Source organism: Saccopteryx leptura, chromosome 1 (assembly GCF_036850995.1).
Source record: "Saccopteryx leptura isolate mSacLep1 chromosome 1, mSacLep1_pri_phased_curated, whole genome shotgun sequence".
NCBI lineage: Eukaryota > Metazoa > Chordata > Mammalia > Chiroptera > Emballonuridae > Saccopteryx > Saccopteryx leptura.
In genome coordinates, this window is record NC_089503.1 from 11,140,819 (window position 1) to 11,212,907 (window position 72,089).

The window sequence follows — 72,089 nt, forward strand, 5'->3', positions numbered from 1 at the left end:
TGCTCAATCTCTCCACGTCTCCTCTAGTCCTTGTTTTTCGCACCTGCTGCCCAGAGTGGCTCTGACAGAGCAGTGAGATGCCGTGTGTCAGAGGGCAGCTGCAGGTCCCATGACATATTCTGCTTTTCAGGGTCTTTTTTTTTCTTCTTTCAGTGAGTGGAGGGGAGATAGTGAGACAGACTCCTGCAAATGCCCCAACAGGGATCTACATGGCAATCCGAGTCTGGGGCTGATGCTCAAATCAGCCACATTAATTTTAGCACTCGAGTCTAACTCTCAGACTAACAAGCTATCATCAACCGTGTGGCTGATTATGAAGTAATCAGCAGGATGGGAGAAAAAGAGAAGGGGGAGAGGAGTAGTGGAGAAGCTGATGGTCACTTCTCCTGTGTGCCCTGACCATGAATCCAATCTGGGACAGGCATACGTCAGGCCAGCGCTCTATCACTGAGACAACTGTCCAAGGATGCCAGGGTCATTTAGGTGCCACTTGAGTCCATGGATTGTGAACCCCTTGATTCAGAGTCACAGTGTTCCACTTGAAAGGGCTTTAGCAGAGTGCTCAGTTTGGAAGAGCTGGTGTTGTCTGAATCTCTGATTGATCAATCTTCCCGTGGGCTCTGAGAACCGGCAGCCCTCAGCCAGTTGACACGTGCTGCTCGTTCTCTAGGCGTCCGGCCAGGATTTGGAGACACAGTGACATTGTTAGGTCGGCAACTGCTGCTTTTCTGGGTTTGTTCTAGGCATTTGTCGAAGAATACTTTGGTGTGTCTTCACCCTTTGACAGGGATCCAAGTCCTTTTGAATCGTTCTCTTTTATATGCCTTTCTGAACCTCCTCCTGTTTTGTCCTATAGCCTCTGATCTGACCCTCTCACCATCTACGCATAGCTACTGTCTGATCTGGTCAGATCAGAGCCTGATAGGACACATTCTGGGCTGCACGTGGTTGCATAGACTTGGGGGAGGGGTGGAGAATCTAGACCAAAGAACGTGGTTACTTCAGGTCTCAGCACAAACCCAGTGGGGTGTGTAGTAAGCCCCAGTCCCCACCTCCCACCTTCTCTAAGGAATTCTGTACATCAGTGCAGAACACAAGAGCCATCATGACATGTGCATAATTCCAGATGTGTGAAACTCATAGAGTACTTTTTTCAGAAGTTTTTTAGCAGTCTTCATTCAATGACATAATTCTATAGTTTAATTTAGTTGCAAAGAAACACCTTTTAACAATAGATTTTCTTTCTCCTCAGATTTAGTCTTTTTTCTCTGACGGAGGCATGACCAACATATGACCTGCAGGACAGATTCTGCCCGCCTAATGAGTTTATGTGACCCGCAATTAAATTTTTAATATTCTCCGCTACTTCAAAATCTCAGCTACTCAGAAGCAGAATCATCTTTGATTATTGGAAATGGAGATATTTAAGAAGATAGTGATATCACGGGAAAGAATTGTGCTTGTGACTAATCTAGGGTTAACTTCCAATAATTAGTCAAATGGATTCACAATACTTCTTTATTATTTTAAAAATTTCATTATAAAGATTTACAACTTTTGTACTTGTCTGTGCTCGATATGAACTCTTTGACGTGTAGCGGTGATGTGAAAGCCACATACCATAGGCGGAGTTTGCCAGTGCGCACCCAAGGTCAAACAATTCGTTATTTTTTGGTCAACTGTGCTGAATCAAGTGGCATTGTAGCATAGACAATAGCTGCAGTTGATAACTGAAAATGTCTCCAGGCTGTTTGTAAAACAAAATAATTGTTTTATTTGTGATATAATCCCTTCAAGCTCATTCTATTAATTAAATATTGTTTTGATTGATTGCAATACAGATTGGATATTTATATGGTATGTAATATTTTTATTAAAATATATTTTATTAAAATAATATTGTATATTAAAATTTTTTTCATTCATATTTATTCATAAGGAATTTACATAATAAAATTTTGTTTACTTAAATGATTTGTTTTTATATTTAACATTTTTTAATTTTAATATTTTGTACTGGCCATGAAAAAAGTTTCTTTTCTATTTTTTCTCTGAAGCTGGAAACGGGGAGAGACAGTCAGACAGACTCCCTCATGCGCCCGACTGGGATCCACCCGGCACGCCCACCAGGGGCGACGCTCTGCCCACCAGGAGGCGATGCTCTGCCCCTCTGGGGCGTCGCTCTGCCGCGACCAGAGCCACTCTAGCGCCTGGGGCAGAGGCCAAGGAGCCATCCCCAGCGCCCGGGCCATCTTTTCTCCAATGGAGCCTTGGCTGCGGGAGGGGAAGAGAGAGACAGAGAGGAAGGAGGGAGGGGTGGAGAAGCAAATGTGCGCTTCTCCTATGTGCCCTGGCTGGGAATCGAACCCGGGTCCCCCATACGCCAGGCTGACGCTCTACCGCTGAGCCAACCGGCCAGGGCCAAAGGTTTTCTTTCTAATCTGGCCCAGGGGCAAAAACTGTTGGCCATGCCTGCTCTGACCTCTAGTAACTCTGACTCTGCCACTCATTGACAGACTGATTACTAACATCTGCTTTCCCTCATATCAGGACTAAAGAAGGTGTTATTGTATTGGCAGGGAAACCTTAATTTTTAAATCTAGAGTGTGAATTTCAGAAAAGAAAGAGAGTCTTGGAAAGTGGCGGGTGTACTTTACAGAGAATAAATCTGAACTAGGGATCAGTCAACCTGCTCTCCAGACAGAGCTCTGCGGCCAGCTCTGGGATCTTTTTTTTTTTTTTTTTTTTTTACAGAGAGAGAGTCAGAGAAAGGAATGGATAGGGACAGACAGACAGAAATGGAGAGAAATGAGAAGTGTCAATCATCAGTTTTTCATTGCAACACCCTAGTTGTTCATTGATTGCTTTCTCATATGTGCCTTGACCGTGGGCCTTCAGCAGACCGAGTAACCCCTTGCTCGAGCCAGAGACCTTGGGTCCCAGCTGGTGAGGTTTTGCTTGAACCAGGTGAGCCTGCACTCAAACTGGTGATCTTGGGGTATCAAACCTGGGTCCTCGCATCCCAGTTCGACACTCTATCCACTGCGCCACTGCCTGGTCAGGCAGCTCTGGGATCTTGAGTGAGTCATTACTTCCAGGATATTGCATTGTCCTTGACACAGTTATGAGACATGACCATGGTTCCAGTTTAGTTCTAAGCTCAGGAGCCATGGGAGAAAGCGACTTTCCTTAATTAATTGTATTCCTTTTTCTTTTGCTCCAGCAAATGCAGCAGTGTGTTCACCACTTGTTTCCGACCTGGGGTGTTTCTTTTGGGAAAATCCCAGCAACTATTGTGCCAATCTTGAGAAATATAATCCACCTACACAAGCAATCCAGGCTATGCTGAAATTAAAGGGGTGCATTGATCAAATGCCCGATGACAAAAGAATAAAGTTTATCGAGACTTTGGTAATTTCTTTCTCCCTCTGCATAGAGGCTGCTTCTCAGCTTCAGAGCCAGGAGGGAGGTCAGGGTGCTGCTCAGGGTTGGCCAAGGTGGGTAGGGAGCAACCCCTCTGTGCACATCACACTGAGAGGCTCTGGACACAAGTCAATGATAACGTGACACCTGCTGAGCTAGACTAAGGCTGCACACAGTGCTGGGCTTGTTTGTCCTTCTCATGGTCACGTCTCTGGGCACCAGGTTCCCCACAGTGTCCTGATGAGAAGGACAGCCAGGCCCACAGGTTGTGATGGCACAGGGCTAGAGATGGTTGTCCCCAGTAAGACGGGCCCCTCACTGATTGGCACAGTCTCTATTACTCTTATGAAAGAACTGGGAGGGAGAAGGGGACACAGCGAGAGAAAGAGAGCTAGCCCCGCCCTCTGTCAGGACAGAGGGGATGATGATGGGGGCTCTGCCAGCTCTCACTGAGCTGAGGCCACTCCTGTACCTCACCCCACATTTCCCGGCCAGGGGGCCGCAACCCTCCCTATGTCCTCTACAGCCCCGTATGGAACTGAAACACTTCAATCACTTCCTCATGGAGAGATCACACAATGTAAAGGTGTCTCTCAGCACGTCCACCCTGGAATTAACTCAGGTTTCACACAAATGTCCTCACTAGCTGGATTCTCAGTGTGGGGAAGTCCATGTGCCGTGTGGGGAATGCCTACTCCTCTAGGCGGGACATCTGCAAAAAGAATGGCCTACATCCCCCTCGTCCTGTCCTGGACTCTCAGCATTGTGTCCCCGTTTAGTGACAAGTGAAGTCCTCGTCCTGGGACTCAGAGAAAGGACATGAGGCTGCTCTGCCCAACTCCTGAGCCTCCTCCTCGCTCCACTAGAGACCTACTCCCTTCTCTGGGGACACACAGGGTTTATCTGTGGGGTGTGGACATGGTTCTCTCCTGACTCACACGGTCTGTGCAGACTGGGCCAAGACTATTGAATTCCCCACACGCACGGCTACCTGCCTGGTGCCTCCATTTCCCTTTGCTGGTTGCAGTTTCTTCCACATCTGGGTTGTGGACACACTCTGTGTAACACGGTTTCTGTGGGGGCTTAATGACTGATGTTTTTTTTCTTTCTTTTTCTATTTCAGAACATTGTAGTGAAAGAATGTAACTGATAGATGTAACAATCTTCCATACGAGTTCCCTGTTCAACCATGACCTCATCTTTCCTAGATAATGTGAAGGTTTCAACATCTTGCTTCAATAAATTTCTATCCTGCACTTAGCTGCCTGTCTTGTTTTATCCAGCAATCTCTGGCTTGAGTTGGGTGGTTTCATCATGAAGCAGCTTTTGGGTGGTGTCAAGAGTAAAGTAGGGAGACCGGCATCCAGGTACCATGGCGGCCTGAGTGCAGGGGTTCCAGCGGGAACACGGGTTCAGGTGCCTTCCTGCGTGACCCCACAGACTGCCCGGTCACGTGGCCCCGAGGGTAAAAGCATGAGAAGTCCTGCTCCGGAGTGTGGACTGCAGAGAGCGCAGCATGACGACAGTCACATGGTTCCCACCTAGCAGCATCGCTGCTACTGTGCCTCATCGTCAGCACAATCCCTGCTCGGTTCTCACCACATCCCTGGAGTCAATGTCCGGATGTCCCTGTGTGACATGATCTCTGTCCACTTCTCCACTTGTAGTGATTCTGCAGGGTTCAACCTTCGCTTAACTCCCTGCACATGCGCATTGCTCACCTCCACCCCCCATCCCCACCCCCCGCTACCGCTTCCTCCCTTAGGGTCTCCCTATAGCCCCGGACACGGGCGTCCATCCCCATGTGGACAGCTCCATGCACACCATCCACACTTACTGCAGGGGGAACACGTCAGATGAGCACAGTGTCTCCCCACCTACTCCTCTTCCATGAGCCCATCCAGGCTAATGGGCCCCCATCCAATGAGGCAGCTGACTCAGATGATGGATACATCACAGATCATAGCTGGTTTCCAGTGGCTGTTGTGACACACGGCAACACACTTGGTAGCTTCAGTTATGTTCTTTTTTCCATGTGTGGATGACAAAAGTCTAAAATCTGTAACCTCTGCGAAATCACAGTGTCAGGAGCCCATGCTGGTTCTGGAAACTCACAGGAACATCTATCCCCAGTGCCTCCAGCTGAGGGCTGATGACTGTCCTCCTCTGGTACCCAGATCCCTCCTATCTCTGCCCCATGAGGGGACATTGTCAATTTTTTTTCTGTCTGTTTGAAAATCTCCTTGTACCCTTCATACAGAATATGTGGGATGGCATTTAGAGGTCACCAGAAAATTCAGGATCATCTCCCTAGCTCAAAATCTCTGACTTTAACACATCTACAAACTCCTGATTGCCATGGAGGACACATGATATGTCCCGGTTTAGGGTGTGGGTCTCTTTGGGGGTCTTATAAGCCTACTTCAGCTCCTCTGCCTGCTGACACCTAAGAGTCCACTGAGTTCATCCCCCTCCATGGACAGGCCTCCCTCAAACACCCTTGGGCAACTTGGAAATATTAGAGGTTATGTGTTTCTGTTTCAAGTAAGAGGACTTATTACAATACTAGACCTACACCCTTTTGCCAATTATAGAGGATATAGTTATACAAACTATGGTTCAGAAAATAGAAAATAAGTGTTAGCTACTATTATCTATTGTGTCCAAAGCTTTCCCTACAGTAAATGTGATCACAGGGGGAACATGTCCACTTAAATTAGACTCTATTTTCTGGAACGCCTTCTGTGTTCATTCACATCCTGTGCCCAGCAAAAACAGGGTCACAGAGCTGTTGCCACAGCCTGAGAAACACAGCCTGGAGTAACATGGGGAGGACAAGGCCCCTCACTGGTGGGACACATAGGCCTGGTCTGACCCTGTCTCGGTCTCCCCTCCGTCTCCATGTCACCCAGATGCTGTGCTCAGTTATTCTGTCTACATGTCATTCAATGTGTATTTCAACTCCCAGGACACTCTCCCTGCATTGCTGACACCTCATGTCAAATCATGTGTGGTGTCAACTTTCTGTTAGATTTGCCTCCTGAGATTTTCTGTTGAAGATATCATAAATCTTTAGAAACTCATGTGCCAATGCATAAATTAGTATAACTTTGTAGAAAGAATTGATTCTGCAGAGTCTTTTGCTTTTATCTTCATGGTTTTAGTTCTCCTTCGGACAAGTGTCATCAGTCTCTGCCTAGATTCTGTCCCTCAAATGTCTTTTCTCTGCATCCCTCCTACTCTCGTTGACAACTTCAAAATGCAAGCCCAAGGCACTGGTTTGCCAAATGGTCACTTAGAGAAAACTTTCAAGGGCTCTCCACTCCTATCAAATAAGACTCAATGTCTTCATTCAGTAATGAGTGTATTCTTGAATGGAGGATAGTCAATACTTTACCAACCTCAAAATTGACACATTTTCTGTCTGCTTTTATTTTAATTCTATGCGTGTCATAGATGCTAACAATCATTCTGACATATTGAGGGCATGAAAATGGAGAGAGACAAGAATTCATGCAAGTTTTTAACGACAAATAGTCTTATGAAGAGATCAAAGTCCTCTGGGCCAGGTAGAACTCTCTCTCATGGGACACGACATGGGTCTTTAGAAAGAGCAGATTATTACAATATGTTTTTCCTCAGGGTTAATAAACATTCAACAAAAATCAAAACCTCTGGGAAATAATTAATATGAAGCCTAGATAAAGCCATAAAGGATTTGGAATATAGGGTGAAAATTCTGTGTGTGTGTGTGTGTGTGTGTGTGTGTGAGAGAGAGAGAGAGAGAGAGAGAGAGAGAGTAATATAAAGAACAGAAATGAGAGAGACGATAAGCATGTTAAGACATCAATCCAAGATATCCAACTAATAAAAATTTAAGTGAGAGAAATCATGCTGGAAGGAAATCACCAAAGAAGTACATCAAAAAAATGTCCCCACAGTGAAGACTATGAACTAGAACAGCTCACTCATTCCCCACTTCAGAACACATTTTGTGACGTTTGGAAACATCACCTTATAGGAAGGAGGTTCTTTCAAGAAGAAACACTAGGTCACCTGCCAGGATGGGGAATAAAAGTAGAATCAGAACAGACTGAAGGGCATAGAGGAAAGTTCAGTGGTCTGTCTTTTACCTGTGTAGAAACAGAATTCTGAGGCAGTCAGCTAGCATTTCAGCATGAACATAAACATATCTGAGAGGAGCAGCAGATCTGCTAAAGTTTTTTCTCATAGGAGAAAAAACTTTTCTCAGAAGGTAGAAAAGAATTTTCACTACAGAAAGGACTGGATGAAGAAAGACAAGGCATGCATCCTAGTGCACACAGGATATAACACAGGTGTTTGTAAATGAACTGCAGAGCAGGGTAAAATGATATAGTTTTACACATCAACATCATGAGATGCATTGATCCCATTTGTGGGAAAGTGGAGATGGCATGGTGTGTATAAGATTGGGGACTTGAGGGGCCAAAAGATGGCGATGGAGTAGATGGACGTACCAACTTCTACCTCCCAGAACCAAAGTGTATTACAACTTAACTTTAAGAACCATCATCAGGAAAAACCAACTTTGGAATAAACAAAGAGGAGTCTTTAACCAAGGATCACTGAAGAAGCCACATTGAAACTTGTAAGAAAAGTGGAAATGCGGAGATGGCTGCTCAGCTTTCTGGAGCAAATGGCAGCCTGGCGAGACTCGCGTGGCAGGAAGAGAGTTTAGCATAGAGGGGAGGATACTGGGCCTCAGGAACAAAGCCCCAGCCTGCAGCCCCAGAGACTAGAATAGGTGTATGGACAGTATTTAGTTGCAAAACAAGCCAGGATACTGTTTGTGAGAAAGATTTTTCAGACCCAGGATTCTTCTTAAAGGGACTGGGCAGAAAACCTTTTTCACAACCATTCACCTGGGGCTCCGGGGGATGGGGAGAGATGAGAGGACCAAAATAGCAGGAAGAGAGTGTGATCTAGGAGGCACAAGAAGAAACACTTTGAGGGACAGTCATCTACGCCCTGGTCTGAGTCATTCCCCAAATCTAAAGTGAATATTTTCCCTGGATCCAGCAATACCAGCAAAGGGAAGTAGGACACCAGCCAAACAACCTTCCCAGGGCACTCAGAGCAGAGTCACTTAGAAGGAGGGAGCCATCAGGAATACAGTATCAAGTGCTAGGGTCTTAGCTGCAGCACCCCCACCCACACTGCTGAGTGCTCGCCAGAGGGCAGGCTGCAGGGCATTTGGAAGCATGGTGCTGTTGGCAATGGCATAAGCTTGGCCGACCACAAATGAGGCCTGGTGTAAGCTCAGTACCTCCAGGGGGGGCAGAATCAGTGCATGAAAGTGGACAAACCTGCTGTGGGCTGGATGAGCAAGCGCGGTCCCACCTGCAATCCTGTTTGCAGGGGAAAGGTGAAGGCTGGATAACTGCAGAGACCTGTGGCTGATCATCAGCATGCAACCCTGTATGGCTCTTGGAGCCAGGGCTTGCAGCCCGAAGTGTGAGCACAGGTCTCCCCACAGGGGCATGGTGAAAGTTTGGGAACAGGCAGAGACTTGCAGCTGAACATACTTGCACAGCCCTGCCCAGGGTGCTGAGATGCGCAGCCCATGGTGCAGTGCAAAGCCCAACCTGCAGGGGCTGGGTGAAGACCAGGGCTGGCTGAGGCTTGTACACCCGGGCATGTGAACACTGCACCTCCTTTGGAGGAGAGGCAGAAACTGCAGTGACAGCGGCAGCGGGTTGGCACTGGCAATGCCCATACCTGAACACCAGAGGCAGTGGCAGAGGGAGTGGCCGGCCTGCAGACAAACCACACATATGGAAACACATAATTTGGTGGCCACACCCTTCTTATTCACAGACAAAATAGGAAGGCAGAGAAATGCAACCCAAATGAATCAAGAGAAATTCCCAGAGAAGGACTTGAATGAGTCAGATATAGCAAAATTACCAGATGCAGAGTTTAAAACAATCATTGTTAGGATGCTCAAAGATCTTAGAACAACAAGAGATGGACATAACAAACACCTAAATAAAGAGATAGCAAGTACAAGAAATGACTTTAAAATAATAAAAAAGAATCAGTCAGAAATGACAAATACAATATGAGAAATGAAAATAACAATGAAAGGAATTAAAAGCAGGATGAGTGAAGCTGAGAATTTAATCAGCTCGTTAGAGGACAATATAAACAAAGAAACAAAGGCACAGAAGCAGAGCAGCAAAAAGAAAAGAGACTCAAAACGTCTGAGGAAATTTTAAGAGAGCTCTGTGACAACATGAAGAGAAATAACATCCACATCATAGGGGTTCCCAAAGAAGAAGAGAAAGAACAAGGGATAGAAACTTTTTTCAATCATATCATAGCTGAAAACTTCCCTAAATTGAGGCAAGAGAAAGTCACACAAGTTCAAGAAGTACAGAGAATTTTATTAAAGAGAAACAGAAAGAAATCTACAACAAGACACATCATAATTAAAATACCAAAACTAAGAGATAAAGAGAAAATATTAAAAGCTGCTAGAGAAAAAATGGCTATCACCTACAAAGCAGCCCCCATAAGAATGACATCAGACTTCTCAATAGAAACATTTGAGGCCAGAAGGGAATGGCAGAAATATTCAAAGTAATGCAAAACAAGAGCCTACAACTAAGACTACTTTATCCACAAGGCTATCATTTAAAATTGAAGGAGAAATAAAAAGCTTCCCAGAAAAAAAACTTAAGAAATTCATTAGAACCAAATCAATGCTGCAAGAAATGTTGAGAGACTTGTTGTAAACAGATTAAAGGGGGAAAAGAATATAGCCAAAGAGAAATATATCTTAAAAAATAAAATGAGAATAAACAACTACATATCTATAATAACCTTACATGTAAGTGGATTAACTGATCCAATCAAAAGACATAGGCTAGATGCGTGGATAAGAAAAAACGACCCATACATATGCTGTCTACTAGAGACACACCTTAAAACAAAAAAGGTACATAGATTGAAGGTAAAAGGATGGAAAAAATATTTCATGCAAATGGAAATAAAGATAAGTTGGGGTAGCAATACTTATATCAGACAAAATGGACTTTAAAACAAAGGGTATAGTCAGAAATAAAGAAAGACACTACAGAATGATAAAGGGAGCAATCCAGCAGGAAGATATACCCATTATAATTATCTATGCACATAATATAGGCCTGGTGTAAGCTCAGGAGCACCTAAATATATAAAGCTGACTTTGATTCATATTAAGGGTGAGATCAACAGCAATACTATAATAGTACGGGATTTCAATACCCCACTAACATCACTAGATAGATCCTTAAAAAAATATTAACAAAGAAACAGCAGATATAAAGAACACACTAGATCAAATGAATTTAATAGATATCTTCAGAATCTTTCACCCTAAAGCAGCAGAATATACATTCTTTTCAAGAGCTCATGGTACATTCTCTAGGATAGACTGCATGTTATGGCACAAAGCAGTCTCAACAAATTTAAGAAGATTGAAATTATATCAAGCACTTGCTCTGATCACAATGGCATGAAACTAGAAATCAACTACAATAGAGAAAGTGAAAAATACTTAAATATAAGGTCTACTGGAAAGTTCTGTCCATTTTTGGAATAACAAAATAAAAATTTTTCTTACTGTCAATAAACTTTATTAAAAATATAATTTACATTATTATTAATGATTTCTTGCCAGTGTGAAGGCAATGTGTATATCCCATTTTTGAAAAAAATATGTTTTATCTTTTGATCCAAAAAATTAAACCAGTGCTTCTTTGATATCTTCTTCATTTTTGAATTTTTTGTCCTTCAAAAAATTTTGTAAAGACAAAAACAGGTGATAGTCGGAAGGTGCTAAGTCTGGGGAATATGGTGGATGCAACAGACACGCTTCTGTAGCATTTCTGCCTTGTTCAAATTCACAAAAATTACAATAGCGTAAATGAACTTTATCAGTAGCCATGGTACAATATCATTTCACACATAAGATTAACGTGAATCAACTTTGTTTTAGTTAATTTGTTACATCAGTATATATACATTAAGTGACAAAAATAGAGAGGCACACCTGTGCCAAATAAACATGTGCTTATGTTTTGAAACTTGTTGTGATAGAAATGGACAGAAATTTGCGGTAGACCTTTTACTTGGAAACTAAATAGCAAATTATTAAATAATGAATAAGTTAACAATGAGATCAAAGAAGAAATTAAAAACTTCCTAGGCCCTGGCCGGTTGGCTTAGCAGTAGAGCGTCGGCCTGGCATGCGGGGGACCCGGGTTCGATTCCCGGCCAGGGCACATAGGAGAAGCGTCCAGTTGCTTCTGCACCCCCCCTCCTTCCTCTCTGTCTCTCTCTTCCCCTCCCGCAGCCAAGGCTCCATTGGAGCAAAGATGGCCCGGGCGCTGGGGATAGCTCCTTGGCCTCTGCCCCAGGCGCTACAGTGGCTCTGGTTGTGGAAGAGCGATGCCACAGAGGGGCAGAGCATCGCCCCTTGGTGGGCAGAGCGGCGCCCCTGGTGGGTGTGCCGGGTGGATCCCGGTCGGGCGCATGCAGGAGTCTGTCTGACTGTCTCTCCCCCTTTCCAGCTTCAGAAAAATACAAAAAAAAAAAAACAAACAACCCAAAAAAAACTTCCTAGAAAAGAATGATAATGAGCATACAACAACTCAAAATTTATGGGACACAGCAAAAGCAGTACTGAGAGAGAAGTTCATAGCTTTACAAGCATACCTTAAGAAACTACAAAAAGCACAAATAAACAACCCTGATTCTAAATGAACAAGAAAAGGAACAGCAAGTAAAGCCCAGATGTAGTGGAAGGAAGGAAATAATAAAAATCAGAGCAAAAATAAATGACATAGAGGCTAAAGAAACAATAAAGGGTCAATGAAACCAAGAGCTGGTTCTTTGAAAAGATAAGCAAGATCGATGACCTTTAACCAGACTTACCAAGAAAAAAGAGAGGACTCAAATAAATAGAATTAGAAATGAGAGTGGAGAAATAACAACTGACACAACAGAAATACAAAAAAGTGTAAGAAAATACTATGAAGAACTGTAGCCAAAATATTAGACAACCTAGATGAAATAAACAAATTTCTTGAAATATACAATCTTTTAAAAATCAATCTTGAAAAATCAGAAAACCTAAACAGACCAATTACAACAAATGAGATTGAAACAGTTATAAAAAATTCCTAAAAAACAAAAGTCCCGGGCCTGATGGCTTCACAAGTGAATTCTACCAAATATTCAAAGAAGAACTAACTCCTGTCCTTCTCAAGCTATTTCAAAAAATTCAAGAGGAAGGAAGACTTCCAAGCTCCTTTTATGAGGTGAGCATAATTCTGATTCAAAAATCAGGCAAAGACAACACAAAGAAAGAAAATTATAGGCCTTTATCCCTAATGAATTTAGATGCTAAAATTTTCAACAAAATGTTACCAAAATGGATCCAGCAATATATAAAAATATTATACACCATGATCAAGTGGGATTTATTCTGGCGAGTCAAGGCTGGTACAATATTCACAAAACAATCATTGTGATTCATTAGATAATTTCAATAGATGCAGAAAAAGCATTTGATAAAATCCAGCACCAATTCATGATCAAAACTCTCAGCAAAGTGGGAATGCAGGGATCATACCTCAACATGATAAAGGCCATCTATGACTGGCCCACAGCCAACATCATACTCAATGGGCAAAAATTAAAAGCAATCTCCTTACAATCAGGAACAAGGCATGGGTGCCCCCTTTCACCACTCTTATTCTACACAGTCAAAGGAGTTCTAGCTACAGCAATCAGAGAAGATAAAAAATAAAAGGCATCCAAATTGGAAAAAAAGAAGTCAAACTATCATCATTTGCAGATGATATAATATTGTATATAGAAAACCCTAAAATTTCAGTCAAAAAACTACTGGACCTGATAAATGAAGTCAGCAAGGTGGCAGGATACAATATTAGTACTCAGAAATCAGAGGTATTTTTATACATCCAACAATGAACTCTGAGAAAGAGAAATTAAGGAAACAATCTTCTTCACTACTGCAAATAAAAAAATAAAAAATAAAGTACCTAGGAGTAAATTTAACCAAGAAGATTAAAGACGTGTACTCCAAAAATTAAAAAACATGATAAAAGGAATCAAGGAAAATACAAACAAGTGGAAGCATATACCGTGCTCATGGTTAGGAAGAATAAACATCATTAATATGTCTATATTACCTAAAGCAATCTATTAATTCAATGCAATATCAATTAAAATACCAATGACATATTTAAAAGATACAGAACACATATTCCAAAAATTTATATAAAACCAAGAAAGAACATGAATGCCTCAGCAATCTTGAAAACAAAGAATAAAGTGGGAGGTATCACACCTCTTGATATCAAGTTATACAAGTCCACTGCACTCAAAACAGCTTAGTAGCACCATAAGAACAGGCATATAGATCAATGGAACAGATCAGAGAATCCAGAAATGAACCCACGCCTTTATGGACAACTGATATTTGAGAAAGGAGGTAAGAGCATACAATGGAGTAAAGACAGCCTCTTCAAAAAACTCTGTTGGGAAAACTGGGCAGCTACTCACAAATAAATGAAACTAGACCACCAATTTACACCATTCACAAACATAAACTCAAAATAGAGAAATGACTTCAATGTAAGCCAAGAAACCATAAACACTTTAGAAAAAAACATAGGCAGTAAGCTCTCCGACATCTCTCACAGCAATATATTTTCTAATTTATCTCCACGGGAAAGTGAAATAAAAGACAGGATAAACAAATGGGACTATATCAAACTAAAAAGCTTATGCACAGCTAAAGACAATAAGAGCAGAATAAAAAGACAAACTGCAAAATGAGAGAACATATTTGACAATACATCTGATAAGGGGTTAATAAACAAAATTTATAAAGAACTGGTAAAACTCAACAGCAGGAAGATAAACAATCCAATCAAAATATGGGCAAAAGAAATGAATAGACACTTCTCCAAAGAGGACATACAGATGTCCAATAGACAGGTGAAAAAATGTTCAACATTACTAATCATTAGAGAAATGCAAATTAAACCCACAATGAGATATCACCTCACACCAGTCAGAATGGCGCTCATCAACAAAACAACACAGAGTAAGTGCTGGCGAGGATGTGGAGAAAAGGGAACCCTCCTGCACTGCTGGTGGGCATGCAGACTGGGGCAGCCACTGTGGCAAACAGTATGGAGATTCCTCAAAAAATTAGAAATGGAAGTGACTTTTGACCCAGCTATCCCACTTTTAGGAATATACCCCAAGAACATCAAAGCACTGTTTCAAAAGGAGAAATGCACCCCCATGTATATGGCAGCATTGTTCACAATAGCGAAGATCTGGAAATAGTCCAAGTGTCCATCAGTGAACGAGTAGATTAAAAAACTGTGGTACATATATACAATGGAATACAATGGGGCCACGAAAAAGAAGAAAATCTTACCTTTTGCGAAAACATGGAAGGACCTGGAAAGTATTTTGTTAAGTGAAATAAGCCACGGAGAAAAAGAAAAATATCATATGACCTCACTCATTTGAGGAATCAAATGAACAATGTGAACTGAGAGACAGAATTGAGACAGAGAAGGGATGAAAGGGACCAGAGGAAAAGAGGACAGAGGGAATGGGGGTGATAGGATGGGATAAAGCTGAAGGGAAGGGGGGAGGGAGCTATTGGAAGGAGGACAGGAAAGATATTGAGGGGAATACGGGGGGGGGGATGCATTTGAGGCAACACTAGAATCTATGTAAACACAATAAATTAAAATCAATAAAAAAGATTGAGGAGTCATCTAGTGCTTCTCATTGAAAGTTGTTTTTCCATTTTTGAACAATTTCCTGACACTATTATTTTAAAATAAAATATCTGAAAATATAGGAAACTGTCAGACAGAAACAACAAGAAGTGACAGGACTAAAATTCACAAGGACAAATTATGGCAAAAAATGAGTTAAGACGTGGCACAGCATTGAAGGCCACATAGGGAGCTATGTGGCACCAAACATAGAAGATTCTTCATGTATTTCATTGAAAGAATTAATGAATTTTCTTAGGGAATTGATTATCATATTAAATGAGAAGAGATAAGATAGGAAAGTGAAGAACAGTATGTTATATCACAGGATGGGATTCTATGGTAGAAATTAGAGACCTATAGATATTCAACAGAGAACAAAACCCTTGTGAGCTTGCATTCTCCTAGATTAGACTGTGAGCAGGGGAGGACTGAGTGGGTCCTGAAGGACAAAGTCAATGAGGGTGACAGAGAGCAGAAGGTGGGGAACTCTAAGAGTGAGGACACGCCTGGCAAGGTCCCAAACTTGGAAATGAGCTCCATACTCTAGAGGTCACACGTGACCACTCTAATGCCACCATCAGTCAACACAGCGGCTCCTCACTGTCCTCAATGTGAGGCCACTGTGCTGTCCTCATCTTTTGTTATAAGGGTGAATGCTGTCAGGGATGGCTCTATGACTGGGTGTCTCAACTGTCACAGACAAGCAGACCAATGAAATAGGATCCAGGGCCCAGAAATAAAACCACATATATATGGACAAATAATCTTTTACCAAAGAGCCAAAAGCACACAATGGAGAAAAGAAAGCCTCTTCAGTAAATGGTGCTGGGAAAATTGGAAAGCCACCTGCAAAGAATGAAACTTGACTCAATTTTTCTCCTTGCACAAAAATTAATTCAAAATATAACAAAGACCTAACTTTATGATCTAAAACAATAAATTACATAGAAGAAAACATAGGTACTAAACTTATGAGCCTTGGCTATGGAGAACACTTTATGAATTTGACTCCAAAGGCAAGGAAAATAAAGGCAACAATTACTGAATGTGACTACATCAAACTAAAAAGCTTCTACACAGCAAAAGAATTTGACAATAAAACAAAAAGGCAGCCAATCAAATGGAAAATGATATTTATAAACAACAGCTCTGATAAAAAGTTAATATCAAAAATATATAAGGAACTCACATTTCTCAGCTATATATAAGCAAATAAGCCAATTAATAATGGGGAGAGTTGCTGGACAGACGCGTCACCCAAGAAGAAATTCAAATGGCCAGCTTATATATGAAAAACTGCTCATCTTTACTAGCTATTAGTGAAATGCAAATCAGAACTACAATAACAAACCAGTTCACACCTGTTAGATTGGCTATTATCGACAAGTCAGATAATAACAAGTGTTAGAGAGGCTGTGGAAAAAAAGAGACCCTCAGTCACTGATGCTGGAAATGCAAATTTGTACAACCATTATGGAAGAAAGTACAGTATTTCCACAAAATATTAAGACTAGAACTACCATATGACTCAGCAATCCCTTTACAGCGTATCTACAAAAAAAACTTGAAAACATAGGTATGAAAAGACATGTGCACCCCCATGTTCATCGCAGCATTATTCATGGTGGCCAAGACATAGAAGCAACCAAAGTGTCCCTCAATAGAGAATTGAATAAAAAGGTGGTACATATATACAATAAAATACTACTCAGCCATAGAAAATGATGACATAGTAACATTTACAAAAACATGAATGGAACTTGAGAACATTATACAGAGTGAAATAAATAAATCAGAAAAAGCTAAGTGCTATATGATTTCACTCATAGGTGGAGTATAAAACTGAATCTCACAGACATAGATAAAGTGAAGTGGCTAACAGGCTGAGGGAGTTGTGGAGGAGGGGACTAAAGAGACAAATTCATGATGACAAAATGATTTGACTGAATAATGGATACACAACATAATCAACAGTTAAAATGCTGTAGAAATGTTTACTTGAAACCTAGGTAGTCTTATTGATTAGTGTCACCCCATTAACTTTATTTGAAAAAACTCAATGATTAGCTGAAATAACAAACTCATTATTATAGGCTTTCTTTCAATACATGAATCACTAAGAATAAAAATAGCTCTCACTGAATGTTATTACTCTGTTCAGTATGGCAGTCCTCAAATAACCAACATATCAGCGTGAGTGAATCTCAGGACTTGAGAGAGCCCAAGGACATGCCAGCTAGAACTCTCTCTCACCCTCGTGTGTCCCTCAGTGAGGACACAGGAGGTCAGGGAGGAACCTGAGTCATTCTCCTCCACAGCAGGTTGGCCTTAGAAAGGGCACACAACTTGAGACCAAAGGCCACTTCCCTCCACTGGTAATGAGCTGAGGATGCAGATGTGAGTCAAAGTCCATACTGGGGAAGGAAAACATGAGACTAGTAATACAGGCATTCAAACCTCTGGATTCCTCAATTTCTGATTAGGAGAGGTAACGTTTAAATGAGTCTTTTGTGAGCATTGATGTAGTATTCTGATACCTGGGAATGGTCACCGCAGGCTCTGGAGAAAACACGGGGGTAAAGAAGCACACACTTGTTGCACATGGCGTGTAAGTGTTTTGCTGAGGAAGAACCTGTGAAGGGTCCCGTGTCCCAGCAGACAGCAGGGCAGGCAGGGCCATACTCTGGGCTCCAGGCAGGTCCTCACTGAGGCCCGTTCAACGAGACAGTCTTCCCTTCTGTTACGGTGGTCTCGCACTCGCCTTAGGATTGAAGACTGCCAACAGTGTCACCTGGGAGAGGGCACACACCTGAGATCACAGCCCTTTCTGCATTTCTAGCCTCTTCCCAAATCAATATTGTTCTTGGCATTTTAGGATCCAGCACCCGACCCAGGCGTGTGGTGAGTCAGGGGAACAGAAACAGATTTTGAGCTTTTTGTACCTTGATGAAGAAGCAGAAGAGAAGAAGCGGAGAAGCAGGGGTTGGGGAGGAGGGAGGAGGACAGGGAGGAAGACGGAGGGAAAGTTAACGGGCGGGGATGGAGCAGAAGGAGGTATTACAAGGATGACAGTAATAACACAGCAGGACGACACAAAGGTCACAGTGTTGTCATTTCTTTATTGTCTAGCAAGCACTTCTACATCCATTTCATCTACTGACATGGCCATTACTACAATTCCAAAACTTTTCAGGGTTCTTATATCTCTACCTCCTTTGTTTCTATACACAGAGCACAGGGTGTTAGGATATGGAGGATTTCCACGGTCCTTTCCTGGCCCAGTGCCAGGTGTGTCTGGTGACTTGTTCCTTCATCCATGGCAGGAGTCAAGGTGGCCTCCTGGAGAGTAAAAGGAGGAGTTCTGGGCACTCACCTCCAAAGTGAGATCCTTCTTTCCTGTCACACCGTAGGGACCAGCTAGAGCTGCTGCCGGATCATGAAGCTGCTCCCAGTCCTCGTGCTCACTGCCCTCCCCTTTTACTGCTACGCAGGTGAGTCCGCACGGGGCGGGGCTCGGGGGGCTTGTTGTCAGGGTTGCTGTGGGAGATCTCTGCTCCCGTGTGTGTGTGTGTGTGTGTGTGTGTGTGTGTGTGTGTGTGTGTGTGTGTGTAACAAGGAAGCAGTGTGTGAGGGCTTAAAGAATACCCAGAGCCTGAGTTACTGTCCGAGGACTCAGACCATTCCCCGTCATCTTTCTGAATGGACGTGCAGCTGGGATGTGGGAGAAGGACAACCCTCATGGCTTCCCAACAAGGAGTTCATGCCTCTGGGACTGAGCAGCTTTTGCACGCTTTCATCCCAAGTTCTGGCTGCACACTTGTAACCCAGGTGATCAATCAGGCAATTGACCCTCAAGTGAGCGAGAAACAATACATTGAATATATCAGAGAGTTCATACCGGATGCAGAAACAGAAGAGTCCGTAAAACAAGCGAAGCAGTGCTTTCTCCAGCAGAGTGAAGAAACTCTGACAAATGCCCAAGTGATGGTGGAAAGCTTGTTTTCTTCTTAACTGCTTTAAAACCACTAGACAATAACAGGCAGGCTCAAAGTTGGTTATTAATTTTTTCAAAGAAAGTGCTGTTCATGCTTTACTTTATTCCAGTGAATTCAATTGTTGGTGAGTGTAAATACTTCGACACCAAGTAAGCCAAACTAGCTGGTGTTGGTTTCCCTGTGCACTTTGTGGAATCTCTAGTGAGTAATTACTGGAAAGGGAGGGAGGGAAAAGGGTGTTTGGGCAAAGGCTTACCTACCCCCTCAGCTGAAGAGACCGAGTCTCAGGAGGAGAGACTCGTCATAAGAGTGATGAGCAAAAAATTCCTCTTGTTCATCAAAACAAATAGAACATGTTAAAGATTTTCAAAAGATTCTGGAAAAGTACAATAGAGCATGATTTCTTACATCTTATTAGCACAAGCTTCAATGCACTGTAAGGAACGGAAGATTGCTAGTGTAAGGGATTGAATTTCTTGACCACTAATTACAGTTCTGTGAGTGAGAAGTGGAAATCATGGCTGTGATTCGGCTACGGGTGATGTCATTGATGAAAACCACATCAGTAGTTAAACAATGAGCTAGTCCTGCTGTTTATAAAGGAGACTGTGTAGTTATTTCCAGCAGGCATTCCCTACCCTAATGTTCCATTCACAACGTCCCCGGGTAACTATTTGGCAATATTGCCACAGCACAGAGATAAGTGTCCATCACTCAGGGGTTTCTGACAACATAGATGAAGTTTGAAGAACTATGATAAAAAAAAAGCCAGTCACAAAGGACAGATATTGCATTTCGAAGACTAAATCTCTAGGAAATGAGGATGAAAATGGTTTGCAGTGGAGGGTGTGAGGAAAGGGGAGATGTTAAGGGACTAGAGTTGCACGTTAGCAGATGAGAAGGTCCTAGAGATTGGTTGCTTTGGAGAATGAATGTTCTTAACATGACTAAAGTATACAGACAAGGATAATATTATGTCATGCATATTTACCATTATTAAAATTTTTAAAAAGAAAGAACCTCTCAAGTAAAGATGAGGGAACTTTAATAAAACCTCTAGACCAGACAAGTCTATAAGAGTGAGCATGTCCAAAGTTTTGTAGTCTCAAAAGGATAGGGTGCCGTCATCCGTCCGTTAGCCCAAGTTCTAACATGCAGGCCATGCAGAAACTCAAATTGTGCATTGCCTGAATTTGGGCTGAGGAACTGAAAACTGACAACACAGAGTATTTATTAAGTTCTTGAAGAAAAAAAGAACATGCAGGGAAAATCAGCAAGGGATCCCCGCTGGGGAAGTGCTGGAAGCACCGGCCCCTCTGGTATCAGCAGAGGTCTCCTGAGCGGGAGGACACAGCACAGAATTCCAACGGTACTTCCAGCACCAGCTCTCTGCCGCTGGTGTGGACCAATCCAGGGAAACAATACAGAACATGTTTGTTTTGCAGGATTGTCTTTTGTAAGAACAATAAAATATAAGTGATGACAGTTTTTGTTTTCCAGGATGCAATATACAATAGTGTTTGGTGTAAGCCATATTAACTTTGCACCAGACCTTTGGCTCAGACAACAGGGAATGATCAGAAACCGACTGATGATGAGTAGAAACCACGACTTAGCACCCTCTTCTGTCTTTTGATCTACAGACTGCAAGACAATTGTTGAAACCTCACATACATTTTCCCTTCAATAAAGCATCTGCAAACCTAACGTTCTTCCTTGGTAACTGACTAACACGGAGGTTTTAGAGAGACGTAATGACACGTGTTGCTCTCCCGCACACAGGCTGCTGGGGACCTCACCCTGCCCCTTGGCATGGGCTCTTGGGGGCCAGCTCTGTCCTGCCCCGTCTCCAACATCCCAGCCTGCAACCTGGTGGGCCTGGCCCACTGGCAGTCACTGGTGTTGTCGGCATAATCCACATAGTTCATACCAGCTCTTCTTAGGAACACAGACAAATGTCCTCTGACTGACACCTCCAACCGTGTCATCAGATGAGAGGTGCTCCCAGGACACACAGGAGCACGTAAACGGTGCCTTCCCTCCCCCAAGGCAGCTCAGGGCTGTGCTGAGGCCGCTGGGGCCAAAGTGGGTAAAGTGCAGTGTCCAAGGAGGTGGGGGCATCCCAGCTGCCCAATCAGGCTTCACCTATGACCCTGCCTCGTGCTCCAGTCCCTCTTCGGAGCTGCCATTGCTCAGAATCCAGAGGTTTTTCTTCTCTTGCAAGCTGGTGTCCAGTCTGACTGAGCAAAGGGAAATCCAGGGACTACAGCCCTATCTCCCCTTGGGACTCCCCAACAGGACCTTCTCCTGCTCTGTGGACACGCCCACTGCAGCCTGAGGGGACAGGCTCCTCCCAGATGGCCCAGTGCCCATCTGAGCAAATGGAAACTTCTACACATGCGTCAGAGAAACAAAACTGAGCATGGCTCATGACTTATCGTGTGTGTGTGTGTGTGTGTGTGTGTGTGTGTGTGTGTAATAAATAAAATGTAAGGAGTGTGTCCAGGAAAGTGTCCTTTTGCCTGGACCTAATAGTGTCACTGGCTGAAAGTGTTTTAAAGAAGAGAGAGGGAGTTTCTTATATGATTTATTGAGTCTTTGGTATTTGTAGTCACTTCTCCATAAAAACATGTTAAATAATGTATCTTATAAAGCCATAGATATAAAGATGCATGTACCCACAGAGATTCATTGGTTCATATTCATTATTACTATAGTCACTTTTGGTCAATATTTATATAGACATGGTAATACTGCTGTGCAACGAAAAGGTATTATCTGCCTTGTTCCCTGTTTGGATTATGGCTGGTGGAATTCAGCACTGGTGGGAGCTGAGCTGTCCTGAGAAGGGGTCAGGGCTCAGGCTGGGTGAGAGGGACCCGTGCTGGTGTGAGCAGAGGGCGCTCATCACCCACCCCTGGTGTCAGGATAGTGGGGACGGGCCACAGTGGGGAGAGCTGAGTCCGAGTTAAAATCACTCACTTCGCTTCTTTCCCAGGGAATTCCAACCTCACTGCTGGTTGTCACTGTGGGAATGAACAGGTGGACCACACTGCCCCCTGCAGGACCATGACCAGGGACAGTCACACAGATGCAGAATGTAATTAGGGTAAATAAATTGTAATGAAATATTCTTAAAATTCAAAATTGAGGTCACACATTAATTTTCCGATCAAGACCGGATTCAGCCCGGCTTTGCCTGAGTCACCTCTGTCACTGGCTCTCTCTCCTCCCTGCACCTCTGGTCAGGGACAGAGAGCACCCAGAGAGGAATCTGAGTGGACGGCAGGACACGGTGTGGACACGGGGACAGCATAGTTTTCGGGACAGGAAGCTGAGCAGACATAGACACAAGAGCTGAGAGCCCTCAGTGCTCAGATGGACCAAGAAAGGTGGGTTGATGAGGAGAGAGCATCGCTTTTCAATGCTCCAGGTCCATGACAGGCAACAAATGCTGAGGGACAGAGTGCCTTTCTAATTCTAAACCCTCCATTCATGAGTTCTGTGGTGAGAACTGTGTACAGGCGTGTGCGCACATGAGCAACATGTGTGTGATTGTGTCTCTAAAACCCCATGTTAGTCAATCACCAAGGAAGAACGTTAGGTTTGCAGATGCTTTATTGAAGGGAAAATGTATGTGAGGTTTCAACAATTGTCTTGCAGTCTGTAGATCAAAAGACAGAAGAGGGTGCTAAGTCGTGGTTTCTACTCATCATCAGTCGGTTTCTGATCATTCCCTGTAGTCTGAGCCAAAGGTCTGGTGCAAAGTTAATATGCCTTACACCAAACACTATTGTATATTGCATCCTGGAAAACAAACACAGTCACCGCTTACATGTCAGTTCTTCTAACAAAGGACAATCCTGAAAAACAAACATTTCCTCTATCTTATCCCCAGATTGGTCCACACCAGCGGCAGAGAGCTGGTGGTGGAGGTAACATCGGAATTCTGTGCTGTGTCCTCCCGCTCAGGAGACCTCTGCTGATGCCAGAGGGGCCGGGGCTTCCAGCACTTCCCCAGCGGGGATTCCTTTGCTGGTTTTCCATGTATGTTTCCTCTTCTTCAAGAACTTACTCAATAAACACACTGTGTTGTCAGTTTTCAGTACCTCAGCCCAAATACGAGGCAGCGTGCAGTTTGAGCTCCTGCATGGCCTGCATGTTAAGAACTAGGGCAAATGGACAGATGCCCACACCCTATCCTTTTTTAGGCTACTAAACTTTCCAGATGTTCACTCTTACAGATTTGTCTGATTTAGTGTTTTCTTTTTAAATAGTTTCTCATCTTCGATTGAAGGCGTTGTTAATATTTTTTTAAGTTTTAATCATAATAAATACACATAACACCCATATCTGCACTCTAAATATACAGACTATTGTGGTAAAAATATTCACCCAGCAGTGCATCCAATCTCCTAGACCAGTGGTCCCTAACCTTTTTTGGGCCACGGACTGGTTAAATGTCAGAAAATATTTTCACAGACCGGCCTTTAGGGTGGGAGGTATAAATACACAAACTAAAATTATGCGACAGCATAAAAACTGTGGTATTTTAAATATAATTGTTGAACTTATAAGACAAGCATCAAGATTGAGTCTTAAACTGACATAACAGAGAGATTCTGGTAATTTTTTTAAAAATAAAATATTGTTTAGACTTAAATATAGATAAAACAGTATTAATGTAAACTGCTTATTCTTTCTCTGCGGACCAGTACCAAATGGCCCATGGACAGGTACCAGTCCACGGCCCGGGGGTTGGGGACCACTGTCCTAAACCTTGTGATCAGCTAATGTGCAACTCTCCACACCTAACATCTCCCATTTCCTCACCGCCCTCCCCTGCACACGGCTGTACTGAGAGGAAGGTAAGCCTTTATCCAAACACCCTTTTCCCTCTCACCTTTCCAGTAATCACTCATTGGAGATTCCACAAAGTGCACGGGCACACCAACACCAGCTTGGATGGCTTTCCGAGTGTCTAAACACACTCTCTAATTATTAAATTCACTGAAATAGGCCCTGGCCGGTTGGCTCAGTGGTAGAGCGTCGGCCTGGCATGCAGAAGTCCCGGGTTCGATTCCCGGCCAAGGCACACAGGAGAAGTGCCCATCTGCTTCTCCACCCCTCCCCCTCTCCTTCCTCTCTGTCTCTCTCTTCCCCTCCTGCAGCGAGGCTCCATTGGAGCAAAGATGGCCCGGGCGCTGGGGATGGCTCCTTGGCCTTTGCCCCAGGCGCTAGAATGGCTCTGGTCCTGGCAGAGTGACGCCCCGGAGGGGCAGAGCATCGCCCCCTGTTGGGCAGAGCATGCCAGGTGGATCCCGGTCGGGGGCATGCGGGAGTCTGTCTGACTGTCTCTCCCAGTTTCTAGCTTCGGAAAAATACAAAGAAAAAAAAAAGAAAAGAAAAAAGATTTCACTGAAATAAAATAAACTGTGAACAACACTAGCTTTGAAGAAATTAGTAACCAACTTTGACATTGTCTGTTTCTGTCAACTGGTGTAAAAGCAGTTAAGAAGAATCTTAACTTACCACCATCACTTGGGCATTTGTCAGAGTTTCTTCACTCTGCTGGAGAAAACATTGATTCGCTTCTCTTATGGCCTCCTCTGCTTCTGCATCCGGTATGAACTCTCTGAAATTTTCTATGTATTGATCCTTTCTCACTTCAGTGTCCTTTGCCTGACTGATCACCTGGCTCACAAGTGTGCAGCCAGAACCTGGGATGAAAGCGTGCAAAAGCTGCTCAGTCACAGAGGCATGAACTCCTTGTTGGGCAGCCGTGATGCTTGTCCTTCTCCCACATCCCAGCTGCACGTCCATTCAGAAAGATGGCGGGGAATGGTCTGAGTCTTCGGACAGTAACTCAGGATCTAGGTATTCTTTAAGCCCACACACACTGCTTCCTTGTTTCACACACACACACACACACCCCTACAAACTAGAGAAGTGAGCTGCACTGTCCTGGGGTGAGGGTAGCAGAGATCTCCCACAGCGGCCCTGACAACAAGCCCCCGAGCCCCGCCCCGTGCGGACTCACCTGCGTAGCAGTAAAAGGGGAGGGCAGTAAGCACGAGGACTGGGAGCAGCTTCATGGTCCCGGCAGCGGCTCTGGCTGGTCACTGCGGTGTGGCAGGAAAGAAGGATCTCACTTTGGAGGTGAGTGCCCAGATCTCCTCCTTTTATTCTCCAGGAGGCCACCTTGACACACCTGGCACTGACCCAGGAAAGGACCGTGGAAATCCACCAGAACCCACCAGTCTGTGCTCTGTGTGTAGAAACTAAGGAGACAGAGCTTTTGGAACCCTCAGATTTCTTCTATCTGTAGCAATGGCCATGTCAGTAGATGACATTGATGTAGAAGGTCCGTCACTAAATGGACGGAATGCCACGGCAGCAGCACAGACTGACTCCCCTGAGCAAACTGATGTGTGGTCTCCCTCCCATGAGGAAGACATATCATCTGTGTCCAGCTATAGGCAATGCGACAGAAGAACTCAAGTGACTTGATCATAGCCACACAGCTAGTGAGAAGCAGAGATGTGTGGGGAGGTAGGTGTTGTGGAAAAGAGAGCTCTCAACTCTACTGATCTTAGTTTAACACTTATGGACTTTACTTTATGAGTCAAGTGGATTCCAGTAACCTTGATCTGCACAGCAGCTCTATGTGACCTCCAGGTAGATTTCTGTGCAGGCCCCACGGTGTTCTACTCAAGGCCTTTGCTCCATGTGAAGTCGTCTCCACTGTCCCTGCCTGGGCGCCTTTTAGTTGAAACTATTTACTCCCAATAACACACCAAAGAGAGAACTCACTGCTGGTGTCAGATCATGGCCTTGAATCTTTGAGTTCACCTTCCTGGGACCCAATGGCTCCAGTGTTCACCAGTGTCCTGGTGATAGGACCTGACCTCATGGCTCTTTCCTCCCTGTTCATCTTCTAGAGAGCATGACCTGCGCTCTTCTGGACTGTAGGTGACAATTGTGATACAGTGGGTGTCTAATTAGTCATTTTATTACTGTTTTTGGAGACAGTTTGCAATTCTACAAAGATTTCTCTGAGTATATAACATGTTTTATTAGTGGGTTTATTTAAAAGGAGTTAGTCATTTAAAATAGGGACTCTAAAAGGCAAGGCTCATCCCAAACTCTAAACCCAGACATCAAGCTGACATCATGGTGCTAACACCACGTATTTAATTTTCTTAGAGATAACTGGGGGATCACCCATCAGCAGGGCCAGGGTAGGAATACAAGAAGTGGGAGCCTTGACATTCAGGCATGGGGCCACATCAGCCCTCTGTTCCCTGGAAATAAATATTTGCTTGATTCAATCTCACCTGGATCCCTCTAATGTCTTGGGACAGGGAGCCGGATTTGGAAGCTGAGTCAATATCACTTGTCACCTCCCGGTATTTCTCTTTGGCTCATTCACCAAATTTACACAGCTTGATATTTTACAAGATCTGTGGTTACATATTTAATCAGCACACACATGTGACAGTCCATATAGCTTGTTAGATTAATACACCAAATCTTCTCTATTCTGTTACTAATTTCCCACCAGCTAATGCCCATGTTTTCTTATTAACCATTGGACTCCAGAACTTGAATCTGTGGTCATAGGGGTGTTACAAGGGGAATAAGGGAGATCTAATACATATGTCCAGTGCTAGAACCAAGATTCTCTACTTTGGCTGATGTTCTCCCTCCTTGCACCCACCTTTCTGGGCATTGATTTATGCCCAGTGATACTTTGCTGTCCCCTGGGGTGGGTGGTGGCCATTGGCATCAAATGGATAAGACCATGTTCGCTGCTAAACAACCTGAGCTACTCAAGGCACCTACTCAGAAAAGAACTCCTCAACCTCCAATGACACTAAAGTCACGGCCAAGACACCCAGTCATAGAGACATCCCTGAATGCATTTTTCCTTATGGCAAAAGATGAGGACAGGCCTGTGGCCTCACACCCAGAGGACAGTAAGGAGCTGCCGTGCTGACCGAAGGCGGCAGTAGAGTCGTCACATGTGACCTCTGGTGCATGGAGCTCATCTCCAAGATCAGGACTTTGCCAGGCTTGTCCTCCCACCTGGATTCCCCTCCTTCTCCTCTCTGTCACCCTCATTGACTTTGTTCTTCAGGACCCACTCAGTCCTCCCCTGCTCATAGTCTAGTCTAGGAGAATGCAAGCTCACAAGGGCTTTGTTCTCTGTTGAATGTCTGTAGGCATTTAATTTCTAAGGTAGAATTTCATTCTTGATATAACATATTATTCTTCACTTCCCTGCCTTATCTCTTGTCATTTAATATGACAATTCCTTTAGGAAAATTCACCAGTTCTTTCAACAAAATACATCAAGAATCTCCTAAGTTTGGTGCCACTTAGATCCCTACGTGGCCTTCAATGATGTGCCACATCTTAACTCATTTCTACCATATTTAGTTCTTGCAAATTTCAGTCGTCCTTCCTTGTCATTTCTGTCTGACAGTTTCTTATGTTTTCAAATTTTTTATTTTAAAATAATGATGTCAGAAAATTGTTCAAAAATGGAAAAACAACTTCCAATGAGAAGCACTAGATGACTCCCCAGTCTTATACACACCATGCCATCTCCACCTCCCCACAAATGGGATCACTGCATCTCATGGTGTTGATGTGTGAAATTATATCATTTTACCCTTCTCTGCGACTCATCTACAAACACCTGTGTTATATCCTGTGTGCACTGGGCTGCCTGCCTTGTCTTTCTTCATCCAGTCCTTTCTGTAGAGCAAATTCTCCCCTACCTTCTGAGAAAAACCTCATGGGAGATAAAACTTCAGCAGATGTGCTGCTCTTCTGAGATGTGTTTATGTTCCTGCTGAAATGCTAGCTGACTGCCTCAGAATTCTGTCTGTGCACAGGTACAGGCCAGACCTCTGAACTTTCAGTGTTCCTCTGTGCCCTCCGGTCGGGGCTGATTCTACTTTTATTCCTCATCCTGGCAGGTGACCTAGTGTTTCTTTTGAAAGAACTTCCTTCTTTTAAGATGATGTTTGCAAACATCACAAAATGTGTTCTGATGTGGGGAATGAGTGAGCTGTTCCAGTTCATAGTCTTTACTGTGGGTGCATTTTCTTGATATATTTCTTGGTAGTTTTCTTCCAGCAAGGCCTCTGTCACTTAAAATTTTTATTAGTTGCAACTCTTGGATTAATGTTTTGACATGCTCATCTTTCCTCTCTTATTTCTGTTATATTACACACACACACACACACACACACACACACAAACAAACAACAAGCACAGAGTTTGACTTCTAGATCCTTTATGTTGTTGTCTAGCTGTCATATATATTATTTCCCCAAAGTTCTTGTTTTAGTTTAAATGTCTGTTACTCACAAGGAAGAACATATTGTAGTAATCTTCACTTTCTAAAGACCCATGACATGTACCATGTGAGAGAGTTCTGTCTGGCCCAAGAACTGTGATCTCTTCATAAGATTATGTGCCTTTTAAGAACATGTTAGCTCTCTGTCTCACTCCATTTTCATGCCCTCAGTCTCTCAAAATCGATAGTTAGCACCTGGGACACCCATAGTAGAATTAAAAGAAAGGGAGGAATGAAGAGCATTAATTTTGATTAAGGTTCTCCTACATCCAATAATACACTCTATAATGATTGGAGACTTTGACTGCCATATTATAGGAGTGGAGAGTCACTGAAAGGTTACTCTAAGTAAATATATGAGAAACCAGTGCCTTGAGCTTGGTTTATTGAACTTGCTACAGAGAGTAGGAGGGATGCAGAGAGAAGACATTTGAGGGGCAGAGTCTAGGCAGAGAGTGATAACACGTGTCCCGGGAGGATTCGAGGTTCAATGATAAAGTCAAGAGACTCTGCAGATCCATCCTTTGTAGCTGGTAAACTCAGTTTGTGAGTTTGAAGCAGAGTTTCTAAACATAGGTGGGGTTCTCAAGAAAGAAAGTTTAGGAGGCAAAACAAACAGAGAGTTGACACCAGACATGATCTGACAGGAGGAGTCAGCAACGCAGGGAGAGTGTCCTGAGGGTTGAAATACAGAACCTGTTCCCATGGGCAGGTCTCTTTCCGCTGCCTCTCAGAGAGCGAGATTCTGTGCAATTTTCTTCTGTGTTTTGGTAAAATATACAAACATAGGCCCTTGCCGGTTTGCTCAGTAGTAGAGCATGCACGTGGTGTGTGGATGACCCAGGGTGATTCTTAGGACACACAGGATTAGCAACCATCTGCTTCACCACCCCTCCCCCTCTTTCTCTCTCTCTCTCTCTCTTCCTATCTCACAGCCATGGCTTGATGGGTTTGAGTGCACTGGCCCTGGGTTCTGAGGATGGTTCCATGGAGCTTCTACCTCAGGCACTAAAAGTAGCTCAGTTCTGAGCATGGCCAAAGTGAACAGAGCATCAGCCCCTTTTGGGGTGCTATGTGTATCCTGGTCGGGGCACATGCAGGAGTCTGTCTCTCTATCTCCCCTCCTCTTGCTTGGAAAAGAAGAAAATAAGTTTCAAACATAAAATTATAATTTTAATGACATTATATGCAGAATTCACTGGCATGTGTTATATTCAGTCTCCATTTTACCGCCATCCTTATCCAGAATTATCTGGACCGAGGGTCGAGCCATTAACCTCACTCCCCCGTCCGCTCCGGCCCAGCCTTTGTGATCATGAGATATCTCACCTGCCGCCCTGTCAGCAGCTCAGGGAAGACACGTTCCTGCCCGAGACCCTAGTCTGTCACTGTTATCACAGTATTACCGATAAATGCCCTGTCGTGCCCACCTTGCAGAGCTAGAGAAGTGGCCAAGGAAAGGTCTCCAGGTGACCCCCTGGGGATGCTGGGAGTCTCTGGCTCATGCACAGTCTTGCTGTCCTCCCCAGTTCAGGGGCTGTCATGGCCTCCGCAGTCACGTGGTTCTGCACCTGCAGCAGGGGAGGTGGGGATGGGGACCACACGGTTCCACCCGCAAAGTACTCACGTTGGTCCTGGACCGGGGCCTGCACATCACTTGCTTTTAAAATCTTCATAGTTGAGGCTGAGAAGGCACAGACCCAGGCTGGAGGCCAGTGGTGGGACATTCTTTGTCCCACGTCCGACGGTGGGAACAGTCTATGCCCTTCCTGAAGACCCTTCAGGACAAAGTGAGACATAACCTGTAACTTTCCGGGACAATGGCTGCCCATTCGGGTCTCCATGTTTATAAACTCTTAAGCATTTTAGCAACATTAACATTGATTGATAGTATTTGTTCTTTATATTGTTACTTTTTCTCAAATGTACGCCCAAACTTCTCAGTGACAGGACTCATATATCACAAAAGAATAACATGACAACAGAGGGATAGTTGCCTGCTTGTGTGTGTGTCTGTGTGTGTGCGTGTCTCCTTGTGTGTGTCTCCTTGTGTGTGTCTCTGGTGTGTCTGTGCATCAGTAATTGGGCATGTTTCCGATGTGCGTAAATATGTGTGTATGAGCGTGTGTGGTTTAATGCACACACTGTCACTGTGTATGAAGGTTTATTTTAGGATCTGAGAGGCAGAGAAGGCTTCACCGAGCAGGGGATGGACACAGGCTTTGCAGACTAGGCTGTTCGCTGTCCTGTGCTGGGACAACACAGAGGGAAAGGGACCACGACGAGCCCACGGGCATTGCTGTGACCCAACGTCATGACGAGTGAATGGCACGTGGACAGGATGGCTGAGCACAGCATATGAGTGAGCAGGGACATGGGGACAGAGGGGACACAGGATGGGGTCAGGCCAAGCCTGCATGACCCGCCAATAGGGGTCTTGTCTCCCCGCACGATTCCAGGCTGCGTTTCTCAGGCTGTGGGAAGAGCTCTGTGACACTGTGTCCACAGAACACAGATGTGGATGAACAAGAAGACATTCCAGAACATAGAGACTAATTTACATGGACATGTTCCCCTGTGATCACATTTATTTGAAAGGTTTTGGACACAGTTGATGATTGTAGGTACCACTTACTTTTTATTTTCAATTTTCTCAAGAATGTTTATAGAAGCGAGGCCAGGCACGGGTGCAAAGGAAAGAATAGTATGTACAATATGCCAATTATACTTAAAGAATGTGTGTACGTCTAATAACAAATCCTCTTCCTTCAAACATTTAGAAACACATGAGCTCTAGTGTTTCAGAGTACGAAAGGATGTTCGAAGAGAGGCTAGACCGTGGAGGGGCACGACTCAGTGGACTCTTAGGGTCAGCAGGCAGAGAAGCTCAAGTAGGCTCATTCCGTCCCCAAACAGATCCACACCTGAGACTGGGACTGTCATGTCTGTGCCCTGGGAAAAAGGACTGTAGATGTGATAAAGTTACAGATTTTGAATTAAGGAGATGATACTGAATTTTCTGGTGACCTCTAAATGTCATCCTACACATTGTCCATGAAAGGGACCAGGAGATTTTTATACACAGAGAAAAAATACAGCAATGTACCCTCATGGGGCAGAGAAAGGAGGGATGTTGGTACCAGACGAGGACAGCCACCAGCCTTCAGCTGGAGGCACCAGGGATAGATGTTCCCCTCGACGTTCCAGAGCCAGCATGGCCTCCTGCACTGTGATTTCAGCAGAGGTTACAGAGTTTACACTTTTGTCCCTGGCACTCAGGCCACCATGACACCTGGACACAGGGTTTCCCTACATTACTCCTGACGCCACCCCCAGGCCCCTGCGTGATGAAAACCACCCCAACTCAAGGTCAGAGACTGTTGGATAAAACAAGACAGGCAGCAAAGTGCAGGAAAGAAATTTATTGAAGCAAGACGTTGAAACCTTCACATTGTCCAAGAAAGATCAGGTCATCATTGACCGACAAAGAACTTGCATGGAAGATTGCTAAATCTGTTTGTTACATGCATCTTGCGAGTTGATCTGAAATAGAAAAAGAAAGAAAAGAAACATCAGTCATGAAGCCTCCACAGAAGACATGTTAACACAGACTGTTGTTCACAACCCAGATGTGGAAGAAACTGCAACCAGCAAAGGGAAATGGAGGTACCAGGCAGGTAGCCGTGCGTGTGGGGAATTCAATAGTCCTGGTCCAGTCTGCACAGACCGTGCGAGTCAGGAGAGAACCATGTCCACACCCCGCAGATAAACCCTGCGTGTCCCCAGAGAAGGGCGCAGGTCTCCTGTGGAGCGAGGAGGAGGCTCAGGAGTTGGGCAGAGCAGCCCGGTGTCCTTTCTCTGAGTCCCAGGATGAGGACTCCACTTGTCACTAAACGGGGACACAGGGCTGAGAGATCTGGTCTGCATGGTGGGTCCATGGGTCATTCTGCCTGCAGATGTCCCACCTGCAGGAGTGGACATTCCTCACATGACACACAGACTTCCCCACTCTGAGAATCCAGCTAGTAAGGACATTTGAAACCTGACTTAATTCCAGGGAGGACGTGCTGAGAGACAACTTTACATCTGTGTGATCTCTCCATGAGGACATGATTGAAGTGTTTCAGCTCCACACGGGGCTGCAGAGGACACAGGGAGGGTCGCAGCCCCCTGGTTGGGAAACGTGGGGTGAGGTACAGGGGTGGCCTCGGCTCTGTTAGAGCTGGCAGAGCCCCTAGCAGCTGCCACTCTGTCCTGACAGAGGGTGGGAACGGCTCTCTCCTTCTCGCTGTGTCTTCTTCTCTCTCCCAGTCCTCCCGTGAGAGTCCCAGGGACTGTGCCACTGGGTGAGGGGACCCGTCCTGCTGGGGGAACAGTCTCTGTTCCTGCCCCATCACACCCTGTGGGCCTGGCTGTCCCTCTCCTCAGGACACTGTGGGGAGCCTGGTGCCCAGGGAGGTGACCTGAGAAGGACGAACATGCCCAGCGCTGTGTGCAGCCTTAGTCCAGCTCAGCAGGTGTCACGTTATCATGGAGCTGGTGTGCGTGGGCCACTTGATCAGAGGTGAGCAGAGGGGCAGCTGCTTCATGCCCTGTGTCTCCAGAGCAGCACCCTGACTGCGGCCCTGGCTGTGCTGCTGAGTATTAGCCTCTATGTAATGGAGAATAAATTACCACAAATCTGAGAGTTTTCCCTCTGTGGTCACGAGAAACCTTATCCAAGCAATTCTTTATATCCAAGTTGGCCTGGACCGCTTCCGGAGGTGCATCGTATCTCTCAAGTTCCTCACGGTAAATACCGACAGGATCCAAAAGTAAGCTCCTCACTTGAGAAAGAACTGCTGGGCAGACTAGTACATTTGCTAGAGTAGAAGAAAAACAAACAAAAACAATCGATGTAAGAAAACTCACTTTTTCCTACGGCTCCGTACCTTACAGTGTACAAGAGCCTCGCAGGGTTTATGGGCACATCTCCTAACTGGCAATGACAGTGCAAATTCCTGGACGTTGTGACTTTGTCAAGATCACAGAGCACTTCGCAGAGCTCAGTCTGGAAAGCTGGTTGGCAGATCCCTAGTTCAGGTTTATCCTTTGTAAAATACACCTGCGACTTTCCAGATCTCCTGCTTTGTTGAAATTTACACTTTCTAGATTTCAATACTTAAGGTTTGCCTGTCAGTATAGTGACACCGTCTTTAGTCTTGGTATGGGGAGAAAGGAGAAGTTATCAGTCAGCCTTTCAACTGAATGGCAGTAAGAACTTACTAGAGGTCAGAGAAAGGAGACTAAATCTGCAGAGGAGTGAGGAAATCTACTAATGTTAGAAGACGCTCCTTTGAGACTAAATTAGGCTATAGGATTATGTCATTGGATGAAAACAGCTAAAACTGTTCTGGAAAAAAAATGGCTCTCTGAGTTTTACACATCTGGAATTATGCACATGTCATGATGGCTCTTGCATTCTGCACTGATGTACAGAATTCCTTAGAGAAGGTAGGAGGTGGAAACTGGGGCTTACTACCGACCCTACTGGGATTTTGCTGAGACCTGAAGTGACCACGTTCTCTGATCTAGATTCTCTATACATCCCCCAAGTCTTTGTAACCACGTGCAGCCCAGAATGTGACCTACCAGGCTCTGATCTGACCGGATAAGACAGTAGCTATGCAGAGATGGTGAGAGGGTCAGATCAGCGGCTATAGGGAACAACAGGAAGAGGTTCAGAAAGGCAGGTGAAAGAGAACGATTCAAAGGGACTTGACAAGAGGAGACTTGGAGAGATTACGCATTTGTTCAAGGTCACAGTGCTGCTGAGTGAGAAAGCCATGACTCACAAGTAATGTCCATTACATCATGACATCATGCTGCTCTGACACGTAGACCACAGAGAGGGATCAGGCGTCCAATGGAGAACCCTTAAAACGAGCCTGCCATGATGTCTGAGAAAGTTCCAGATCATTAGGAATTGAAACAATGAGCCCTGGCTGTATAGAGCTAGTCCACAAGAGGCAGGAAGGGTTTGGATTCTGATCTGCTCACCTCCCACCCATAATAATTCACTTCGTATAAAGAAGGTTACTTAACCTGGCAGGTGGTACTCACATTAGACATGATACTCACCCTCATAACAGGAAAACGCCAGAGTGACCAGCAGGACACACAACACTGGCTTCATGGTGGACTTTGCTGTGAGTTCAGCTTTAACAAGAATGAGCAACTAAGAGCTGGAATCAGCAGCCTACGGAGCCTGAGGTTATTTGTACCCAGTGAGCCTCGCTGGTCCTGCCCACAAAGGATGTGGCAGGTCACCAGGCCTGGCTTCCAGCACTAACTTCCTCCCTGAGGAATGATGCCATGCTTCTGTGTCACAGAATCAAATGACTTAGAAAGCTAGGCATTGCTAGCACCCTGACATCTCCTTTGCAGCAACACTGAGGGTGGAGTTAGAAATGTATACTCAGTGATTGCTAGGAAGCCCCTGGGATTTGGCTCCTTAATTCCAGGCCGTGTCTGGTTTGCTGATCTCTGTCTGCCTGGTGCCGGGCACAGGACGAGGGTCAGCAAGTACCCCTGGGTGTGCAGGACTATGAATTAACTAACTACTCAGGTGGGTTTGGGAGCATCTTTAGTGTGAGATGATGCCTGCTGTGCCAGGGCTCCTTTGGCAGTGGAGGGAGAAAGGTCAGTGGGCTGCTGACAATGTGAAGAAATCAGAGATGTTGGTTTCCCAAGACAAACTTGTTACAAGAGGAAAATTACCTCCCAACTCCTAACTTCTACTTAATCTGACATATCCAAACTATCAAGTGACATTTCAAATCAAATCAGAACAGCATCTCACTCTAATGTAGTGTTTCAAAAAATATCAAAACAACCTGGAAACACTGAGGTTGCCGGTTCAAAACCCTGGGCTTGCCTGGTCAAGGCACATATGGGGAGTTGATGCTTCCTGCTCCTCCCCCCTTCTCTCTCTCTCTCCTCTCTATAATGAATAAATAAAATCTTAAAAATAAATAAATAAATAAATAAATAAAGTGCACACTCAGTGGTTTAAAAAATATATATATATATCAAAACAATTTTCCATATCAAATCGCATGCTATACTCCTCGAATTGACAGATGCACTTGTCAGTTAGGGGGATCGCATCTTCTGGGTCATCAGATTCCCAGCAGGACAAGTGCCCACAGGGCCCGTCCTCTGTCTGTCCCCAGCCATGACTGGAGGCTGCATAGAAACATGGGGGAGGCTTGGCCAGTTATGAAGAAGATATTAGGATGCAGCAGGTTACAGAGGAGCATTCTGGGGAGCCACTCAGGAAGAGGACAATTGTGACAGTAGGAAATGTTAGGAGGAGGGGTCCCAAGGGAACAGCCTGGAGGAAGACAAGACACCGTCAGCCAGAAGCTCCTGTCACCCTGAAACACAGGAGGGCCTGGTGGAGGAGGGGAGGCTTTGTGACTGGGGAGGCAGGACGGGCTGAGTCAGGGGGGTCCTCATTCTTCTCCGGGAGCCCTGGGGGCGGGTGGTGGGTGGGAGAGACCCAGCTGGACACTGTGCCCCCCGGGATTTCCTGCTCTGTTTCAGATCTCAGGTCAGTGTCAGTTAGAATTTTTAAAATAACTTATTTCCAAAAAATAATAAAAGGAATAAACAAACAAAAAATATGAATATTGACATAGATACATTATGATGAAGCCACTAAAAAAGGGTCTAGAATTCTTTCAAAAAATTAAAACTAGAAATACAGTGTGATGGGTCAAGCTCAGCTCTGAGTACATGAGCAGGATCTCAAACACTTACTTGCACACCCATTTATCGCAGCACAATTCACAATGGCAAGAGCTGGAAGCAGTCCAGGTGTTCATGGACGGATGAGTGGGTAAACAGAGTCAGAGCTCACTGATAATGGGATATTGCCCTTATCCCCACGGTAAGGCAGGACATCCGTCACATGCTACATCGGGGTGAACGTGGGGGACAGTACACTGCATGACATAAGCCAGTCACAAGAAGACAGTAATGTGGGATTCCTACTCATGAGGTTTCTAGAACAGTCTGATTCATGGAAACAGAACATAGAAGGTGATTCCAAGGGACCTGGTGGTGCGGGAACAATTTTCAGTAAAATAAAGTCATCAAAGTAACTGTGAACTGATTAGAGCTGCAAACAACCATCATCACACTGTATAGGAGTCCTTTGGGAGACAAAGCTTTGTTGATAATAACTGCAGTAATTAAAGGAATAGTAATGTTTTTTTATTTCTACCTAAAGTCAATGTGCAAACATAATTTATCATATTTGAGCATTGCTACAAATCAATAAGCTATTACATTTCCCATCTTAACAATTGAGTCAGGTAACTTTCAGGAAGTAGGAGACTTGCTCAAACTGGCAGAGTTGGGAGACCGCTAGGTCGCGCTCAGGCACTGATGTGCAGGATAAAGTACCCAGTGCTACCCAGTCGGGATGTCTGCTAGTGGGGACGGGTCACATGCAGACGAGGTGGTGACAGTGAAGTCCCAGCTCAGCTGCTCACAGCTCAGGTTCTGCCTCAGTCGAACTCTCTAGTTGATGCTCATTCTAGTTCCTTCATCTGTCTGTTCAACTCTTTTATCTTCTTCTCCTTTTCAATTAGATCACTGACTGACAGCAGTGAGCGCTGCCCAAGCCGCGAGCACAGACTCTTCTTCACTGCTGGTGGAGTGCAGAGGGTGCAGACACTTTGGGGGTGCTTTTTCCCTGAGAACTAAACGTCCTCTTACCACACAGTCCAGCAACAGCACTTTCTGAGAACAAAGGTCCCACCAGGTGTGTGACGCTCAGCAGTGGAAGGTTGTGCGCGTCTGGACATAAGGGTACATGGGATGTCTGGTTACTTTCTGCTCAATACTGATGTTAACTTTAAACTGTTTGAAAATAAAAACTAAAAAAGGCAAACATTTTGTTAAAAACAATCTTTTCAAATAAATGGAAACATAAGATAAAGCATGAATTGATGAATTGGTCACAATACATGGATAGGTGATTAACTATCAGAGAAATCTTAGATAATCCTCAGAAAAAACTGTCACAATGAATGAAAGTTCACGATGTAGCTGAACACAGGATCGGCTGGGAACACCCGTCCTTGCCTGTAACCTGCACCAACGCGTGACGGACAGAAACCACGACACCATGGCAACCGGAACTCTAGCAACAACGGTAATGTACTGAAGGCCACACACTTGAACATGGAAACCTTGAAGGATAAAACCCTAAAGTATACAGATACAAAAAGGGATCTAAAAACACCAAACTCACACAGTGTTCCTGAAGAAACGGTAGAAAAGGTAAAGAAGTCCTGTGTTCTCAGACTCTCTGCAGTTTCAATCCCTCCCCCTTCAGAATCCCAATGGGGAGTTTTACACTTGACTTTGAATTGTGAACAGCTGTTTGGTTCTTTGAAATTTAGAACGTGCTACCTTATTGAGTTGTGAAGAAGACTCTAATTTTAGAGCCAGACTACCTGGATCCAAGCTGAGCTCTGGAACTTTCTACCTGTATTGCTATCAGCAAGATGCTGACCCTCTCTGCCTCAATTTCGTCATCTGTAAACAAGGGTGATATCATGGAGTCTCTGTTAGGATAAATATAATTATTCAGGGAAATGCTCAGCACCTTATCTGGCAGTAAATGTCAGCTGTTACAATTATACAATATGAAACTATAAGTAATAAGTCAAACAGATAAATCACCTTATCCTTAAGGGCAAATATCAGACTGAATCTCACCGACTCTGCCAGGGAGGGAACTGTTTACCTGGGAGGTAACACCGCCTGCTTCTGAGTTGGCTCTGGTTCCATCAGGGCTTCTCTTAGGTAAAATGAGATCATTGCTTTCCAATCACTTAATTTACTGTTTTATGATCCCATGGATGTGAAGGTTCTCGGGACTTTATTATCCTCACTACTGGATATTGGAGCTAAGGGTCCATGAAGTTAGTGGGTGGGGATAGATATTCTCCATCCCAAAACTCAGGGTCTCTGAACTCCTGTCCTCAGCAGAATGTGCTGGTGACACATGTCCTTTGGCTGCTGTTGCAATCGCAGGGCTCCTCTAGCTCAGTCTCTAACTGGTTAGCAGGTACGTGGCGTTGGTTGAGAGGGGAAAAACCAGAAGAATGCAGGAGAGGGGTCCTGCAATACCTGTGATCTTATGCTCAAGTCAGTGACCTCTGGGTTTCAGACTGAGGGAGGAAGGGTTGACTGAGAAAGTCTGAAAAGTAACAACTCATAGCTATAATATGTTTTTTATCAGTTCCCTGAAATGAATTTGGAGCACCAGCAAGAGCAATGTGAATAGTCAAGGACAGACAGGCTAACCCTCTCGCTTACCCTCTCACCTCCCGGAGACACAGAAATCATGTCGGTCTGCAAACAAAGAAGTCAAAGAAATCAGACACTTGTCACATAAAAACTAAAGTTATAAAGGATATTAGACTCTAAAAAACTAATTTTGGGGAGTTCATGCTTTGGTGCTACTAAATCCTGTGCTCCTCCAGCTGCTAATAAATTTTCTTCCTCTATCCAGTTGTCTGGGTGTCTGTTATCCTCCCCTTGTGACCATTTCCTGCTACATGGACACATTTCAGACCTCACCTCTAGGTCTCGATGACCTCGTATATAGTTTCACAATTTCTGTATCTTCTGGTGACACTTGTTGTCCTGTCCTACCTCCCTGTCATAAACATTCTGTTCCATTTGATCAAGAGAGATGCTGTACACGTCATCTGTCTGTTCCTAGTTGACACTGACTCTGCACATACTTCTCTAGCCTCCAAAAAAACAACAACAACAACTAAGCAATATTTTGTGGCACACATATTTTTCCTATGGAGACTGGGTTCTGGTGTCCTTGCTTGAACAACATAAGAAAGGACCTAATGCACCATGTCTAATAAGTCACTAAAAATTATTTTGATCACTTTTTAGCCATAGGCTAAGATCAAATGTAAAAACAATTTGGAATAATTGAATACAATTACATTTTGGCCAATACTCCAAAGAAATACTTTTAATCGCTTGACGTCACTACCACAACCTTATCCTTTCTGCATCTGCACATTCATATGACAACTGTTTTCAGAATAAAGACATCTAAGAATAAAACTTGTGACTAAAATGCCACATTTTATCAAAAAATAATACTATCCATGGATAGATTAAATCAGCATCAAGCCTCATTCATCTCATTAAGACATATGTTTATCACAACATCTTACTACATACATTTAAGAAGCATGAGATTTCAAAATATATAATGTCTACTGGAAAGTTCTGTCCATTTTTGGAATAAAACAAAATACAAATTTTTCTTACCATCAATAAACTTTATTAAATAATATAATTGCCATTATTATTAATGATTTCTTGCCAGCATGAGGGCAATTTGTATATCCCATTTTTTAAAAATGTTTTATCATTTGATGCGAAAAATTGAACCAGTGCTTGTTTGACATCTTCTTCATTTTTGAATTTTTTGTTCTTTAAAAAATTTTGTAAGGACAAAGACAAGTGATAGTTGGAGGGTGCTAAGTCTGGGGAATATGGTGGATGCGACAGACATGCTTCTGTAGCATTTCTTCCTTGTTGAAATTTGTAAAAATTACAGTGGTGTAAATGAACTTTATCAGTAGCCATGGGTACACTATCGCTTCACACATAAGACTAAAGTGAATCAATTTTGTTTTAGTTAATTTGCTACATCAGTAGGTATACATTAAGTGATAAAACTAGAGAGGCACACATGCGTCAAGTAAACATGAGTTTACCTGTCAAAACTTGTTGTGATAGAAACAGACAGAACTTTCTGGTAGACATTATATGTTTGGTATTTATCCAAAGCAGCAAGATCTTAGCTGGTGCCCAAGTCACCATCTCTGTCACCTTACAAACTCTATAAGCCATGTTAGTATCTCTTCCCTCGCAATTGTGCACTGATGAGTCATGAAATTTATGTCCTGAGCAGTTGTGGGATTCAGCGGGCTCTCTCAAGTTCCGTAGAACAAATACCTAATCTTTCATTGAGTTTGGTGAACCACTTGGTAAAATGACACTTGTAATCAGGGTCCTCTTTTAGGTGGGCACCTGGGCAGCTGCCAATGTGCCAATCACAAATTTACAGTCTTTACTGTTTTTTAACATTCATCTGCACAACAGCGTATTCTAAGCGCCCGTAGTACTGTTCATTCTGTCCATAGGTAAAGAAGTGGAATTCTACTCCTACAGTGAGAAGATGGTTAAGGATAAATCACACAGCCAATGATGCTCATTTAATCAAGAAGCAATACAAAAATATCTTAACAGTTTTATTGTTTTTTGTCAGATGTTATTTAATATTTTCTCATTAATATTTTAAAACACGTTCTTATGATCTAGTTTTGTGATTCTTTTAATTCTTATTTAAGTATTAAATGCATGAAATAATAAACTACTTTCAGTATATTTTTTTGTACTTAAAACAGTCCTTAGGACAGAAAACCAGTTGTTAAATTACTTGAATCCCACCATTGGCCCTGAGGCATCAGGGACACATGTGAGTGGCTGCACCCTTCCTTCCTGTTCCCACACACACCTGCCTGCACCCCTTGGACCCCTGACTTGGCTCTGACCTCCTCCTGTGGGCTGTGAGCTGCAGAGGGAAGCCTGCGGCAGGGAAAGGACTGTGGGCCATCGAAGATTTTCTTCTTCTTGTTCACTAACTCGTGCCATGACTTAATTGTGCTCTGAGTTGTAAGAGCACATAGATAAGAGGTAATAATAATAGTGAAAAAAATTACACTGAGAAACAATTTTTTTTATTTTCTGTTCAATTTTTTAGAACCGTTTCAATATATTTCTGCATTGTTGATTCAAAATCTAAAATCCGTTTTTTGGTGCATGCTCTAGTTTTTATGCAATTTTAATTTATTTTTGCTACATTTAATGGCATACATTGGTTTTTATATTGGAGTTAAAGGGCAACTACTCTTGGACTGAACAGAACCACAATGCCATTAATGTTTTACAAACATCACTTTTTCATAATTATAGTTGTTTTTAAATGTAAAGAATTATTATCTGATAAAAAAACCTTCTTATTTTGTATTAAAATTGAATCATGGCTTCTTCAAGTAGGCGTAAATGTAAAAATAGTCCTGACACCTTCTGTTATATATGTGGCTGTTACTCACTTCAACATAAAAGGAGCAATATTTTATCATTTGTGACATTTGCATATATTGCCTATTTTCAAGTTCTCCTTGGTAATCAAGACAAGAATTGGGCTCCTCATATTGTGTGTCATGTGAGAAAATGCTTCATGACTGGACAAAATGAAAATGCAAAGGAATACCTTTTGGTATTCCCATGGTTTGGTGTGAACCTAAGGACCACAGCAGTGACTGTCATTTCTGTCTGATCCATACAAAGGGCAGCGGCAAGAAAAAATGGCATATGATCACATATCCTAATATTTCTTCAGCAATACGACTTATCCCACACTCTGAGACACCCCCTGTTCCAGTTTTCAATGGTTTTATTCTTGTAAGGATAAAGAAAGTGAACATGGTGATTATGTGTATTTTGATTAGATGCATGAGGAAATGGTTATAGAATATGAAGGATCTTTTTCTGAAGCCAAGCAGTCATTAACCCCTCAGCACGTTATCCAACCCAAATTGAATGACTTATTAAGAGATTTCGGCCTATCAAAGAAAGCAGCTGAGTTATTAGACTCCAGGCTTCAAGAAAAGAATGTACTTCACCAGTCAGCTAAAGTATCCCATTTCAGGAAGCATGAACAAATTTTTGTGGTCTTTTTTTCCAAAGACAAACACTTTGTTTACTCTCATGATATCAGTAGTCTTCTCAGCCAGCAAAGTGTTACCACTTACAATCCAACAGAATGGCGGCTATTTCTTGACAGTTCTAAATGGAGTCTGAAATGTGTTCTCCTACACAACAGTAATTTTTATGCAGCAGTTCCAATTGGTTATTCAACTCATCTGCGAGGAGATTATAATAACATAAAAATTTTCCTTGACTGTCTGAAGTATGAGGAGTATAACTGGATCATTTCTGTGGATCTTAAACTGATAAATTTCCTTCTAGGACAACAGAGAGGTTTCACGAAGTATCCTTGCTTTTTGTATTTGTGGGATAGCCAAGCTCGGGAGAAACACTGGACACAGAAGGAGTGGCCGAAACATGAAGCTCTGGGGAGGGATGCAAAATATTGTGAATGAACCTGTAGTTAATTGAGACAGGATCTTTTTCCCCCCACTTCACATCAAACTTGGCTTAATGAAGCAGTTTGTTCAGGCTTTGAGTAGAAAAAGTGAATGCTTTCAACATATTATTTCTGCTTTTCCTGTTTTGTCTTTCGAGAAGATATAAGCAGGTGTATTCAATGGACCTCAAAATTGAACCCTCATATGTGATGAGGAATTTGCCAGGAAGATGAATAAGGAGGAGAAAGCAACATTGCAGGGTTTTGTGGCAGTTACAAAGAACTTTCATGGCAACAAAAAAGCAGAAAACTATGTACTTCTGGTTCAAAGAATGCTATGGGCTTTCTGCGACATTGGATAAAACTTGAGCATTAAGATTCACTTCCTGAACAGTCACCTTGACAAGATTCCCAAAAATCTTAGAGTTGTTAGTGATGAGCAGACTACTGCTGGAGCATCAAACGAGATTGTCCTCAACAAGTACACAAACGCAAGAGCTACAAACGCAAATATTTGCCTGAATAGAATTTAAATAAATTTTGCGCAAATTTTATGATTAAAATAAGTGTTTTAATATGTTCTATTTCAAAATTGTGAACAAATTCTGATACAATCATATCTTTTAGTGCATTAGTGTATTTACTGCATCATATAAATTATTATAGTTTCACAAAGATGATGCCCAAAAAGACATTCTCCTTCATGATGCTAAACTAAATATTGAAAATTTTATAATAAGATTAAAACCTAAAACCTTAAATTGCAAAAAACTGTAGCTTACGGAGTAAAACTCATGTTCAGATTTGAGATCAGCACACTGAAATTAGGTAAGAACAAGTGTTTTTGTGGATGCAACAAAAATTTTGTTCCCCAGTGTTAAGAATGCTTCATTTTTTCCCAGATTTCTCCCTAGATTCTCATTGTGCGCACTGCATAACTTGTGCATTTCATCATGCTGATATCAGTCCAGGAGCCATTGCAGACACGACCTGGAGGTGAAGGACACGTCTTTCAAGTGTATATGGACTCCTGCACTGTCCCCCATAAAGGCCACTCCCCTGACATACTGTATCACATGCTCTCCACAAAGGGTTGACTTTTCTTCCCAGGAAGGTAAGAAACCTGGTCATCACAATACATTTTGCTTCAGAAATGCAACATTTAACTTTGAACTTAAAAATAGCATCAAAGTGACAGAAATGTTGCAATGATCTGTATTAGAAAAACACCTGTGCACATTACCTCAACCACCAACCATTGACATGTTACTCTTTTTGCTCCAGTGAGAGGTCTCTTTAGGGTATTCTAGTAAAAAAAAAAAAGAAAGAAAGAAAAAAAAGAAAAGAAAAGAAAAACCAGAGAACCTCAGCTTGTGAGACAAATCATTCAGCAGATATGCGAAGTCTTACTCATCAAATTACAGCCATGATCCCACCCCATTCCAAATTCTGGAAAGTTCAGATCCAAGTCCTGTGGCAAATTCAGGGCTGAGTAAGTTACAAAAATACAACAGCAAAATGGCTTAAGACCCTCTAAAAGTCACAGTGATCTTGCAGGCTGCATTCGAAGGAACATGGGGCTCTGCAGACATGACACTGTTCTGGGCCCATGACATTTCCAGGTGGTGCCCAGTGACTTTCTCTCCCCAGTGGTAGAAGACACTGAGCTCAGGGACTCTCCTTCAGCCTAAGCCCCTTTGCAGCGGGATCGAGGTCAGTAGCCCCCTCCTCACAGCTCCTCCTGACCCGCCCATAGTCGGTAGGTGCACTGGTCCCTGCTTGAGTCACATGCTCCTCCTTGTAGGTCAGCTTGTCCTGTGAACAAGAAACTGAGGACAGCAAGTCACAATGCCACTAATGACCTCCCCAACAGGGAAGTCTGAGTCCTGTGTATACACAACTGTCATTTAAAAAAATAATGCGAATTTTCTATGTGTTGACCCTAGGGCACAAAGGCATCACACTGTGGCTCCCAGGACAGGCTGAAGGAAGCCTGTGTATTCTGGAGGAACACCCTGGAAAAAGAGGCCAAAAGGCCTCAGGGCTTGTGAGATGTCCCAGTAAACTGACCAGCTAATTTTTATTTCAGGATCCTCAAGGTTATTTACTGTTCTTAACTTGATTCTTTGCTCACCAGAAAGACCTTTCTTCTTGAACGGACTTTTGTAGTGAAGGGGACAATTAAAGTCTATTGTTTCATGCTGATATCAGTCCTCTGTAATCACTAACCATCTAGGTGTATACACAGGTAACCTTAACATTGTCTCCAAATTTCTATCATTTTGTACCTGCTGTTCCTTAGGTTTAAACATAAGACATAAGATCTTATGGGACTATAACTCTTGTTTTTAAAGAAATGTTTATTTTATTGATTTTACACAGAAAGGAAAGGGGGGAGAGAGAGAGACAGGACATCAGCCTGTTTCTGTTCTGTGCCCTGACCAGGAATAGAACCAGCAACCTCTGTGCTTCAGGACAATGCTTTAGTCAACCAACTTGTCTGGTCAGGGCCTTACAGATATATTTCTTACCCAGAACTGCCTAGTACACAGGCACTAACCAATGAAGTTTATATATTCCAAGATAGATGTGTTTATTATGCAAATTAATTCATCTTTGTCATGTTGTAGGCTATTATTATCTTTTACTTGTTATTAACTATTGTATAGGTCAGGAAAATGGCCTCCATGAGGCTGAGAAAGAAATCCAGGCCTCTGTGGATGAAACCAGGGTGTGCCACATGGGTCCGCAGGGTCTCAGCCAGGCCGCTTCCCAAGCCCCTGGAGTGTTTACGTCACAGCATCCCAGTCACTGGTCCCACGAGTCCCCTTCCTTTCACCTCTGGTCCCCATGCAATCTGGCTTCCACCCCAACTATTACACTGAAATTCCTCATTTCTTCCATAGTAATCTTAAAGACACTTTAAATATTGTATATTGTAAAAGGTAGAAATCTTTTTATTTTCCAATGGTTATTAGCGATGTCTGACCAAAACATAAATAGTTCTTTAATGACTAAATTGTAACGCTGATGCTATACATTAAGACCCCTGTATACATATATAGATTCATTTTAAAGCTCTCTAATGGTCCACAGTATAGTTGTCTATTTTTTTTCTTCTATAGGCAGAGACACAAAAGACAGTCAGGAAGGGAGAGAGATGAGAAGCATGAACTCATAGTTGTGGCAGCTTAGTTGTTCATTGATTGCTTTTTCATATGTGCTTTGACCAGGGGGCTCCAGCTGATTCAGTAACCTCTTGCTCAAACAAGTGACTTTGGCTTCAAGCCAGCAACTTTCTGGTTCAAGTCAGTGACCTTGGGCTGAATCCAGCAGCCATGGGGTCATGTCTACGAGCCTGTGCTCAAGCAGGTGCCCTCAGGGTTCTGAACCTGGTTCCTCATCTTCTTAGTCCAGTGCTCTGTCCACTGCACAGCTGCCTGGTCAGGCTGTTGTCCATTTCTACTCCTATTCATCTGGATCAAGGACATTTTTTAGTAAGTTTTAATATCTGATACAGCAAGTTAGATACAACCCTGAGTACAGTGTTATTTCTAATATCTTGGCCATTTTCAAACATAGATTGTTCTCAAAAATTTTTAAATAATTTTATCCAGTTTCTGATAAAGCTCCAATGGGATTCAGGATAAAATTACTACAATGATTTTGTGTATAAATTTTGGTAATATTTATGTTTTTGAAAGTTGTCTTCCAAAAATATGGTATATACTACCTCACTCATTAGATTTGTTTTTATGTGTTTTATAATTTGTCACACTCATAAATGAGACATCTTTATTCCATTTTTAATTCTCACTATTGTTTGTGGCATGCTCAAGCTTTTCTATTTTTATATTTTTAGCATATATCCAGCCACTTACATTCATCTCATCCTATTATTTTATTTCTCTTGGTGGTGCTCTGTGAGCACGTCTCATGTCTCCTGATGTAAGATTCATATTATCTGCAATTAAAAGTTTTTCACCTAATCTTTGGAAATAGTTAAGATTCTTTAAATTTCTTATTTCAGTGTGACACTTAAAACTCACAAATCCATACTGACAAACAATGGACTTATCAGGCATTTCCCCCATATTTTAATATAATTAGCTTTAGCACTCACTCTTTTAGAGTGATGTTTGCAGTTAATTTTGAAAATTGATTTTCTTGGTTCTAAATAGTTTTCTTCTATTCCTACTTAGAATTGTTTATATTAAGTGGGAGGTGGGGAGGCAGACAGACAGGCTCCTGCATGCACCCAAACCAAGATCCACCTGGCAAACCCCCTACCAGGCAATGCTCTGTCCATCTGGGGCTGCTGCTCCACTGCTCTGAAACCAAGCAATGTTAGTGCCTGGGGCAGGCCATGGAGCCATCCTCAACTATAAGAGTCAACATGCTCTAAGCATTTAAAGCATGACTTCAGGAGTGTAAGAGGGAGAGAGAGAGAGGAGAGATGGAGGGTTAGAGAAGCATATGGAAGCTTCTCCTGTGTGCCCTGACAAAGAACCAAACCTGGGATTTCCACATTACCAGCTGATGCTCTACCACTGAGCCAACCAGCCCAGGCTTTTACTTAGAATTTTTAGTAAGAAATTTTATCAGATTGTACTACATACATTTGTTAAGATAATAAAGTTGAGATACGTTTTGTAGTTGAAGTAGACACTTGTTTCTGAAATCCACTATTTAAATTATAAAAGCAAGTCTCCTCATGGCCTTCATCTAATTTGTACATAATTGAGAAATCTCACTACACACACACAGCTGTCATTCCACAGCCATTCGGAGGACTGGTAATGGGACATTTTCATACAGGGAGTCTAGAAAAAAAGGTTTATTTTCCCAGGTCACTCTCATGCTCTCACAAGACAGTGGAATTTTCTGAAGACTACATGGCATGTGATGTTGCAAAGGAGTTAAGATGGAAGCAAATATGTGTTCATCTGACTTCTACTGAGCCAGACATTAACAAACTTGGAAAGACCCAAACACTGATACTCTACCCACTAGATAAACTGTCAAGTAAAATCAAACAAGTACGAGAAATGGAAGAGAGAGTAAATCCAGTTTGAAGAATTGCTGCACACTGCACATGCTTATGTGTTTTAAAAATGGAATTAAAAACAATCACTTTTTATTGAATTTATTAGAGTGATGCTGATTAACAAATTATGCAGGTTTCACAACACAATTCTATAACACAAGTGTGAGGCCTGATGTAAACTATGGGCCTTGGGTGATGATGATGAGTCAGTATAGGTTCATCCACTGTAACATATGTCCCAGGCTGGTGGGGGCTGTAGATGTAAGGTGACCAACTTCTTTACAATGAAAAGGAGGACAAAAATAAATTGAAAAAAAGTTATATTATAAATAAAAAAAACATCTTATTCATTTCAACAATAATACATTATAATATGACAAATGCATAATAAAAACATTTGTAATATTTTATATTGTAATTATGCTTACATGCCTATTAATTTTTAATAATAATTGTAAGAAAAAAGTACTCATTTAGTAAAACTAAACATCAAACAAAACCACTAATTTGGAGTGATATTCGGGGGTATTTATCATTTTCTAATTAAAAAACATCTGCTTTATGCAACTATTTAATCAAAATGCGTTATATAATAGATATGATTTGAGGTTAAATTTCCACTTTAAAACACGAGAAAATATGTGTATATAAAATTATATGTGTTTGGAATTTATTAAATAGATAATGAATTAATAAAACGTGAATTGTGCTTACCAGTCTATGACTGAATATTCACTTGAGAAAGAAATAATCATGAGTCTACAATGTCGTGTGTGCCATGTTGTGTTTCAAGAAGACGTACACAGAGCCACTTGCATGCTCGGTACATCGTGCTCTCTCAAGTTCTCCCGTGCGGAGTGCATGCGTCTCATAATCATGTCTTGCTGCACTGTACTGATCCTTGACAAATTGTCATGTCAAATACAAATATGTCACATCACACACAATGGATCGACTCTGCATCCATCAAATACGAACATTTACAGATTAGTCTTCTAATATCAAAAAGGAGGACATTGAGGAGGACACTTTTCAAGGGAGGACGGAACTTACAAAGGAAGGACTGTCCTCCCTAAAGGAAGATGATTGGTCACCTTAGTAGATGGTTTATGAGTAGTACATATGTGCAAAGTCTGCATTTTCTGTTCAATTTCTCTGTGAATCTAAACTACTCTAAAGAAAATCATGTCTATTAATGAAAGAAAAATAATGTAAAAAATATTTTCTTCAAACAAGGAAAAGATATATAAAATAAATTAAAACTATAATATGATATACTAAAACACTACTGAAACTGATAGAATTCACAGCGTTAGCCAAACACATGCTCAGCGTACAAACATTGATTCCTTTCATATAAACCAGCTGCGGCCATCACATGACATCGTGGGGACTATGAGGTCATTTGCATCGGGCACAGTATAAGCATGAGCATTCTGAACAATACCTTCATATATGTGCACTGTTTTCAGGAAAAATCATGAAAATTTACTCACAGATGGGAAGGGCAGTCTAAATAAACAGAAGTACACACCTTGTTCTTTACGGAAATTCCTATAAATTTAAAGACTATTCTCACATAATTCTACGAGTTATGTGTACTCCCGACAAGACTTCTGACAGCATAGCTTGTACTCTGTTTTGAATTTAAAAATAAATTCTAGATGCCTCAGAATTAGCCCATTTTATTTCTTGATTAGTGTGGAGGAGCCTGACTTTGGGCCCAGACTAATGGGTCACAGGTCAGTTCTAAAACCTTCTACCTGTGGGGTCTTCAGCACAGTGCTGACCTCTCAGTCTCAGTTTTCTCATCTGTACAGTAAGGGTGTATCATAGTGCGGACCTCAAAGGATTTGTATGAGGATAAACGGATCAATATAGGAAGAATGCTCAACATAGTGTCTGGTGGTAAATACCATTAAAAAAAATGAAAAGAAACAATTGTAAATACTAAGTCAAACAGAAGAAATCACCTGATTCACAAAGTCAAACATCAGATTAAACAAACAGACTCTGCCAACAAGGAATGTTTGCTATCCTGGGTGCTAACACAGTGTTCTTCCAAATTTGGCCCCGGTTCCATAGGGATCTCTAGCAGTGAAAATTAAGGTCATTACTTTCGATCTCTCAATTCACGATTTTATAATCACATTTGAATCACTGTTACTGTGATTTTTAAAATTCAAAGTATCAGATATTGAAACAAAGGGAAGAGGCAGGTGGCGGATGGGGTATAAGTATTACCTACCGCAGACACACGGGGTCTCTGGACTCCTTTCTCAGGGAGATGCACTGAGCACACAGCATCCCTCGTGTCTCAGGGCGAAATCCCAGGAATTCCATAGGGTTTTGGTCTTCAGACTGGTAAACACACACCAGGGGGGTGAAAACGTTTAAGGGATCACTTCTAGATGTAGCATCCAGTCTACTGTACCATGTACACGCGTGTGGCCGTGCCCACTCCGTCTCTGCCTCCAGTGTCCCAATCATTCCTGCTCCAACATTCCCAGGACATGGATGGACCGTCCCCCATCGGAACCACATACTCAGCACTGACTCTCCCATAAGAACCATCCGGCTTTAAAAAAATGATTTGAAGCATTTTGTGTACATAAATTGTTTCCTATAAGAAGTGCTTTAAAAAAAAGGAGAAGCACATTTAGCCATGACTAATAAATAAAATAATTTTCACTGACAAATTATAGTGACACAGTATTTACTTAATAGCCAAAACCATTCAAAGACTCAGGTGACATCACTAACACAAAATCATTATTTTTGCATCTGCATATACCTGTGATACATCTTTTCAGAATCACATCTATGAAGATGAAACAAAAAGAAAATTACCACACGTTGTCTAAAAATGATATTATGCACAAGTATATAAAATTAAAGCAGGGCCTCCTTCTGCTCGTTAAGAGATGCATTTATCAATAACATCTCACAACATGTATTTAACATGTTTCAAAATGTTTCTGTCAGGTCTTTAACTAAGTCCTAGGCATCCCTACCGGTACCATGACAGCAATGTACTCTGTGTTATGAACGTCTCAACACCGTTTTCTCACTTCTTCCCTTGCCTGGTGTGTGGTTGAACCTCCGAGGTTCGTGTCCTGAAGTTGATGAAGGAAACATGTGAGAGGCTGCACCACTCCTTCCTGCTCCCACGGACACCTGCCCGCAGCCCCCGGGACCCCTGATGGGGCTTTGACCTCCTCCTGCGGGCTGCCAGCTGCAAAAGGAAGCCCACGGCGGGGAAAGACCATGGGGTAGCGGAGAGTGTCTCCTTCCTCTCCTTCACCAGCTCTTGTCATGAAGCGATGGCACCGTGGTGGCTACTTCTCCTTTCTGTGACACAGAGTGAAAGAGAGAAGGCAGAAAAATGTCAGAGATGCTTCCTTTGCTCCTGAATATCCCTGTGCACGGTGCCTTCATAACGCTGGGGACCCAGTCCAGGGGCCATTGGGGATGCAACTTAGAGTTTATCCACCTATCAGATTTTCTACAACCATCTCTGAATGTAGCTTTAATTCTTCTTTTTGAGCTCATTTTCTTTTTCACATAATGTACTGGCTACAGCCACCTGCACTGTGGGCTCTGAGGTTCAGAGGAAGTAGCTCCTCAGGTGCCTGGATTTACTGCTATCCTCGTGTCCCCACCACTCCATTCACCACAGGCAGGCTCCTCTCTGGGCGCTCTCTGTCCCTGACCAGAGGTGGAGGGAGGGGACAGAGCCAGTGACAGAGTTGACTCCAGCAAAGAAGGGCTGAATCCTGTCTTGATTGAAAGATTGGTGTGTGGCCTCAGTTTTGAAATCTAAAAATAGTGTATTACAAATTGATTTTACTTTAAATACAAATATTTTTGGTCCTTTCTTCAACTGTGTGACTGTCCCTGGTCATGGCCCTGGAGGGGGCTGTGTGGTCCACCCTTTCATTCCCACAGTGACCAACCAGCAGTGAGGATGGAATTCCCTGGGAAAGAAGCAAAGGGAGTGATTTTAATGACACCGGGGGTGGATGATGAGTGCCCTCTATTCACACCAGAATGGGTCCTTCTCACCCAGCATGAGACCTGACACCTTCTTTGGAGAACTCAGCTCCCACCAGGGCCAACTTCCACCAGCCATAATCCAAACAGAAAACGAGGCAGACAATATCTTTTTTTCCCACAGAACTGTTTCAATGTCTTTAAATATATTATATTAAGCAAAAGTGACTACAGTAATAATGAATATGCACCAATGAACCTCTGTGGGGTTTATGCATCTTTACATCATGTTTTTACGGAGAAGTGGCAACAAATATCAAAGACTCAATTAATTATAGGAGGAACTTCTCCCATTTCAACAAAATTCCTCCTGCCAGTGACTCCATTAGGTCCAGGCAAAAGGACCCTTTCCCAGTTTCCACCCATAACACTTCACTTATTAATTGCTCGTGCACACACACACACACACACACACACACACACACACACACACACTTATTAAGAACTCATGGGCCATGCTCAGTTTTGGTTCTCTGACACAAGTGTATAAGTTTGCATTTGCTCAGATGGGCACTGGGCCATCTGGGAGGAGCTTGTCCCCTTTGGTCTGCAGTGGGCGTGACCATGAAGCACGAGAAGGCCCTGTTGGGGAGTCCCAAGGGGAAATAGGGCTGTAGTCGCTGGATCCCCATTGCCCAGTCACATAGGCCACGACTCGCAACGGTAGAAAGGCCTCAGGATTCTGAGCAATGGCAGCTCCGAGGAGAAACAGGAGCAGGAGTGCAGGGTCACAAGTGAAACCTGATTGGGTGGCCAGGATTCCCCCACATCCTTGGACACTGCACTTTACTCATTTTGGCCCCAACGGCCTCAGCATAGCCTTGAGCTGCCTCAAGTAGGGAGGGCTCATTTACATGCTTCTGTGTGTCCCAGGTGCACCTCTCATCTGATGACATGGTTGGAGGTATCAGTCAGAGGACATTTGTCTGTGTTCCTAAGAAGAGTTGGTATGAAAGATGTGGATTATGCTGACAACACCAGTGACTGCCAGTGAGCAAGGCCCACCAGGGTGCGGGCAGGGATGCTGGAGACAGGGCGGGGCAGCGTCAGCTCCAGAGAGCCCCTGCCAAGGGGCAGGGTGAGGTCCCCAGTAGCGTGTGTGTGCTAGAGCCATGCATGTGTCATTGTGTCTCTTTAAAAGCCCCTTGTTAGTCTGTCAAGGAAGAACGTTAGGTTTGCAGATACTTTATTGAAAGGAAAATGTGTGTGAAGTTTCTACAATTGTCTTGCAGTCTGTAGATCAAAAGACAGAAAAGGTGCTAAGCCATAGTTTCTACTCATTGTCAGTTGGTTTCTGATCATTCCCTGTAGTCTGAGCCAAAGGTCTGGTAGAAAGTTACTATGAAATACACCATTCACTGTTGTATAATGAATCCTGGAAAACAGGAGCAGACTCATCACTTACATTTTGTTCTTTTTACAAAGGACAATCCTGCACTAAAAATCATTTTTTTACTGTGTTTCTTAGAGGTTTTTTACTCTTCAAAATGCAGTGTCTCTCAATTCTGGGCAAGATGGCAATGGAGTAGGTGGGTATACAAACTTCCACCTCCCTAAACCAAAGTGGTTTACAAATTCATTTGAGAATAATCATCTGAAAATACCAACTTTGGACTAAACTAAGAGGACGCTTTATAAAGGATCACTGAAGAAGCCACATCGAGACTGGTAGGAAAAGTGGAAACGCAGAGAGGGCTGCCCCGCTCCCGGTAGCGACCAGCAGCCTGGAGAGACTTGCATGGCGGGATGTGACTTTAGCACAGAGGGGAGGGTCCTGGGCCCCAGGAACAAAACCCCAGTTTGCAGCCGCAGATCCTAGAAGAGGCGTACAGACAGTATTTAGCTGCGAAACAAGCCATGATACAGTTTGCAAGAAAGAGACAGATTTCTCAGATCCAAGATTTATCTTAAAGGGTCCACACTGAAAACCTCCTTCGCAACCACTCACCTGGATTCTGGGTGATGGGGAGAGCTGAGAGGACTGGAATAGCAAGAAGAGAGTATAATGTAGGTTGCACAGAGAGAAACACTTTGAGGGACAGCACCCTAAACCCTTGGCTGAGGCACTCTCCAAATCTAAAGTGAATATTTTCCTGGAACCAGCAAAGGAAAGCAGGTGACCAGCCAAAGATAAGCTTTCCTTCTGCAGTCAGAGCAAAGAATCACCTAGAAGCATGAAGCCATCAGGGATACAGTATCGAGTGCTAAGGTCTGAGCTGCATTGCCACCCCTACACTACTGAGTGTTCACTGAAGGGAGAGTATCAGCGGGAGGCAAAACTGCAGTCCCACTGGCAGGGGCTCAAGCCAGCCATTGGCTGTGTCTGTGGCTCCGGGCATGAGCAAACTCCTGGCCACAGAGGTGGAAGCCCAGGTGGCTGCAACTGAGGCCCAGCGTGAGGACAGTCCCACCTGGTGGGGGTGGAGATTGAAGGGGGTTGCAATGGCGGAAGGGGCGCAGAGAAGCAGTCTGTGGTTGTGGGCAAGTCAAAGGAGAGCGGTCCCGTTTGCAGTCTTGTCTGCATAGGAAAGGCAAAAGCTGGGGAATGGGCTAAGACCTGCAGCTGGGCACAGGCACGCAGCCCCATCCATGGGGCCGAGTCTTGCTGCCCCGGCGTGCAAGCGTAGTCCTGCTTGTGGTGGCAAGGCGAAGGTTGGGGGCTGGACAAGGCTTGTAGCCTGGATGCAGAAACACAGTTCCACCTGTGGGTGCAGATCAGAGGCAGGAGTCCAGCTAAGGCTTGCAGCCCAGGCACATGAAGAGGGTCCCACCCGCCAAGATGAGGTAAAAATCTCATCGACCGCCAGGTGGGCCACTGCACAAATGCCAGAGGCAGTGGAGAGGGGTTGGCGGCCTGTAGACAGATCACACCTAGGGTACACAGAGGCCACAGCCATCAGACTCCTGGGGCCACAACCTTCTTATACACAGACAAAATGGGAGGGCAGAGAAATGCATCCCAAATATATCAAAAGAAATCACCAGAAAAAAGATTGAACAAGACAGAAAAAAACAAATTACAGGATGCAGAATTTAAAATAATGATTGTTAAAATGCTCAGAGATCGGCCCTGGCCGGTTTGCTCAGTGGTAGAGCACTGGCCCGGCGTGCAGAAGTCCTGGGTTTGATTCCCACCAGGGCACACAGGAGAGGCGCCCATCTGCTTCTCCACCCTTCCCTCTCACCTTCCTCTCTGTCTCTCTTCCCCTTCTGCAGCCAAGGCTCCATTGGAGCAAAGTTGGGCCCAGGCACTGAGGATGGCTCTGTGGCCTCTGTCTCAGGTGCTAGAATGGCTCGGTTTGCAACAGAGTGACACCCCAAATAGGCAGAGCATTGCCCTGTGGTGGGCGTGCCAGGTGGATCTCGATCAGGTGCATGCGGGAGTCTGTCTGACTGCCTCTCCGTTTCCAACTTCAGAAAAATACAAAAAAAAAATGCTGAAATATCTTAGAGCAATAATGGATGGACATAACCAGCATCTAAATAAAGAGATAGCAAGTATAAAAAAAGGACATTGAAATAATAAAAAGGAATTAGTAAAAATTACAAATACAATATCAAAAATAAAGACCACACTGGAAGAAATTAAAAGCAGAATGAATTAAGCTGAGAATTGAATCAGTGAGTTAGAAGACAAGATAAACAAACGCATGGAAGTAGAAAAGCAAAAGAAAGAGACTTAAAAAGTCTGAGGAACTCTACAACAGCTCTGTGACAACATGAAGAGAAATAACATCTGCATCATAGGGGTTCCTGAAGAAAAATGAACAAGGAATAGAGAATCTGATTGAAAAAATTCACAGCTCAAAACTTCCTTAAATTTAAGAAGGAAAAAGTCATACAAGTTCAAGAAGCACAGAGAGTTCCATTAAGGATGAACCGCCCCCCCCAAAAAAAAAACACCACCAAGGCACATCATAATTAAAATACAAACATTAAGAGATAAAGAAAGAATACTAAAAGCTGTAAGAGAAAATCAGTTTATTACCTACAGAGGAACTCTCATAAGGATGACATCTGACTTCTTAACAGAAACATTAGAGGCCAGAAGAGAATGGCAAGAAACATTCAAAGTAATGCAAAACAAGAGCCTTCAACCAAGACTTCTCTATATCGCAAGGCTATCATTTAAACTTGAAGGAGAAATTAAAAGCTTCCCAGACAAAAAAAACAAAAAAACAAAAAAAAAAAACCTCAAATAATTCATTACAACCGAACCAATACTACAAGAAATGTTAAGGGGCCTGATGTAAACAGAGAAGAAGGATGAAAAAATCTAGTAAAAGAGGAATGTAGATTTAAAGAATAAAATAGCAATAAACAACTACATATCAATAATAACCTTAAATGTAAATAGATTAAATGCTCCAATCAAAAGACATAGGGTAGCTGCATGGATAAGAAAACAGGACCCACACATATGTTGTTTACAAGAGACACACCTTAAAACAAAAGATACACATAGACTGAAAACAAAGCGATGAAAAAATTATTTTATGCAAATGGGAATGAAAAAAGCTGGGGTAGCAATAGTTATATCAGACAAAATAGACTTTAAAACAAAGACTTTAGTAAGGAATAAAGAAAGTCACTACATAATGATAAAGGGAGCAATCCAAAAAGAAGATATAACCATTATAAATATCTATGCACCTAATATAGAAGCACCTATATATCTATATAAAGCAGATGTTGATGAGCATAAAGGGCAAGATCAACAGCAATACTGTAATAGTAGGGAATTGTAACACTCCACACTCACTGGAGAGATCCTCAAGAAAGAAAATGAACAAGGAAACAGCAGACTTAAAGAACATACTAGATCAGTGGTAGTCAACCTGGTCCCTACTGCCCCCTAGTGGGCGTTCCAGCTTTCATGGTGGGCGGTAGCAGAGCACCAAAGTATAAATAAAAAGATAGATTTAACCCTAGTAATTTGTTTTATAAAGATTTATTCTGCCAAACTTAGCCAAAATCCGACATAAAGTACTTGGTAAGTAATTTTTATTATATGCTTTATTTGCTGTAACTCTGCTTTTTAAATTTTATAAAGTAAAGTTACTTCCCTACTATATAAATCACCATTACTGTGGAACTGCTGGGCGGTTAGAAAATTTTACTACTAACAGAGATACAAAAGTGGGCAGTAGGTATAAAAAGTTTGACTATCCCTGCACTAGATCAACTTGATTTAATAGATATCTTCAGAACCTTTCTCCCTAAAACAGCAGAATATACATTCTTTTCAAGTGTTCATGGTACATTCTCTAGGATAGACCACATGCTAGGACACAAAATGAGCCTCAACACATTTAAGAAGATTGAAATCATATCAAGCATGTTCTTGGATCACAATGGAGTAAAACTAGATATCAACTACAATAGAAAAACTAAAAAAACACTCAAACACTTGGAAACTTTAATAACTAAGTAACATGTTATTAAATAAGGAATGGGTTAACAATGAGATCAAGAAAGAAATAAAAAAAATTATTTTTTTTGAAACAAATGAAAATGAACATATAACAACTAAAAATTTATGGGACACAGCTAAAGCAGTCCTGAGAAGGAAGTTCATAGCATTACAGCCATACATTAAGAAGCTAGAGGTACAACTGAAGATGGCAACGAAGTAAGCAGACGCACAGACGCCCAGCTCTCACCACCAAACTGGAACACAAATCAATTTAGAAAAAATCAGCATGGAAAACCAACTCAGGACTACAGAACAGCTCTCAAAAAACCAAGGAGCAAAGAAGAAGCCACAACAAACCTGATAGGCAGTGCCTGAATCTCCCCTGCTTACAAAAATGGAGGGGAGGTGGAGGCTGAGAGCCCAGAGGGGCTCTCATTCCAGGGAACAGAGCAAAAAATACTGCTCACAGCCACTTGCCTGGTGACCAGGGAGCGAAGTGTGTTGAAAGGACCAGCTTATCTCCCAAGTGAAAAGGAGAGAGAGAGGGACAGACTGTGAGGGGGAAAGGAATGCAGGAGACAACCTAAAAAGCTGACTCATCCATGCTGGAGGTGGCCATAGCTGGGGGAAGGACTGATCCTTCCACAAAACAGAAGTCTGAATTGCTTCCGGATCACATATCTCCAGACATCCTTCCAGCTCCAATCAGCGCAACAAGACACAGCTGAAAACAAGAAGTGGGGAGGAGGGACAGGAACTCAGGTCTCCATGGAGACCTGAGATACACCTCCCCCTACTGAAGCTGAGAAAACACCCTGCCCCCAGAGAAATTAGTTGGTGGAAGAGGCCTTCAGAGTCTCAGGTTACACCCACCTCATTCCTGGATACAGTTTCAAGGAAGCCTCCTGCTGAGATCAGTAAACAAGACTATTACCTGTTAAGAAAAAAAATAAATCAAGACTTCAAAGCTGTCCAAATCCTAAAGTGGGTTACAAATAATAGCTGATACCAACTCAAGAAAACCTAGAAATAACACAACTGAAAACTGGAGGCAGACAACACCAAGCCTAGACTCAACCAACTCTACAAACAAAACACAGACAATGAGAAGACAAAGAAGTACAAGCCAAATGAAACCTTCAGGAGGAGAACTGAGTGATATGGAAATAATCAAACTTCCAGATGCAGAGTTCAAAATAATGATTGTAAGGATGCTTAGGGATCGTAGAACAACAATGAGTGGTCATTATGAACACCTAAATAAAGGAATAGCAAGTATAAAAAAGGATACTGAAATATTAAAAAAGAATTAGTTGGAGATGACAAATACAATATCAGAAATGAAGACAACAATGGAAGGAATTAAAAACAGGATGGATAGAGCTGAGGATCAAATCAGTGAGTTGGAGGACAACTTCAATGAAGGCAAGAAAGCAGAGAAGAAAAAAGAAAAGAGAATCAAAAAGTCTGAGGAAACTCTTAGAGAGCTCTGTGACAACATGAAGAGAAATAACATCCACATCATAGGGGTTCCTGAAGAAGAAAAGAAAGAACAAGGGATAGAGACTTTGTTCAATTATATCATAGCTGAAAACTTCCCTAACTAAATGCAGGAGAAACTCTCACAAGTTCAAGAAGCACAAAGAACTCCATTAAAGAGAAACTCAAAGAAACCTACACCAACACACATCATAATTAAAATGCCAAAGCTAAGTGATAAAGAGAAAATATTAAAAGCTGCTAGAGGAAAAAAAAGTTATCACCTACAAAGGAGCCCCCATAAGGATGACATCTGACTTCTCAACAGAAACACTTGAGGCCAGAAGGGAATGGCAAGAAACATTCAAAGTAATGCAGAACAAGAACCTACAACCAAGACTACTCTACCAGCAAGGCTATCATTTAAAATCGAAGGAGAAATAAAAAGCTTCCCAGACAAAGAACAACTCAAGGAATTCAACACAACCAAACCAATGCTGTAGGAAATGTTAAGCGGCCTGGTGTAAACACATCAAAGAAGGAAAAGAATATAGCAAAATAGGAATACAGCTTTAAAAAATAAAATGGCAATAAACAACTACATATTAATAATAACCTTAAATGTAAATGGATTAAATGATCCAAACAAAAGACATAGGGTAGCTGGATGGATAAGAAAACAGGACCCGTACATATGCTGTCTACAAGAGACACACCTTAAAAAAAAAGATGCATATAGATTGAAGGTAAAAGGATGGAAAAAAACATTTTTGCAAGGGGAAATGAAAAAAAACCTGGGGTAGCAATATTTATATCAGACAAAATGGACTTTAAAACAAAGGATATAGTAAGGAATAAAGAAGGCCACTATATAATGATAAAGGGATCAATCCAACAGGAAGATATAACTATTAAAAATATCTATACACCTAATATAGGAGCACCTAAATATATAAAGCAGACTTTGATGGATTAAAAGGGTGAGATCAGCAGCAATACTATAATAGTAGGGGATTTCAATACTCCACTAACATCACTAGAGAGATTCTCAAGAAAGAAAATTAACAAAGAAACAGCAGACTTAAAGGACACATTATTTCAACTCGATTTAATAGATATCTTCAGAACCTTTCACCCTAAAGCAGCAGTATATCTCAAGTGCTCTTGGTATATTCTTTTCAAGTGCTCATGGTATATTCTCTAGGATAGACCACATGTTAGGGCACAAAAGCGGTCTCAACAAATTTAAGACGATTGAAATCATATCAAGCACTTTCTCTGATCACAATGGCATGAAACTAGAAATGAATCACAACAGAAAAGCTCAAAAATTCTCAAACACATGGAAACTAAATAGCAGGTTGTTAAATAATGAATGGGTAAACAATGAGATCAAAGAAGAAATAAAAAAATTCCTAGAAACGAATAACAATGAGCATACAACAACTCAAAATTTGTGGGACACAGCAAAAGCAGTACTGAGAGGAAAGTTCATAGCACTACAGGCACACCTCAAGAAACTAGAAAAAGCTCAAATAAACAACTTAACCCTCCATCTAAAAGAACTAGAAAAAGAACAGCAAGGAAAGCCCAGAGCTAGTAGAAGGAAGGAAATAATAAATATCAGAGCAGAAATATATGAGATAGAGGCTAAAGAAACAATACAGAGGATCAACGAAACTAGGAGCTGGTTCCTTAAAAAGGTAAACTAGATCAATAAATCTTTAATTAGACTCACCAAGAAAAAGAGAGGACTGAAATAAATAAAATTAGAAATTTGAGTGCAGAAATAACAACTGACACTACAGAAATACAGAATATTGTAAGAAAATACTATGAATAACTATATGGCAAAACACTAGATTACCTAGATGAAATGGGCACATTCCTTGAAACATACAATTTTCCAAAAATCAATATGGAAGAATCAGAAAACCTAAACAAACTGATTACACCAAATGAGATCAAAATAGTTATCAAAAAAACTTCCAACAAAGAAAAGTCCAGGGCCTGATGGCTTCACAATTGAGTTCTACCAAATATTCAAAGAACTAACTCCTATTCTTCTCAAGCTATTTTAAAAAATTCAAGAGAAAGGAAGACTTCCAAGCTCCTTTTATGAGGCGAGCATAATCCTGATTCCAAAACCAGGCAAAGACAACCCAAAGAAAGAAAATTATAGGCCAATATCCCTGGTGAATATAGATGCTAAAATCCTCAACAAAGGGAGATGACGTCAGAGTAATGGCGGGGTAGGAAGCGATACCGATAAATCTCCCCCAAAACTCAACAAGATCTTCAACCAGAAACAGAAAAACCTATACTTGGAGCTTCCAGATGCTTCGCAATACACCCAAAGGTATGATTGAGTGAAAAATTGGCTAAATATATAACCAAATCCCGAAGGAAATAGGGAGTAAGAAATGCTCCGCCTTCCTCACTAACCTAAACAGGGCGGCTTTCTCTGGTAACTGTGAACATAGAAACTGAGGCGGGCAAAGGGGGTGAATATATCCAGGCCGCGACACAAACGGCCGAACCAGGCTGTGGCACGGAGATCCAAGCCAAGGAAAATCTGATCCTGTGGCAACCCGGGCAATACAAGCTAACACTCGCGCCAAACCCAAACAAAGAAAGACAAGCGGCACGGACATTTTACCAGGTCTCCTGGTTGGTGCGCAGTTAGTGGGCGAGAGATTTCTTCCTAAGCCCCGGAAGTGGGTGCCCGTGTTGCCCCACGGAGAGGCAGGGTCAGAGGCCTTTCTGTGGGCCGAGGGCAGAGTCTCTGGGCAGCCCCAGCGCCCTGGGAAAGCCACGCACGGGAGGGAGTGAGAACTAATTCCAACGGTGGAGATTTTCCGAGCTGGAGGGTGTTTCACTCAGAGGGAATCACGGCCGGCCTCATATCCTGGTTTGCGCGCGCAGATAAGGAGTGAGCGATTCCTCGGCAGAGGGGCAGAGTCAGGGGCCTTTGTGTGGGCCAAAGCGGAATCTCGGGCCGCCCCAGCGCCTTGCAAAAGCCGCGCATGGGGACGGAGTGAGACTCAATTCCAACACTGCAACTTTTCCCTGCGGTTGGGGGTTTCACTCAGAGCGTGAGACTGCTGGACGGATATCCTGGTCTGTGCGCGCAGCCAGTGAGTGAGAGTTTCCTCCAAGCGCCCCGGAAGTGGGCGCCCGCTTGTGTTACCGGACAGAGTGGCAGAGCCAGAGGTCTTTGAATGGCCGGAAAGCCCGCCTGATTATGCTAGCAGCTCTGACTGACTGAGCCTTACCCAGAGCCCTGTGCTGAGTGGAAATAGAGTGGGGAGTTGCCAGCTCTTTGAGCCTCTTACTATCCAGGCAGAGGCAGCAGCAACCCCATAGCTGGATTATCAGGCTACTAATTGAGGAAGGAAAGACTAGGAGAAAGGCTCCAGGAACACGGACTCTCTCACTGTCGGAGCCTATAAATGCTAATGAGCCTCGACTGCCAACGAGACTAAAGCACAATACATGACATTGCCATAGAGACTTATCAACTGCAAACCTCCACCTGAGCGTGGCAAATGGGAAAAACCCGGGGTACAGAGTCACTGACCAGGAAGAGGGAGAGAAAAGAAAAAGCAAGAAGATAACCTCTCAAAATCAAGAATAATCTGCAGACTTTATAACCTATCCCATTTTATTATATTTGTTCGTTTGTTTCTCTTATCTTCATTCTTGATACTTTTTTTTTCCTCCTCCAATTTGGCCGATTAACTCTCTACCGGTCTTACTCTCTCCTCTCCTTGAACTACACTACCCATAAGTGTTACATCTCCCATTATCTTTTCTCTTCTCTTCCTTTCTCTCTATGAGGGTTGCACTCCAAAACCCTTAACTCTCTCTCTCTCTCTCTCTCTCCTTTCTTTTTTCTTCTTTTAGTGGTTCCCTCTTTTTTTCTCTCTCTCTCTCTTTCTTTTCTCCCTCTATATTAGTTTCTTCCTTTCTCCTTTACATCTCCTCTCATTCAAACCTCAATAACAAACAAATTATCTTATCTGGGACTCAAACTTATGTTTGTGGCATTTTGGGGGGTTTTTACTTCACCTTTTTAACTCACTAGCAGTGCTCCCATCCCTGGCTCTCCATATTATCTAGTTCTTGTTCCACCAAATACAATAGCAATTTTTTAATTTGTCCCCCCATTTTTCCATTTTCCTCTAAATTCTCTCATCATAACTATTAAACAACCAACACCTAAAAGCAAATCATTTTATTCTTGACCCAAATTTTTTCCTTATTTGCTTTTTGTGGGTCCATACGCTCTTTTTTTTTTTCTTTTTTCTTTCTTTTTTTTTTTTTTTTTTTTTTTTGCCCCTTTATTACTTTTCCCCAATTCAGGCCCTCCATCACAGGCATTGTTTGTTATAATTCACAGTCCACCACAAGATTTTATCAAGAAAGAGGGGAAAGGAGAGGAGAGGAAAAAAGGAGGGGGGGAATAATTTCCTTTTTTTTTTTTTTTTTTTAATTTTTATTTTATTTTATTTTTCTTTATTTCATTATTAATTTTTTTTAAAAAAAACAACTCTTTTCAATTTTTTTAATTATTTTTTTAAACTTTTTATTCTTTATTAAATCTCATTAATACTATCAACAAAACCACCCTCAGATGCCATTAAGGAAGAGAAAATAGAATATCATGGATACAAAAGAAAGAGAGGTAACACAGCTAGATGAGGAAAAATCTATGGAGAAAAAATTTAATATATTGGAAACCTTGGAGCTAAATGACAGAGAATTCAAGATAGAAATCCTAAAAATCCTCCGAGATATACAAGAAAACACAGAAAGGCAATTTAGGGAGCTCAGAAAACAACTCAATGAACACAAAGAATATATGTCCAAGGAAATTGAAACTATAAAAACAAATCAAACAGAGATGAAAAACTCAATTCACAAGCTGAAAAACGAAGTAACAAGCTTAGCTAATAGAACAGGTCAGATAGAAGAGAGGATTAGTGAAATAGAAGACAAGCAACTTGAGGCACAACAGAGAGAAGAAGAAAGAGACTCAAAAATTAAAAAAAATGAGATAGCCCTACAAGAAATATCTGACTCCATCAAAAAGAATAACATAAGAATAATAGGTATATCAGAGGGAGAAGAGAGAGAAAATGGAATGGAGAACATACTCAAACAAATAATAGATGAGAACTTCCCAAGCCTGTGGAAAGAACTAAAGCCTCAAGTTCAAGAAGCAAACAGAACTCCAAGTTTTCTTAACCCCAACAAACCTACTCCAAGGCACATCATAATGAAATTGACACAAACCAACAGCAAAGAAAAAATTCTCAAGGCAGCCAGGGAAAAGAAGAATACAACATATAAAGGAAGGCCCATTAGATTATCATCAGATTTCTCAGCAGAAACTCTACAAGCTAGAAGAGAGTGGACCCCAATATTTAAAGTCCTGAAAGAGAGGAACTTTCAGCCATGAATACTATACCCATCCAAGCTATCCTTCAAATATGAAGGAGAAATAAAAACATTCACAGATACAGAAAAGATGAGGGAATTTATCATCAGAAAACCCCCACTCCAGGAATTACTAAAGGGGGTTCTCCAATCAGATACAAAGAACAAAAAAAAAACAGAGCCACAAGTAAAAGCTCCAAGAAGAACACAATAAAACCAAATTTAAACTGTGACAACAACAAAAAGAAAGGGGGGGAGAAGATGGAGATTAACAGTAGCAAAGGACGATGGAATGCAAAAGTACTCACAAAATAGTTCGCTACAATGAACAGGGTAGGGACCCTTTTCATTATTCAAAGGTAACCACCATTGAAAAAACCACCACAGAAGCACATGAGATAAAAAAGATAGCAACAGTGGAAAGATGTATGGAATACAACCAAATAAAAACAAAAGATAGAAAAACAAAAGAGAAGGATCAAACAAGACACAAAACTAACAGAAAGCAAGATATAAAATGGCAATAGGGAACTCACAAGTGTCAATAATTACACTAAATGTAAACGGATTAAACTCACCAATAAAAAGGCACAGAGTAGCAGAATGGATTAAAAAAGAAAATCCAACTGTATGCTGCCTAAAGGAAACTCATCTAAGTAACAAGGATAAAAACAAATTCAAAGTGAAAGGCTGGAAAACAATACTCCAAGCAAATAACATCCAAAAAAAAGCAGGTGTAGCAATACTCATATCGGATAATGCTGACTACAAGACAGGAAAAGTACTCAGAGACAAAAATGGCCATTTCATAATGGCTAAGGGGACACTGAATCAAGAAGACATAACAATTCTTAATATATATGCACCAAACCAAGGAGCACCAAAATATATAAGACAGCTACTTATTGATCTTAAAACAAAAACTGACAAAAATACAATCATACTTGGAGACCTCAATACACCGCTGACGGCTCTAGATCGGTCATCCAAACAGAGAATCAACAAAGACATACTGGCCTTAAACAAAACACTAGAGCACCTGGATATGATAGACATCTACAGGACATTTCATACCAATGTGACTGAGTATACATTTTTTTCCAGTGTACATGGATCATTCTCAAGAATTGACCATATGTTGGGCCACAAAAACAACATCAGCAAATTCAGAAAAATTGAAGTTGTACCAAGCATATTTTCTGATCATAAAGCCTTGAAACTAGAATTCAACTGCAAAAAAGAGGAAAAAAATCCCACAAAAATGTGGAAACTAAACAACATACTTTTAAAAAATGAATGGGTCAAAGAAGAAATAAGTGCAGAGATCAAAAGATATATACAGACTAATGAAAATGACAATACGACATATCAGAATCTATGGGATGCAGCAAAAGCAGTGATAAGAGGGAAGTTCATATCACTTCAGGCATATATGAACAAACAAGAGAGAGCCCAAGTGAAGCACTTAACTTCCCACCTTAAGGAACTAGAAAAAGAAGAACAAAGACAACCCAAAACCAGCCAAAGAAAGGAGATAATAAAAATCAGAGCAGAAATAAATGAATTAGAGAACAGAAAAACTATAGAAAAAATTAATAGAACAAGGAGCTGGTTCTTTGAAAAGATCAACAAAATTGACAAACCCTTGGCAAGACTTACCAAGGAAAAAAGAGAAAGAACTCATATAAACAAAATCCAAAATGAAAGAGGAGAAATTACCACGGACACCGTAGATATACAAAGAATTATTGTAGAATACTATGAAAAACTTTATGCCACTAAATTCAACAACCTAGAAGAAATGGATAAATTCCTAGAAAAATACAACCTTCCTAGACTGAGTCAAGAAGAAGCAGAAAGCCTAAACAGACCTATCAGTAGAGAAGAAATAGAAAAAACCATTAAAAACTTCCCCAAAAATAAAAGTCAAGGCCCTGACGGCTATACCAGCGAATTTTATCAAACATTCAAAGAAGACTTGGTTCCTATTCTACTCAAAGTCTTCCAAAAAATTGAAGAAGAAGCAATACTTCCAAACACATTTTACGAAGCCAACATAACCCTCATACCAAAACCAGGCAAGGATGGCACAAAAAAAGAAAACTACAGACCAATATCTCTAATGAATACAGATGCTAAAATACTAAACAAAATACTAGCAAACTGAATACAACAACATATTAAAAAAATAATACATCATGATCAAGTGGGATTCATCCCAGAATCTCAAGGATGGTTCAACATACGTAAAACGGTTAACGTAATACACCATATCAACAGAACAAAGAACAAAAACCACATGATCTTATCAATAGACGCAGAAAAGGCTTTCGATAAAATACAACACAATTTTATGTTTAAGACTCTCAACAAAATGGGTATAGAAGGAAAATATCTCAACATGATAAAGGCCATATATGATAAACCATCAGCTAACATCATATTAAATGGCACTAAACTGAAGGCTTTCCCCCTTAAATCAGGAACAAGACAGGGTTGTCCACTCTCTCCACTCTTATTTAATGTGGTACTAGAGGTTCTAGCCAGAGCAATCAGACAAGACAAAGAAATAAAAGGCATCCATATCGGAAAAGAAGAAGTAAAGGTATCACTATTTGCAGATGATACGATACTATACATTGAAAACCCCAAAGAATCCACAAAAAGACTACTAGAAACAATAAGCCAATACAGTAAGGTCGCAGGATACAAAATTAACATACAGAAGTCAATAGCCTTTCTATATGCCAACAATGAAATAACTGAGAAGGAACTCAAAAGAATAATCCCCTTCACGATTGCAACAAAAAAAATAAAATACTTAGGAATAAACATAACAAAGAATGTAAAGGACTTATATAATGAAAACTATAAACCATTGTTAAGGGAAATCGAAAAAGATATAATGAGATGGAAGAATATACCTTGTTCTTGGCTAGGAAGAATAAATATAATCAAGATGGCTATATTACCCAAAGCAATATACAAATTTAATGCAATTCCCATCAAACTTCCAATGACATTTTTTAAAGAAATGGAACAAAAAATCATCAGATTTATATGGAACTATAAAAAACCCCGAATAGCCAAAGCAATCCTAAAGAAAAAGAATGAAGCTGGGGGCATTTCAATACCTGACTTCAAACTCTATTATAGGGCCACGACAATCAAAACAGCATGGTATTGGCAGAAAAATAGACACTCAGACCAATGGAACAGAATAGAAAACCCAGAAATAAAACCACATATATATAGTCAAATAATTTTTGATAAAGGGGCCAACAACACACAATGGAGAAAAGAAAGTCTCTTCAATAAATGGTGCTGGGAAAACTGGAAAGCCACATGCAAAAGAATGAAACTGGACTACAGTCTCTCCCCCTGTACAAAAATTAACTCAAAATGGATCAAAGATCTAAACATAAGACCTGAAACAATTAAGTACATAGAAGAAGACATAGGTACTCAACTCAGGGACCTGGGTTTTAAAGAGCATTTTATGAATTTGACTCCAATGGCAAGAGAAGTGAAAGCAAAAATTAATGAATGGGACTACATCAGACTAAGAAGTTTTTGCTCAGCAAGAGAAACTGATAACAAAATAAACAGAAAGCCAACTAAATGGGAAATGATTTTTTCAAACGACAGCTCAGATAAGGGCCTAATATCCAAAATATACAAAGAACTCATAAAACTCAACAACAAACAAACAAACAATCCAATAAAAAAATGGGAAGAGGATATGAATAGACACTTCTCCCAGGAAGAAATACAAATGGCCAACAGATATATGAAAAGATGCTCATCTTCTTTAGCTATTAGAGAAATGCAAATCAAAACGGCAATGAGATACCACCTCACACCTGTTCGATTAGCTGTTATTAGCAAGTCAGGTAACAGCAAATGTTGGAGAGGCTGTGGAGAAAAAGGAACCCTCATACACTGTTGGTGGGAATGTAAAGTAGTACAACCATTATGGAAGAAAGTATGGTGGTTCCTCAAAAAACTGAAAATAGAACTACCTTATGACCCAGCAATCCCTCTACTGGGTATATATCCCAAAAACTCAGAAACATTGATACGTAAAGACACATGCAGCCCCATGTTTATTGCAGCATTGTTCACAGTGGCCAGGACATGGAAACAACCAAAAAGCCCATCAATAGATGACTGGATAAAGAAGATGTGGCACATATACACTATGGAATACTACTCAGCCATAAGAAATGATGACATCGGAACATTTACAGCAAAATGGTGGGATCTTGATAACATGATACAAAGCGAAATAAGTAAATCAGAAAAAAACAGGAACTGTATTATTCCATACGTAGGTGGGACATAATAGTGAAACTAAGAGACATTGATAAGAGTGTGGTGATTACGGGGGGGAGGGGGGAATGGGAGAGGGATAGGGGGTGGGGAGGGGCACAAAGAAAACAAGATAGAAGGTGACAGAGGACAATCTGACTTTGGGTGGTGGGTATGCAACATAATTGAATGACAAGATAACCTGGACTTGTTATCTTTGAATATATGTATCCTGATTTATTGATGTCACCCCATTAAAAAAATAAAATTATATAATAAAAAAAAAATCCTCAACAAAATATTAGCAAATCGGATCGAACAATATATGCAAAAAATCATCCACCATGATCAAGTGGGATTTATTCTGGGGAGCAAGGCTGGTACAATATTTGCAAATCAATCAATGTGATTCATCACATAAACAAAGAAAAGGAGAAAAACCACATGATAATTTCAATAGATGCAAAAAAAGCATTTGATAAAATTCAGCACCCGTTCACGGTCAAAACTCTCAGCAAAGTGGGTATACAGGGAACATACTTCAACATGATAAAAGCCATCTATGAGAAACCAACAGCCAACAACATTCTCAATGGACAAAAATTAAGGCAATCCCCCTAATATCAGAAACAAGGCAGGAGTGCTCCCTTTCACCATTCTTATTCAACATAGTCCTGGAAGTCCTAGCCACAGTAATAAGACAAGAAAAAGAAACAAAAGGCATTCATGTTGGAAAAGAAGAAGTAATACTCTCATTATTTGCAGATGATATAATATTGTATATAGAAAATCCTAAAGTATCAGTAAAAAAACTACTGGACCTGATATATGAATTCAGCAAAGTGGCAGGATATAAAATTAATACTCAGAAATCAGAAGCATTTTTATATGCCAACAATGAACAGTCAGAAATAGAAATTAAGGAAACAATCCCCTTCACTATTACAACCAAAAAAATAAAGTACCCAGGAGTAAATTTAACCAAGAAGACTAAAGACTTGTACTCAGAAAATTATAAAGCATTGATAAAAGAAATCAAGGAAGATACAAACAAGTGGAAGCACATACCGTGCTCATGGTTAGGAAGAATAAACATCATTAAAATGTCTATATTACCAAAAGCAATCTACAAATTCAATGCAATACCAATGACATATTTCAAAGATATAGATCACATATTCCAAAAATTTATATGGAACCAAAAGAGAACACGAATAGCCTCAGCAATCTTAAAAAAGAAGAATAAAATGGGAGATATCACACTTCCTGATATCAAGTTATACTACAAGGCCATTGTACTCAAAACAGCCTGGTACTGGCATAAGACAGGCTTATAGATCAATGGAACAGAACAGAAAACCCAAAAATAAACCCACAGCTCTATGGACAACTGATATTTGACAAAGGAGATAAGGAAATACAATAGAGTAAAGACAGCCTCTTTAACAAATGGTGTTGCAAAAATTGGACAGCTACCTGCAAAAAAATGAAACTAGACCACCAACTTATACTATTCAGAAAAATAAACTCAAAATGGATAAAAGACTTAAATGTAGGCTGTGAAACCATAAGCATCTTAGAAGAAAACTTAAGCAGTAAGATCTCTGACATCTCTCAGAGCAATATATTTGCTGATTTATCTCCACGGGGAAGTGAAATAAAAGACAGGATAAACAAATGGGACTATATCAAACTAAAAAGCTTTTGCACAGCTAAAGACAATAAGAACAGAATAAAAAGACAAACTACACAATGGGAGAAGATATTCAATAATATGTCTGATAAGGGGTTAATAACCAAAATTTATAAAAAACTTGTAAATCTCAACACCAGGAAGACAAACAATCCAATCAAAAAATGGGCAAAAGAAATGGACACTTCTCCAAAGAGGACATACAGATGGCCAATAGGTATATGAAAAAATGCTCAACATCACTAGTCATTAGAGAAATGCAAATTAAAACTGAGATATCTCCTCACACCAGTCAGAATGGCGCTCATCAACAAAACAACACAGAATAAGTGCTATCCAGGATGTGAAGAAAAGGGAACCCTCCTGCACTGCTGGTGAGAATGCAGACTGGTGCAGCCACTGTGGAAAACAGTATGGAGATTCCTCAAAAAACTGAAAATCAAACTGCCTTTTGACCCAGCTATTCCACTTTTAGGAATATACCCCAAAAACAACATAGAACTGCTCCAAAAGGAGAAATGCACCCCCTTGCTTGTCGCAGAATTGTTCACAATAGCCAAGATCTGGAAACAGCCCAAGTGTCCGTCAGAGGATGAGTGGATTAAAAAGCTTTGGTACATAAATACTATGGAATACTAGTCAGCCATAAGAAATGATGACATCGGATCATTTACAATAACATGGATGAACCTTGATAACATTATACGGAGTGAAATAAGGAAATCAGAAAAAACTAAGAACTATATGAATGCATACATAGAAGGGACATAAAAATGAGACTCAGAGACATGAACAAGAATGTGATGGTAATGGAGGTGTGGGGTGGGGGGGAGTGGGTGAGGAAGGAGAGAAGGGGTGGGGGAGGGGAAGGGCACAAAGAAAACCAGATAGAAGGTGACAGAAGACAATTTGACTTTGGGTGAGGGGTATACAGCATAATCAAATGTCAAAATAATCTGGAGATGTTTTCTCTCAACATATGTATTCTGATTTATCAATGTAACTGCATTAAATTTAATTAAAAATGATTAAAAAAAAGAAGCTAGAAAAAGCTCAAATAAACAATTTTACCCTTTATCTAAAAAAATTAGAAATAGAGGCCCTGGCCGGTTGGCTCAGTGGTAGAGCGTCGGCCTGGCGTGCAGAAGTCCCAGGTTCGATTCCCAGCCAGGGTACACAGGAGAAGCACCCATCTGCTTCTACACCCCTCTCCCTCTTCTTCCTCTCTGTCTCTGTCTCTTCCCCTCCCGCAGCTGAGGCTCCATTGGAGCAAAGATGGCCCGGGCGCTGGGGATGGCTCCATGGCCTCTGCCTCAGGTGCTAGAGTGTCTCTGGTCACAATAGAGCAACGCTGCGGATGGGCAGAGCATTGTCTCCTGGTGGGCTGAGTGTCGCCCCCTGGTGGGCATGCCTGGTGGATCCCAGTCGGGCGCATGCGGGAGTCTGTCTGTCTCCCCGTTTCCAGCTTCAGAAAAATACAAAAAAAAAAAATTAGAAAAAGAACAGCAAGTAAAACCCAGAGGAAGTAGAAGGAAGGAAATAGTAAAGACCAGAGTGGAAATAAATGACATAAAGGCTAAAAAAAAATACAGAGGATTAATGAAACCAAGAGCTGGTTCTTTGAAAAGGTAAACAAAATTGATGAACATTTAAACAGACTCACCAAAAAAAAAAAAAAAAGAGAGAGAGAGAGAGAGAGAGAGGACTCAAGTAAATAAAATTAGAAATGAGAGAAAAGTAACAACCGA

At 41.9% G+C, this 72,089-nt stretch overlaps 2 protein-coding genes across 2 annotated transcripts; one reads left to right on the forward strand and one right to left on the reverse strand.

The window, feature by feature from the left end:
• Positions 1 to 18,720: 18,720 nt before the first annotated feature.
• LOC136387897 (mammaglobin-A-like) lies at positions 18,721 to 20,818 on the forward strand. The gene is made up of 3 exons (XM_066360008.1): positions 18,721 to 18,775; positions 19,039 to 19,278; positions 20,784 to 20,818. The coding sequence occupies exons 1-3, from the start codon at positions 18,721 to 18,723 to the stop codon at positions 20,816 to 20,818; spliced, it is 330 nt and encodes a 109-aa protein (XP_066216105.1).
• Positions 20,819 to 32,037: 11,219 nt separating this feature from the next.
• On the reverse strand, positions 32,038 to 34,881 carry LOC136388555 (secretoglobin family 1D member 2-like). The gene is made up of 3 exons (XM_066360376.1): positions 34,770 to 34,881; positions 33,324 to 33,511; positions 32,038 to 32,192 (listed from the first exon to the last, which is right to left on the reverse strand). Exons 1-3 carry the CDS (start codon positions 34,822 to 34,824, stop codon positions 32,157 to 32,159), a joined length of 279 nt encoding a protein of 92 aa, XP_066216473.1. The 5' UTR covers positions 34,825 to 34,881; the 3' UTR covers positions 32,038 to 32,156.
• Positions 34,882 to 72,089: the final 37,208 nt, after the last annotated feature.

Bases quoted from the DNA above. Each gene is read 5' to 3' on its own strand.
- LOC136387897 (XM_066360008.1), top strand. From the start codon at position 18,721: ATGAAGCTGCTCCCAGTCCTCGTGCTCACTGCCCTCCCCTTTTACTGC. The intron at 18,776-19,038 runs GTGAGTCCGCAC...CTTCCCAACAAG, and splicing joins CCCCTTTTACTGCTACGCAG to GAGTTCATGCCTCTGGGACT. The intron at 19,279-20,783 runs GCTTGTTTTCTT...TTTTCCAGGATG, and splicing joins TGCCCAAGTGATGGTGGAAA to CAATATACAATAGTGTTTGG.
- LOC136388555 (XM_066360376.1), bottom strand. From the start codon at position 34,824: ATGAAGCCAGTGTTGTGTGTCCTGCTGGTCACTCTGGCGTTTTCCTGT. The intron at 33,512-34,769 runs GTGAGTATCATG...CTTCTACTCTAG, and splicing joins GGCGTTTTCCTGTTATGAGG to CAAATGTACTAGTCTGCCCA. The intron at 32,193-33,323 runs GTAATTTATTCT...TTTCTATTTCAG, and splicing joins GGAAAACTCTCAGATTTGTG to ATCAACTCGCAAGATGCATG.